Genomic DNA, 72,089 nt, shown 5'->3' with positions numbered 1-72,089 from the left:
GATCCTTTGATTATTGAACCTGTCACACTTTTTTAAAAATTGAAAGTTCATAGGTTATTTTTATTTCCTTTTTCTTAACCCACCAGGATTGTAACAGTAATTGATGCAGAAGATGGAAACAAAAAGAAGATTCAAGTAGTTTTTACAGATTGGCAAAGATGTAACAAGAATTATCTGGCTGCTTCAATTTCCGTCTCTAAGTAGAATCAGAGTTCATGGAAAAGTACAAAGCACCTATTGCATATATCAAGTTTTTATCTCTATATATGATTTATGTTCAGATGTATCTGTTTGGCTACAACCTGTATTTGATTGCCTTATTAATAAATTAGGTGTTGGCGATGTATTTGGCAGGTGATTTCCAACTATTGTGAGTGTGCTTCCAAACAGAGGACTTATATCACAAATGGGTCATTCCGACCTGACTTTTCTGTGTGCATTTTTGGCATGCAAGCTTCATGCCAATTCATTCATGTTTTTGTCATGGATATTTATTGTGATCCCATTGCTTGGCACCCATACCAGAAGGTGGAGCTTGACAAAATACATCTCTCTATCTTCTATCACTCTTCCCCTGCCAATTTCTGTTCTGTGCATGTACCTGTGTGGAACGGTGCAAGAGCACTTGCAGCAAGTGAGGGCAAAAGCCATTTCCACTTTGTTAGTTGCCTCCCCAACAAAACACCTGCTGTTCTTTTCCAAACACCCACAATGCTGGGGCCAATAGGAAGGTCTTAACGTAGCACCCAAAAGATTGTAATCTTGGTATATTTAAGTTTTCTGAAATAAATTATTTTGATTCAGATGCAATTTTGATTTTGTAGACTGTTTAAATATTCACACTCCACACCCTCTGTAATAAGATGGCTCAGTTCTCACCAAAGAATAGACTTGATCAATCTCTTTTATGTATCTATTTCCCACTTACTTATTATTCTGTATCCCTATATGTAGGGCCAGATTTAGGTTTGATGAGGCCCTAAGCTACTGAAGGTAATGGGGCCCTTTATATGTCCAGCTGTCCTTTGTCAACAACAAATTGTCACTGTTTTTTTGTGTTGAGTATAAGCTATATTGTAATTTATGGACCTAATAGGTATCTAAAGCCATTTGCACATGCAGAATGTAGGCACCCTATATATAGAAATGAGCAAACCAGTGATATTTTAGGCCCATTACTTACATCATAGGAGCCTACACAACGCAAAACACTGTTGCTGTGTGTAGGTTTTATTTTATTTGTTTTTTATCTTATATTTTGGAAATGTACATCCAATTTTCCCCCCTTTAAAATTATTTGGGGCCCCCAAGAGAGTGGAGTCCTAATCTATAGCTTGTTTAGCTTATATGTAAATCCGGCGCTGCCTATATGTCTGCTCGGAAGAAAGTCCCATTGAGTTCAATTGGACTTATTCACAGATTAGTGAGTATAGGATTGCAACCTGTAGCAGAGCAGATGATGCATGGTAGCTAAGGAAGCAATCCTACCAACACAATAAGCAGGACAAAAACAAAAACACTACATGAAACATTGAATTAACAAAACAAAACAAGAACAATTAAAAACACTTCCAAATTTTCAATCTTAACTTTCATTCACTTGTTTCATTGACTTCCTCACGCCTCCCTTTTTGTATTCCACTTCAATTAACTGTTTCAGCAATTCCTTTCCATCTTCCTCTGTTTTCTGTCCTGTAATTAATCTTAACATATTCGAACCTTATTTTTTTCCCTTTAATACATTAACAATCTATCTGTACCTAGTTCCTTATAACATTTCTGCCAAAGCCATATAACTTCACTCCACCATGTTTCTATAGCTCATTAATTTTACAATATTTCTGTAAATAATCTTTAAATTTTTTCCAATCTTCTTCCACCAACTCTTCTCCCTGGTCTCGGATTCTGCCAGTCATTTCCGCCAATTCCATATAGTCCATCAACTTCATCTGCCATTCTTCCCGGGTGGGTAAATCTTGTGTCTTCCAATACTTCGCGATGATGTTCCTCTGCCTATGCCTAACAAAAGGGGGAAAGCCTTTTAAAATAGTGTTCTATGCCAGGCTGCCAGGTCCAAACTGAATGTGCTTAGGATCCAACTCTCTGGTCCCACCCTGCTACACCCCCCTCTTGGGGGACTTACACCCACCTGGGCTCAGTTAGATTTGGCCCAGCCAGCTGAGCAACTTACCCCAGTGTATCTTTTGGGACGTAACACTGTCTGGGCCTCCTTGAGGCAGGAATCAGCCAGCTGAGCATGAGATCTGCTACAACCTGGACTGTTCATCCTGGTGAATCTTGCCATAGGATTCCCCCCATATGATTCAACCACTTTAGCTCCTCATTGTGTCCCTCCTAATACCTTGCCTGCAGGTTGGTATTTTGCAAAGATCCAGTCCAAAGTGAAAATAATTTTCAGAACTGGATCCAGTTAATAGGCCTTCTCGCTCTAAAATCCCATCCATTAATTCAGATGTGGTGAGCACAGCTACTCTGAAATTCCACTTTGATTGGCCACATATGTCATAGGTGCTTTTTCTCATCTTGGACAAGATATGACTACTGTTTGATTATTACCTGCATATGTGAATTCAGAGATTTCCTAAAATGGGCTCTGAATGGCTCGTTCCTGGCAGTCTGATAGTGGAGATTAAATAAATTAAGCAATTCAAGCCATTTCCCTTGGGACATCATTCCTCAGACTCATAAATATCACTGTCAGGTGGTTTTTCTCCCTTCCTGATATTCAGTGTAAATTTTCCCTTGCCTAATGTCATCCCATTAATCCTAATTACACAGCCTTCTACACCCCTTTTCAACCATCACTCCCTCTCCTGGGTACTAAATCCTCAGGCACTAGGAGGTATAATACTATCTCCATTATCCTTTGTTTTGCCTGTCCGTGTGCAGACATTATAACAGGAGATTTTGGAGGAGCAAAAGGGAGCAGGGCATCCAACTCCTTTTGCTGGGAGTGGCCAGATTTTAGGCCAGTGCTTCACAGGGGCAAGATTCCTCGTGTCAGCAGTGCTTCCTTGGTGCTCTTTCCTTTTCCTGCTCCAGAACTGTGGAACCAAAGGGGTCTGGATATTTGAAATCATTTAGCTAGGTGTTCCCGTACCACCTCTTTTCCTATCCTGAGCTGTAGTTCCTTCCTTACATCATCATCATTTATGTTATCCCCAGGTTGGGCATTGTTTTCCTCTGTAAGAAAAATATAATGCATGAACTATATTTCATAAAACTATTTATACACTGCTTGATTGTGTGTGGGGGGAAACCCTCAAAGCAGTTTAAAAAATAGATAAAATAGTAAAATCAGGATAAAATCACAACAATACTTTAAACCATGCAAAAGTGAAAATACTAAAATGGATTAAAATTATCTCAACGTTCTATACTTCTGGGTAGCCTTGTCTAAACAAGAATGTTTTTAGCAGGCACCATAAAGGGCACACTATTTTCTTGTACGTTCACTGAAACTGCGTATTATTCCTAAGTTATTAGAATATTTGAAGGAAAGATCCATGTTGAGGTTATGATTGTTTATTGTTATATTTTTAGAAGTTATTATTGGAGATTAAATTACAGTGTAAACGCGGATTGCTCTTTTGTGTTCATTGTTGCCCATCCCAATGCCAATAAATTACAGAGCGATGGAAATTATTGCTAAGATTAGTTGCAAAAATTATACAAACAGCATCCTTCTTTTCACGTCTATAATCACTTATTTGTCACAATCAATTATACAAAGTCAGTCAATAGTCATGTTTTATTCAATACCTAGACTACAGCACAACTACAGATTCATTGGCTTTGTGTACTTTACACCCAGAAATCATTATCCCTGTTGCTTGAAAATAGATTATCCCCTCCCCTTTTAAATACAAGTTATGGAAAATACAATGGGAAATTATAGAGGGAAATAAATACTTAAATGTTTCAAAATATTTGCTGCCGCTCTGTGATGGCTGCCAGGAAGAGGTGGAATAAAGACTTGGGGAGAGAGGGGCTACTTTTGGGAAAAGGCTTTGTATTTCACCAGCTGCCAACAATCATAACTAAAAGCATCTATGCAATATCCCACTAGTTGGAGCTAGCAGTAAGTTAGCACTTGCAAATTTATTACTAGATAATTACAGTGTTTCCCAGATTCCCCCACTTTCATAAAGAAAACAGTTCCAAGTTTCAAACATTTTCTCTGTTTTTCTTTTTCTTTTTTACAAAAGAAGGAATGTACCAGATGACCAGTTTAGAGCATGACCTTATTGCATTTTAACTTTTCATAAGACAGTCCTGGAATCCCAGCACAAACACAATGGCATGGTGTCCCCAGTTAATACATGGCAGATATGTGTGTAGACGTCGGCCAATAAAGCAAGATGAGTGCCGCAACCCCAGAGTCATCCGCGACGGGACCTAATGGTCAGGGGTCCCTTTACCTTTTTATGTGTGTAGATCATAGAATCATAGAATCATAGAATCATAGAGTTGGAAGAGACCACAAGGGCCATCGAGTCCAACCCCCTGCCAAGCAGGAAACACCATCAGAGCACTCCTGACATATGGTTGTCAAGCCTCTGCTTAAAGACCTCCAAAGAAGGAGACTCCACCACACTCCTTGGCAGCAAATTCCATTGTCGAACAGCTCTTACTGTCAGGAAGTTCTTCCTAATGTTTAGGTGGAATCTTTTTTCTTGTAGTTTGGAACCATTGCTCCGTGTCCGCTTCTCTGGAGCAGCAGCAAACAACCTTTCTCCCTCCTCTATGTGACATCCTTTTATATATTTGAACATGGCTATCATATCACCCCTTAACCTCCTCTTCTCCAGGCTAAACATGCCCAGCTCCCTTAGCCGTTCCTCATAAGGCATCGTTTCCAGGCCTTTGACCATTTTGGTTGCCCTCCTCTGGACACGTTCCAGTTTGTCAGTGTCCTTCTTGAACTGTGGTGCCCAGAATTGGACACAGTACTCCAGGTGAGGTCTGACCAGAGCAGAATACAGTGGCACTATTACTTCCCTTGATCTAGATGCAATGCTCCTATTGATGCAGCCCTGAATTGCATTGGCTTTTTTAGCTGCCGCGTCACACTGTTGGCTCATGTCAAGTTTGTGGTCAACCAAAACTCCTAGATCCTTTTCACATGTACTGCTCTCAAGCCAGGTGTCACCCATCTTGCATTTGTGCCTCTCATTTTTTTTGCCCAAATTTTTTGCCCAGTGTTCGCAAACACTGTGCTTATAAACTTGGGGCTGGAACTGACTAGTCAGAAGGGAGTGTTTGAAGGAGAAATCTCCTCAGCAACTGGAGTCTAGTTGCCATTAAACAAATATGTACTGAGAGGGGAAAGAGGGCTAGACCCATGATTCCTGCCACTGCTCCCATCACGCTCCGTTCTCATGCCCCCTCATCACTATGTTGGGTGAGTATAGAAAGGGCCTTACATGGGAAACAATATAAGTGCTTAGAGCTCCTCAGAGCAAGAGAGGATCCTGACTGGCCCAGGGTCCTCTCCAGGGCCAGATTTAGGATTGATGAGCCCCTAAGCTACTGAAAGTAATGGGGCCTTTTATATGTCTAGCTGTCCTTTGTCAACAACAAATTGTCACTGTTTTTTGTGTTGAATATATGCTATATGGTAATTTATGGACCTAATAGAATTATATTAATAGTGAAATAATTATTAAGCTCTGACTGTATGTAGGTTTTATTTTGTTTTTTATCTTTAATAATAAGAATAAGAATAAGAGTAAGAATATATTTTTTATACCCAGCCACTCTTGGCGTCTTCCAACAAAATATTAAAATACAATAGTCCGTCAAACATCAAAAGCTTCCCTAAACAGGGCTGCCTTCAGATGCCTTCAGACAGTGGCCTGTCTAATATTTTGGAAATATACATTGAGGTTTTTTTCCTTTTTGGGGGTCCCCCAAAGAGAGTGGGGCCCTAAACTATAGCTTGTTTAGCTTATACGTAAATCCAGCACTGGTCCTCTCTCACAAGAAGGAGCCTGGTGTGCAAAGATTGTTACATATATAGGACCTTCTCCCCTGCAGCTAATGGGGTACGTCTGGTACGTGCATTGGCAGTGTGGAGAAGGAGTCGGGTCTGATGGCTATGACCCAGCTTCCCCTCACCCCAACATGTGATGGCTGATATGGTTCTTTGAAGAACCATATTATCTTTAGCCAGAAACCACAGTACATTACACCTGGCTAGGAAAAGGGACTCTTGGATAGTATTTGCACATAAGACACCTTCTGTCTAGAATCATAGAATCATAGAATCATAGAGTTGGAAGAGACCACAAGGGCCATCGAGTCCAACCCCCGGCCAAACAGGAAAGACCATCAGAGCACTCCTGACATATGGTTGTCAAGCCTCTGCTTAAAGACCTCCAAAGAAGGAGACTCCACCACACTCCTTGGCAGCAAATTCCACTGTCGAACAGCTGTCAGGAAGTTCTTCCTAATGTTTAGGTGGAATCTTCTTTCTTGTAGTTTGGAACCATTGCTCCGTGTCCGCTTCTCTGGAGCAGCAGAAAACAACCTTTCTCCCTCCTCTATGTGACATCATTTTATATATTTGAACATGGCTATCATATCACCCCTTAACCTCCTCTTCTCCAGGCTAATGTATGTGTCTAATGTATGTCCTAAAGGTAACATGAAGAAATACATTCCTGATGTGAGAAGCAACATCACTGAAGTGCCTGTTCATCTTTGTACAGAAATCTCTCTATCAGGATTGTCATTAGGGATAATCAGTTTGAAGTCAGCCTGCAGGCATCTGATGTCCAAGACTGCCTGAGGTTACAGTGATTTCAGATATGTCTATGCTGAAAATGATTAGCAGAGGTGTTTTTCCCCCCTTGCTAAAACATCACTGACTGCCAAATTTCAGTTCAGCTAAAACACGCCAGCTGAAGTAGATGATTTGCCCATCACTTTGGTGAGAAACGTTGTTATTAACACCAGCGGCTCAAATGCAGAGGAAGTCAAGAGGTCGGCTGAGCTCCCCCAGTGGAGATGGAAACACTGACACACTTAAACTGTGGCAGCAGGCTCTGTGGCTTCCTTAGCTGTATATTGATTTGGATTTCAGGGAAAGATTCCAACACACACACACACACACACACACACACACACACACACACTCCAACTGAAGAACCCTGTAGTAAAAGATGCATTGGGCAAGTACTATGGATTTAAAATAGGTGCAGATGTGTGGAACAGGAGGGCAGGACTTACACCATGCCATACAGTGTTAGAATTCCTGATCTATGATTGCAGTCATAGGAGTGTTGCCTTTCACATGACGGTATATGTTTTGACTCCACAAAGTGGGAAGTGACGAAGACAGGATGTTTGTGTTACTGTGTTCCATGAAATGGGACTATTGTCCTTTGTTCTTTTTCTCTTTGCTGTCTGATGCTAGAGAGAGAGGGAGTCATGTTGCAGTGCTCCATGTGTGTTTATATGTAAATAAAGTAGATTAGCCAAAATGCTGAGTTGCTGAGGTCTGTTACGCAACTGTGCAAACTCTGTGGATCCCTAAGTGTGCCGGTGTCTGTTGGCATCGGTCACTGTGATGTTCGGGCGGAAGAAAGCTTTTGAAGCTCCCGAACCAGGAGGGAGAGAACATGCCAGTCGGGTATGCTTCTCGGCCAGGGTCCTACTCGAGTGTAGGCTGAACTCCTGACAATCAGGATGTAAATAACGTAAAAAAATAGCATAAAAACGTAAGACAGGCCTGCTGAATCATCCTGTTCTCACAGGGGTTGATCAGATGCCTTCAAGCTGGAAATGAGCGTAACAGCATTCTGCCACCCTATGAATCCCAGCAATTGGTATTCAAAGGTGTGCTGTCTCTGACAGTGCAATGTAGCCATTGTGGCTAGTAACCTTGTCCTCCCTGAATTTGTCCAATCCTCTTTAAAAAGCCATTCAAGTTGAGTTGGTGGCCATCCCTTCTTTCTGCAGGAGCAAGTTTAACTATGCACCATGTGAAGCAGTGGCAAGTGAGCCCCACAGAGGACAGTGTTCCACAGCTCGAGCACTGCCATGGATGAAGCCCTCTCCTCGGTTACCATCTCTCTCATGGGAGAAGCTGCAGCTCAGAGGTAAGGCACATGGTTTGTGTGCATAAGGTCCCAGGCTGATTCTATGATAACCTCCATTAAAAGTATTTGGCAGCCAATGATTGGAAAGTCCCATTTGGGCTACTGTCGTCATGTCCTGTTTGTACGCTTCCCAGAAGAATGTGGTGGCCATGGTAAGAAACCCAGACTGGCCTTGGGTCTGATCCAGCAGGGATCTCCTTATGTTCCTACCTCTAGTGGCCTGAATGAGGGCTTCCAAAGTCAATCTCATTATCTCCATATCACAAGTGCAAAGCTGAGGCTTAAAGCACAGAGGTTTGTCCAGGAAAGCCTACTGAGTCTATGTCCAAGTTAAGGTTTGGACCCAAGACATTCTGGCACACAATCCACACTTCACCAGCTCTTACAAAGCTGCCTCTGCTCAGCAATTATATTCCTCCCCCCATATGAAAAAAAGCTTACCATTGTAGGCAATTTAATTTTAGGCTTATAATAAATAGCCTGTTCTCCAGCTTTTGGTGGAGAGGTCAATGTCATTGTCTGAAAGACACATGGGCTTGAAGATAAATGGAGGAAGTGGCATCTTAAGAATGAGTTTGATAATGACATTAATCTTGCTAAGAGAAGCAGAGAGCCATATAGCAAAGCAGAGAGTGGCTGTCTCCAAACTCCCTTCAGAAGAAGGGCTTGTATTTCACTCAAGGGCTCTGGGCAAAATGTGCTATGAAAGAAAGGGGGAGAAAACCATGTTTGGATTCATCGGGCCCTAGCTTGTATAGTTCTTGCTCTTATTTACAAGAAAACAATACTTGTCATTCAAGCGACAGCCATTGTCAAGCACAGAAACCTGCCCTGGAACTCATTTCTGCACAGCGGTCATGATTTGCAAACTCTTTGAAGTGGCACCGTGATGCTGAGTTATGGCTGCTGGCATCAGGCATTTCCTGTGTGACACCATAGGAGCCGCACTTTCTGTGGTTAACCTCCAAAGCAACATCCACGGGCAATATGGCAAAAAGAAGAAGTTGCCTATTAATAATTTGCAGCAGAAGTCAGGAAAACCATAGAAGGATCGAGAAGCCTGGGTGGAAGGATGGAAGTCATCACAGCCTACTGCCCTCCTGACATCTTGTCAGATGTGAAGGGGAAATCTATTTTATCACTACTGAAAGTATGTTCTATGTATTAAGAAAGTGGGCTTGGAGAGTGCTGTGATGAAATGATGGGGAACACACACACACATACACACACACACACACACACAAACACACACACACTTCCATGTATAAGACTAGGGGTTTTTTTACTTTAAAATGAGGTTAAAAATCTGGGGGCGTCTTATATTTTCTAAATTTGGGGTCCCCAAAAGTAGGGGGCATCTTATACATGGGGGCGTCTTATAAATGGAAAAATGCAGTATATATATATATATTTCTCTCTCTCTCTCTCTCTCTGTGTGTGTGTGTGTGTAAATTTACAGGTACAAAAGACCAAAATAAGGCACAGCAGAGACTGTGATGTCTTTATGAAATATGGTTAGTTGTGCACATATACACAATCTCAGCCTAAATGGAGAGAGTGCAGAGCATTCACATCTCAATAGGTTCCTCTTCCTTCCATTGCTGCAGCCTTGGATTCAAAGAGACCCTAAACATCATGCCAGACCATCTCAACAGTGTAAAACAGACTGTCTGCCTTGCGCGCTGGCTTCTGCTCTCCAGCTTGCAAAACTGAAACATTTTCGAGTTTACTTACATCCTCCAAACTGCAAAACCTACCCTCCCCACTATGGCATTGTATTTTGCTAACCACCCAGAGCTCAGGGTGGCACTCCAGCCATTTGCTGGCTGGCACTAAGTTTTAGCTTTGCTTATGGCATCTCTCCTTGTCTTTTGTTAGGTCAATGACTTGGCCATTACCTCTCGATGGTTCATCTGCCAGGCGTTTCCCTGGACACAGAAAAGCAAAGTCAGATTATTTAAAATCTAACTTTCAATTTAACCCTCCAAGCATTGATTATTTCTAAATTTTATTAGACCCGTGAATTTTTGGGGATCTAGCCCCCTACAAACTAGACAGATAGATAGATAGATAGATCTAGCCCCCTACATATAGACAGATAGATAGATAGATAGATAGAGTCAATTTGTAGACTGTCTTTCATCATATCACGGTGATCCCAGGGCAATTTCCAACAATCCCCCAAATACAACGATACCATGTAATAGAGCAACAGTAGGAGTACAAGAAACCCAAAGACTGGTTACTAATTTTCTCTAAAACCCTTGGAGAATAGGATTGTTTTTCTTGCTGTTAAACCTTAGCCTGCACACTTAGGCTAACCAAAACTGTTTAAACTGTTGGCTATAAAAGGCCTTGTATAAAAACCATTTTGCACCAACTTTAAACTGTACAGTGCCCCCCCCCACCGAAAGCACATATGGGGTTCTAATTTGTTCTCATCACCATTTGTTATAATAGAGATTCAAGTATTATCTGTCTTCCACTAAGAATGTACATAACTTTTTAGTGAGGAACTAAAACTGAAGTGGATGGCGCTGTGGGTTAAACCACAGAGCCTAGGACTTGCCGATCAGAAGGTCGGTGGTTTGAATCACCAGGACAGGGTGAGCTCCCGTTGCTCAGTCCCTGTTCCTGCCAACCTAGCAGTTCGAAAGCACGTCAAAGTGCAAGTAGATAAATAGGTACCACTCCGGCGGGAAGGTAAATGGCATTTCTGTGCGCTCTGGTTCCCCAGAAGCGGCTTAGTCATACTGGCCACATGACCCGGAAGCTGTACGCCGGCTCCCTCAGCCAATAAAGTGAGATGAGCACCGCAACCCCAGAGTCGGTCATGACTGGACCTAATGGTCAGGGGTCCCTTTACCTTTACCTTAAAACTGATTATTTTATGATGCAAAACGCTACTGAGGCTGAGAACCTCTAAGTACAAACAGCCATCTGAGATTCATTCATTCATTCATTCATTCATTCATTCATTCATTCATTCATTCATATACCACCATTCACCCAAAGACCTCAGGGTGGTTTACAGCATAAACTTACAAAATGAAAACACAAAATATGGAACATAATAAAAACAAATAAAAAAGAAGCCACCTCCCACAAAAAAAAAAAGGTCATAGATAGCTTAATCAGCCAAAGTTTTATGGAAGCCGCCCAGAGTGGCTGGGAAGGCCCAGCCAGATGGGCGGGATATAAATTAATTATTATTATTATTATTATTATTATTATTATTATTAAGGAGCGTTTTTTGCCCGGCACCTAAAGATATGTAATGAAGACACCAAGTGAGCTTCCCTGTGGAGAGCATTCAGCAAATAGGAAGGCACCACAGAAAAGACCTGTTCTTATGTTGCCACTCCCTGGACAAGCATATTTCCTTGTGGAGGAGGCACACAAAAAAGGGCTTCAGATGATGATTGCAGGGTCCGTGTCTGTTCATATGGCGAGAGTACTCTGGGAAAGCACACTGGGAAAGAGTCCCTGGGATTTCCCTAGGAAAAAGAGCACGCTATAGGGTTATATGGCTTTCCAAACTGCTGTTCAAATACTCCCCTGCACTATATATCAAGTGTAATTCAAAGAGTCAGGAGGGATTTTTTAAAAAAAATTTTTTAAGGGTGTGAAAGTTTCTGAATAACCCTGGGCAAAACAAAGAAACACTTAAACAAAAGTAACATTCATTCAGGATAAAAAGGGCATCAATTCAGGCTTTTAAGAAAATAAAAGAAACCTAACACTTGGTCCACTGTCCTAATTTAGATGCTGAAGACAAGAAGAAAGGACAAACTACAAAGAGTCCACAAACTGGCTTAAAAATGGGGTGGGTTTTTTGTTTTAGGATTAGGATCAGGCATACAGGCAGCTGGTAAAATGCACCATGTCCCTTGTTTGGAAGCCTTCTGCTGTTATATTGTTTGATCCTGGGAGATGTTTGAAAACCGAAAACAACCAATCACAGCACATTTGGTTTATATTTTCCAATTAACAATGGCCTATCAATTTACAGAGAGACAAAGAGCCCCAAAAGTGACTAGCAGGCAGGCAAGCACTACAATGAAGAAGGATGAATTGGGGGGAAAGCTCATTTAAGAAGCCTGGATTATGCTCCTTCCTAAATGGGCTAAAGAGCCCCTGGTGCTTAGCAACAACCTGTTCCTGGGAGAAACCACTCAGGTCCAGTGCTCCTGTTTTCCAGGGATATCCCTGATTTAAAGAAGCCATCCCAGTTTCTGATTTCATCCATGGAATGTCCCACTTTTCCATAAGATGTCACTATTTTCATTGAAGAAATGTTGGAGTTATCCAACCTCCCAAGCTGTCTGAAGGCAATCCTATATAGGGAAGGTTTTTAAATGTTTAATGTTTTATTATGTTTTTATATATGTTGGAAGCTGTCCAGAGTGCTGGGGCAACCCAATAAGATGTGTAGGGTATAAATAGTATAATTATCATTATGGAATGGGATGTTCCTATTTTCATTGGAGAAATGTTGGAGGGTATGCAAGGCTTCTTAAGCAAGTGAGTTTTGGGGTTATTTTTTGTTTTCATTTTGCAAATTTGTCCCCACTGGCAATCCCATCAGCCACTCACACTGTTATTTCCCATTCTCCCGCCTGCTTCTTGCATTTTCCTACTGCATATTTTGATTTCCCCCGCATTTTTCTGACTTATTCATTTTAAGATCACCTGCGTAAGGTTGTGATATCACGGAAGAAAAGTGAGCATAAGTTCTGTGCATATTGTATTTTAATAGGACATTCCAAACCTCTTCTAAGCAGAGCCGTTGAGTTTGGGGCTCTTTTCAGAACTGCTGGCTCAATGGACGCAGCAAATAGCTCCCTTTCTGATCCTTTATAAATATGTAGCATGAAGGTGGCATTTTCCACACTGAAAACATTTTGCCCTTCCTTTGACAAGCAAAACTACTTTGTGGGTAAGTGCTATTGACTTAGTCTTCTAGGAAGATGTGAAAAAGCAGGAATAGGTTTAGTGCAGAATTGGAAATGGAAGAAGCAGTCCTTGAAAAAGAAAAGGGACTATAACATTTGCCCTGTGGGGCAGGGATGTGGAGCCATTTTCAGACTCAGGGCCACATTCCCTTCTGGGGGCCACACACTAGCAGTGGGTGAGGCCAGAGTCAAAAGAATGCAGAGCAGCAAATATTTATTTTATCTCTGTACAGTATGCCAGTTTCTGCACACATTCCTCTCTATCTTCCATGTAGGCAAGCAAGTCACCTTATCAGAGTTCAAGGGCACAGTCCAGCCAGGTGGAAACACTTAAGAAGAGTGCAAGGAAAGGCCAGAAGGGGTTGTGGCACTGGTATGTGTGTGGACTATGTCATCCTTACATACACAGTCTCTGTTTCCATGCCATGGCCCTGCTGATGACTGGGAATGACAGCAAGGGCTGTTCCATGGAGCATGAAAAGACCAATTGTGTTGGATGAGTTTGCCTGAGTCCGCCAACTGCTCCAAAAGGAAGCACCTAAACAGCATTTGTGATTGATGCACCTTGTGGATTTTTCAGTCTTTCATGCAAGTGCCCCAGCAGAACCACAGAGAGCTGTAGAGGAACGCTTTGCAAAACAGCTGGCTCTTCCTTGACCACTGTTGTGAGCCATGCCTGGAATTTCAGTGATGTAGATCAAAAGCATCCAGCAATAGAAGGACAGGCTAAGTATAGCACATTTATTACCATACTGCACATTTGGCAGCGTCTGTGTGTCATTGATATAATTTGCATATAATTTTTATGAAAGTATCAAATGCCAAATGGCAAGCAGCAGGATCTGTTGCATTTCCTCGGCAATATTTGTATTCTAAAATGGTTACTCTCAAATGTGGGAGTATATTTTTGGAAATACAGAACTGTAGAAATAAAAAAATCATGAGTGAGTGTCTGCTTACTTCTCTCCCTCCCAATTCCACAGGCGTTTTGCAATTGTTCCAGTCCATTTTCAAACTTATCTTTCTAACCATGTGGGCTTGAAACTTTTCAAAAGAAAAAAAATGACAGCTGAGGCACTCTGGAATCAGACCAGAGCCTGCAGAGAGCACATCTATGTATCATTTGTGATCTAGATGGTCTAGACAAGAAGATTTAATTTGTTTTTCATTTCTCTTTGGCTTGCTGTGGCCATATTTTGCAGGCTTTCTGGCGTTTTCTGCAACTAAACTTCCTCCATATGCCTTTCTTGGCAATTTAGGCCAATAGCTAGCAAGAAAAAAAAAATGTGGTTTTCATCTCTCTCCAGATTTTGAGCTAACCTAAATAAACCCATGTGCATCTGACACCAATTAATTCTATGCACCAAGCAGTGGGGGGGGGCAGGAAATCCATCCAGGTGTTCAAGAGTTAAATTCTGCAGCTTATATAGGCAGCCTGGCAAGTTCCATCATGTTGCTGTGGAAACTAACTTTCAAAACCACAGTGATGTATAGCAAAGCTTTGGGTCAGTGAGTAATAAATTCTGTTTTAAAAAGTGATTCCGCCCCCCCCCCCCAATCTGCTGATGCAAACATCGTTATGAGAAATGACGGCTGGGAGATGGATTTTTTTATATCCATTCCCAAACAAAGAAAATAGCTGAAGGCGGGGAGGGCGGGAGGGGACAAAAAAGCAGGTAAAAGAGGAGAAAAGTTGGAAATCAGAGAGCGCTATAAATAAAAGGCACAATGATGGAGGGGAAACATTCATTGCTGATTGGTTTATAGCCTGCAGTAGTTGAATGTCAATGCAAGGTCCCTCTTTGGAGTAATGACAAAGCTGGGATTGGCAGAGCAGAGAGAAAGGGAAGCTCCAGTTTTATGTGATTAGAAGAGCCCATCTTGGGAGATTGCAATGCCTCCTGGCTCTTGGTGGATGTCTTCTGAAGTGCCACAACTTGCTTTGCAAACTCTCCTGCCTGCCATCCGTGTTGTCTCATGCCTTCCTCAGCTCTGTCTCTGTCGTGAGACGGAGTCGACTGTACTGTTGTTTTGATTGCTGTCTCTGCTTCTCAGCTTGAATTATACCAGGATGGTGCATAGCTACCGCTGATATCTCCACTGATTGGCTACCTACGTGCCATGAACTGTAGCATCCAATTCCCCTCGTTGGCCCTGCTGTTCTCAAGGTTGAGGCAAAAGAGGAACCCTGGACCTCTCTCATCCGCCTGTAGCTCAATCAAAGTTGGCAAGTAACTGCAGGACTGTCTGGCGGGAGGGCAGGAGGGCGGGGTGGAACTGTCTTCAAAATGTGATGATGCAAATAAGTCTCACTGCATCATATATATATATATATATATATATATATATATATATATATTAACCTTCACCCTCACTCCCCCAAAGACAATGGCTTTGTCCATCAGTGGAACCTTTCCATGTTATGGGCGATATGGGTTTGTGGGGGGCCAGATTCCCTTAAATTCCTGGGTGCCATTCCTCCACATAATTCCTGGATTTAGTAAAAGTTAGAATTAATCAAGATATGATTACCCCCCCAATCTTTAAGTCACTTATCCACATTTCCAGAACAAAATTCTCATGACAATTCTCATCAGCATTGTTGTGTGAATTTCCCCTGATAAACATCTCACCACGCACTGATGGCAGCTCTCCAATATTCAAGCATAGCTTTCCTTTAGCTGGGGACAATGTGGCATGAGTTTTATTCAAAGTAGACCCATTGAAATTAATAAACCTAAGTTAGCTATGGTCATTGTTTTTGGTAGACCTACTCTGAGCAAAACTCATTTGACTACCGCCCACTGCATACAACCCAATGAATCTGGGACTTTACACATGCCAAGTCTGTGATGATCTATCACTGAGTAACAGCCTTCTTGCTATGGAACTCATTGTTTGGAATGATATCCAAATGATCAGTGAATAAGTGCCCCAAACCACAGTAGCTAACACAACCTAGCTTTTGTGTGAGGGCTCTGAGAGTACTTGTTCAAAGACAACAGCAGTCCATACATAATGGTCCAAATTTGCCAGAGTGCTTGGGAAGACCTTTTGTGTTAGTCCTCATTTGGGTTCACCATGTTGGGAGCTCTTTCTCTAGCTGCAGATTGGTCAGTTGTGTGAATCTCTTTGCTCTACAGGTCAGGAAACCTTTGGAGCAGAGAATATATTTAGTGTGTGAACCCAGAAAAAGTGTTGCAGCCAGTCCAATGTGAATGAGCCATCAAGAGCATGCACGTAGGTGTCATTGTGATTTATGTGGTAATTAATAAACAATTAAGGTGCCTTAGAGCATAGTTTGACATTTTATTTCCATTCTCTATCATGCATAGGCCCAATTTTTGCACAAACCAGGACCGCCAATGGAAAGATTGTGTAGCCTTTACATAGAAAGTCGTTTCTGAAGACTGAAGGTAAATTGCAAAGAATTCTCATATGTGAGTCACTCTTTCCTAGTTTGTACTAGAAAGCCTTGGGAGGTCAGCCTAGGTAGCTGAATGAATTCATCAAATTACTATACTGCATTACAATATTAGCTGAATAATGGGGTTTGTGAAGTCACTACTTTTTTTTTTTTTTTACATGAATTACGGTAATCTAGTCTGAAATTGAATCACCGTGAATCTTAACTTGAGATGAGCCTGTAGTGGGGTGCTCTGTTCATTTCCCCATCTCCCTTTTAAAAACATATCCTCTTTTATTGCCTGACCAGTAACCCTATTAAAGTAAGTGAATTTCAGCTAGGGATGCACGGATCAGCCTATTCCCATTCCATGTCAATTTTACACATACTCAATTATAGGTCTGTTTCCATGGATTTTTTTAAACGAAGAAAAAAAAAATCACATTTAAATTCTATGCATTTTGTATCCCCTTTATATGCAATTGTATGCCTTATTTCTCTACAATGTATATTTCTGCCTGCTTCCCAATGCTTATCTCCCTAAAATACCCATTTTGTACACATTTCCCAATAAAATATGTATGTCATGTGCAGAAAATGTATAATAAAATTCAGAGAAGGGTGTAATCCAATTGATAGCTGCATTCCAATCTGCATATAAACCCAGTACCGGTGAATTGAGTCAGTTTGCTTCTAAAAGCGGATCAAACACATTTCTCCTCCCATCTGCAATTTCAGATGGATTTCAATGACACTAGGGCTGCTTCAGACTACCTGTTCATCACTTGATAACTGCAATCTCAAGCAAGGTGTGAATAAGTCATCACATATCTAATAGTATGGAAAGAACGTTCCTATCTTACCTACCATCACATCAAGCACTTTTCAGTAGAGTCACGTCACAGGTTCAGCTGCTAGTAAAAAAAAAAAAGCCAGTTCATACACTTGCTTCAGCTACAAGGCTCTTTGAGTAGTGGGCACTCTCACACAGCCCTTCCATCAAACACCTAGGAAAACTTGTGGTGAAGGTGCCCCATGTAGAGACTGGTAAGTGTAGAAGTCCAGGAAGTAATTGTACAATTTCAATAAATGGAGGACAGATATTCTTACTGGGCTGGGCTCTTGCTCCTTCCCCTCTCTGTGATGCAAAAAGAACCATGGGGGCCACATCTCTGCTTTCTTCAGGTGTTTCTTCTGCAGTTTTGAAACCAATATTCATGATTTTAAAATACCAGAGCAAAAATGACATAATGCATATGTGGAATATTGTCCTGCATATATAGAAAAAGTTGGAAATACTTTCAAATAGTTCTGCTGATCCACTGAGTAGAGAACAATGTGCAATTAAGCCAGGCCTCTACGCTTAGAGTTTGTGTGAATTAGCTCCTGATTACTTTCAATTTTGTTCTCGTTGAATTTTGCTGGCACCCACAAGCACCACTCCAAGAGGTCTAAAGTCCTCCGTGGGCTCAAGTCCCTCCTTGTATGAATTTTAACACTCACTCTCCCAAGGCAGTTGCTGGTATAAGGAGTGATGAGGTGCAGCAGCCCCATTGCCATTTGAGGCAAGTGTTGAATAAATTTTGTTCTTGATGAAATCCCTGCTGGGTGGCACTGACAAAGGCATCGTTTCTCCATTCTTGTGAGATTGAAATGAGATAAGCTTATATCCTAAATTCCTTGGAGAAAAGGAAGGACACCAATGCAAAATAAATAAATAAAACAAGCCAATAAAAATAAATGCAATTTATCCCAGTCTGTCATGGTCCCCCACCCAGGCACCTTGCAGCATGCAATGGAGAAATTGGATAAGGGTGAGGGTTAATCTTACCCTCCTACCTTAAAATAATTAGGTGGTGGATGAGTGGGATGAGTGGTGTATATTTCTCTCTATCTGTCATCTATCTATCTATCTATCTATCATCTATCTATCTATCTATCTATCATCTATCTATCTATCTATCTATCTATCATCTATCTATCTATCTATCTATCTATCTATCTATCTATCTATCTCTCTGCAACTTCCTGCTACACTTTCTTTTCCTGTTATTTGCTTGTATCCTCCAGTAGGTCTTATAGGACTAGGTATCTGATCAATAGGCCTTTATGCATCTCTGTGTCCAGATGTGAAGCTGTCTAGAATGCTCCCTGCAGAGTTCTGAAAAGCTCTGAGTCTTTGTTGTTGCTGTTAGAACAGAACAATGTAGCATTGTTGTTTTTAAAATTATATAAAGCTTTTCTTTTTTTTTATTTTCTTCATTTAAAAGCATCCGTTGGTGTGCTTTAACAAAAACAATCCAGAGCTCTTCAGGACTTTGCTGGCAACATTTTGAACAGGCATGCAAAGAGACTGCATAGAGGCATGCATAGAGATTTATAGGAAAAGCACTATGATACCACTTTAAACTGTCACGGCTCCCCCCAAAAGTTGTAGTTTGTTAAGGCTGCTGCGAGGCCCTAATTCCTCTCACAGAGCTCCAAATCCCAGAGTTCCCTGTGAAGAGGGATTGATGTTAAACCGCTCTGAAAATGGCAGCTTTGTGAGGGAAATAGAGACTTCCTAACAATTCTCAGCGCCCTTAAAAAACTACAGTTCCTAAGATTCTGTGGGGAAGCCATGCCTGTTTAAAGTGGTAACATAATGCTTCACAAGTATGGTGTGAATGTAGCCAGGCCATCAATGCACAACGCCAGAATGCGTCTGTCAGTAGGTTCTTGTTGGCTTCTTACTTTGACCTAGATGAGACACTGCTTCTTTCCCTCATGATTTTAAAGGTCCCACAGAACTGGGCACAATGCAAATGGGTACTCTTGCTTCATCCCTGTTCCCAGTGAGAAGCAGTGTGTCATAGTGGTTAGTAAGAGAGACCATGAAAGGAGTAAACCAGGTTCATCTCTCCACTTAGACCCAAATCTCACTGTGTGAACCTATGTGAGTCGCTCTAGCCCTCTTCAGGCATTATCTGTGCTCCATAAACACACAAATGGTGGCTGGGCTATATGGGTGGCTGTCTCAGCTCTGCCCCCGTTGCTGTTCTGATAGCCCTACTTGAAGGTGTTCTTCAGAAGTGGCGAGCCTCCTGTTGTCATTGAGGCTCCTAGAAAAGCTGGCTTGAATAAGGCCTCCCTCTCAACCACATTGGGTTACTGTATGAAACTGTATGCTGGAAGGAAAAGGTAACCCCAACCAGAGAAGAATGGCAAATCAAGTTGATGGATTGTGCCGAAATGGCAAAATTAACTGGGAAGCTCAGGAATCAAGAAGACAATAAATTTTAAAAAGAATGGGAAATGTTCATAATGTATATACAAAATCATTGTAATCAGGTCAATACATTAGCAGGATTTTAAACACACTTGTAATGTAACAGAATGTATGGATAATTTAGGAAGGTGAAAAATTGGAGAAGTACTGATATGCAGTTGGATTAGAGTCAGTAGGACCCATGGAGGCAGTGGAAGACAGGAGTGCCTGGCGTGCTCTGGTCCATGGGGTCATGAAGAGTTGGACACAACTAAATGACTAAACAACAACAACAAAGACCCATGGAAAGGATGGGGGGAAGTCAGGGGATTCAGAGTAATCTCAACAATCAGTTTTGGAAAGGGTTTTGTTGTATGTTTATATTTTGGAAAATCAAATAAAAAATTATTTCAAAAAGAAAGAAAGAAACTGTATGCTGCCCTAAACTGGATGGAAATGAAACAAATGCTGAGCATTGCCGGTACCTCTACTAGCTTGCTTTTCCTGGTCTACCCCCTTGCTATAAATCCACAAAAGTGCACATTAGCCACTTCCTTTTAGCCATTTTATATTACATTAGCATTACTGGCTATGCAGTGCTCCACAGGCATGTCTACCTTCCTTTTTAAGAATGAGCTGGATATTTGTTTCTATTAATCCTGTCAGCAATCTTGCTCTAGTTACCCGTGTTCTTTGAATATTTCAAAGATTAGTGAATGTTAGATTGAAGCTGGATGAGAAAATCAGGGGTTAATAGCGGTAATGGTTAAGTTAAAAGAAAAGGAGTGTTATTAAAATTAAGTTGAAAGTAAGGGAAGGATTTGCTGATCAATTAATGAGACATGAGAATACAGAAAGGGGAGGTATGAGGAAGTCGGGAAAGTAAGTTATGAGAAATTAAGAGTTGAAATTATATGTGTTGTATGTTTTTATTGTTATGTTTTATGTTTTGTTTTGTTTGTTTTGATAAAAATTTGTGGAAACTTCAATAAAAATTATATATATAAAAAAATAGTTACCCGTGTTCTGCATATTGGGGCCTGACCCTGCAAAGACCGCCCATCTGCAGAGGATTTTTCAGTGGTGTAGCCCTTTGTGTGATAGCTTTACTTGCAAGCTGGGGGTTTTGGAAAGTGGGGAGCTTCTGAAGCAATTTTGCTCCAGGTCTTATAATATCTTCTGTGGCCCTGCATGATTTGGGAGAAGTGTCAGAAACTTTCTTCCCCCAAACAACAAATAATTCTGGGTAGCTTTTGCAGGGTGGTAAATCAGGGTTCTAAATCCTTTAAGCTCCAGCATTCTACAAAGCTGGATGAACTTCACAATTGTGGTCATTCAGGGATGCAATTAGCATGCATTTGCCAAATGGGTCACTTATTAAATAATAATAATAAAAAAGCAAGTAGAGCAACTTATTTAAGGAAACACTATTTTGATATGAAAGAACGATAAAGCAGGCTTTGGATTACAGTGTGGATAACTCTAAGACTTTAATAACCCTTCTGATTGCTCACAAAGTGGCCTTCTGTGCTGTGTTACTAATGCATTAGTATTTCTCTAGGAAAAAGGCAGGCCCATGGTGATACTCAGCTAATAAAATGGGCATCTGCATTGCCAGTCAACTCTTTATTGAAGGTCTCCTAGGAGGAAAATGCTATAATCAGCTTATCTAGAGCACATTAGAAATAAAAAAGCAATAAGCATTGTGACATTGTTATAATAACCACAGTGAAATCAGTAGCAGCTGAGATTTAAATGGAAGATCACTTACCACAAGGCCAGGGTTTCTAATTACTTGATCTATTTTTTATTTATTTTTTTTAAAAAAAGCTCCCTAAAGTAAGTGAACCAAGTTTCTATGTTATGCTTTAAATATGTGAGGTGTCCTCCTGGTATGAAGGATGCTAGAGAAATTGCTGAGCTAGCACCAGAGAGATAGGCTGAGAATGATTGTGAAAAGCCTGTCAGTGAGTGCTAAGCTGGAATGAGGACTGGGACCAACTTGTTTAGTGGGCTTAGTCACAAATAGTCACAGATCAAAGAACTGGACTTGGAAAGCAGGAAGTCATAAAGGTCCCAAGGAGTGAAGGTGTGAAGCCCCACACTGTGCTATTGACCTGTTTGTCAGAGAGTTTCATAGCCTCCTTCCTTCCCTTGTGTACCTTTCCTTACCTTCCTCTTTTATAAAACAGCCACCCAAGTCTTATGTAAACGAACATCAACAGATTTTCCAGCTGGGAGTCAGCAAAGGCTAGAAATTTCACACATTGTCATAGGTTAATAAAAACAAAACAGAGGCTGAGGCTCACTGGACTAACCATGGAAGAAAAATGACTGCTAATCATTTAGGGGGGAAACCACAATCTTCTGAGAGCAGCCTTGGACACAAAAGCAAAGACACAGCAGAGTTTGCCTGAACTCCTCGCAATTTTGTATGCTTGTCCTGGAGCTGCTCCAGGTTCTTACTTGGTTGTTGAGTGTCTCATATAGGGCTGTAATTTCAATAGGGTACCATCAACACATGCTTGATTCAACACTATGCTGGCTACTTCTGTTGTGTCACTATGCTGGACAATGAATATTCATGCAATTATTTTAGAGAGGGCCTGCTTTTTCATATATGGATTTTCTCCAAACTAAAACAACAGTGAACAGCTAAGGTAAACTGAGTGCTGCAAGCCCTACTGAAAATGATTAGGACTAGTCCCTAATGTATTGTGCCGTTTGCTTGTTCTACTTATTGTACTCTATGTACTACCAGTCATTAGTGCTGAAAGGCCCTAGATCAGCATCTAGTAGGCTGGAGCATTTGCTGTGTTCCCCACACTGCAGTAGATGCACTGGAAGTGGTGCCTTTCCTTCTTCTTGGGGCCACTGCCATCTGGGTTCCCTCGGTTTCAGCAATATTATTTCAATAGTTTTCAACATCTAGGTTGGAGTAAGCAACATGGCACCCTCCATCTACTGCTGGACTACAACTCCCATCATCCCTGACCATTGGACATGCTGACTGGAAAGAATGGGTATCAAGGAGGGAACCACAATGGCTACTTCTGGTCTTTTAACAACCTTTATTTCATGGGGTGAATGCCCTCTTTGCAACTTCAGTTTCATTCACGCTAACAAACAAAACTTGTGGAATTGCACTAGCAATGGTGGAGGGAAACTCCTAGGCAAATCTCCCCACCTCAGTGCCACACACATCCAGACAAATTTTATTATTTTCCTACTGCAAATACAACATCCTGAGACCATTTTTGTGCTGGATTGCCTCTTGCGTGAAAGAGAGATAGTTTCTTTTCCAAATGTGCATATAACATTAGTGATGACTGCAACACAATATCTATCCTGCAGGCCAATAGAGATGTCCAAGGATTCAAAAGCTGTTTAACATAATCTTGTGGGCAAGCATGCGATGGGCAAGTACTGTAGCCACTTGATCAGGAATGCAAAAGCAAAGCATGTTGAAAGATACATTAATCTGAGATTTGCTGTAGTAGAAGGCCATTACAATTTTGCCACCTCCTCAGACACGTTGTTGTGAATCTCTAAGAGAGTCTGTGCTGAATGCTAGGAAAATAAATCAGGTGTTATGTCTAAAATAATAAACACGGTCCTTTCAGCATTGTGTCCTTCTGTATAGCCAGCACCCACAGCATCCCCAAACAGAGATTTAGCATGCCAACACCCTTAAAATTCAGCAATTTTCTTCCCTTCTCCCTTTAATTTCCCCCCTTTACACTAATGTAATGTTTATTTAGGAGGAGCAGCCATCTGTGAATGTGGTGGCTGGCACTGCTAAATTTGCTATTGCTTTCTTCCTATGGTTAGATGAGACTCATGGTGCATGGAGAATTTCCCAGGACAGCAGAGCCTCTCTTTGATTACCTTTTTGATTCTCCCAGAAAGAGATTTTTCACAGTGCTCCTTTTTGCCCCTCCAAAAGGCCTCTCAGCTTAACAGCCTTCGAAGGCTCATTAGGCAGCATTCTGCTATTTTCCTGGACTCAAACGCTGGTTCAGGAAGATGCCCCCAGCTCTCTCTATAGGAATGCCCACACCTGCCAACTTTCATGTGGTTTGTCCCTGGAAAAGAGCATCATGGATTGCTTCCTCGTCCACACTTCATCACACATACTCTCCCATTTAGCGTTCCATTGCCAGTTTTCTGAAAGTTCATTTTGCCTATTCACCACAGGCATTTTATCAATTTCTTTCTTCTCCCCCCACCATCCCAATAACTTTCATTAACTTTCTTGTTTGTTTTGCCCTCTCTTTCTCTCACACAGGCACATACACACAATTAATTCCCTCGAATAGTGAACTCTTGGCGATTGATTATTTTGGGCAACCCTAAAACAAGGCAGCCATTTCTACAGTCTTGGGCAACTCCCTAGGCACACAAAAGTATGCAAGTTCACAAATTTAAAGAAAAAGAAAAAAGGCAGCCCATTTGTATATTTTTAATATCCAGCTGCACAAAAGGATGAAAATTATAATGCTGAAAATGGAATATTTCTCATATCTGCATTTTTGTTCCAGTATGGGCCACTCCAGAATCCTTTTTATTGCGCATTCATGATTATTTGTACTCATGATGCTATCAAGGCCTATGACTTACATCTGACTTACATCTGTAATCAATAAAGTTGTGGCCATATTGAACCCAAGCTGGTATCAATGACTTACATCTGGTATCAATGACTTACTGGTATCAATGACTTACATCTGTAATCAATAAAGTTGTGGCCATATTGAACCCAAGCTGGTATCATGCCTTCCTTGATGCATACACACTGTCAGTTTCCTCCCTCGGTAACCACTGGCTCACTGTTCTGTGGCCTGCAAACTTAATTACATTATTTAAACATTCCAGATTTATGAATTTATTCTTCAATAAGTGGGTTCTTGGGGTCCCGCTTCCCACACACCTTATTTTCTATTCCAGTTCAGTTAACTTCTGCTTTACAATCATACAGAGATAAGGTTCTCCCTGTTACATTTGCACACTGCTTGGAAGTTACTGGCAATGCAGAGCAGCATCATATCTAGGAAGACCTAAGACCCTTATTAAAAGCTTGTTATTCGCTACAGTTTCATATCATTCTAATCAGTTATGTCACCATTTTTTGTGGAACAGTACCGGCAACTAAAGCGATTATGGGGGCTGTTGGATCATGCAGACCCATCAAGGATTGATTTGGTGCTGCATCTGCCTAATTAGCATGCCCAAAGATGCGGGAAAAACATGACAATGTATAAATTATCACATGAGGCAGTGGGAAAATCATATGAATAAAATTATATCGGAGCCAGACACCCATAACCCTATATATATGCTGCAAAGGTTATGCCGAACTTCTAATTAGCAAAATGTTTCATCTGGCCCTAAAGGCCTTTTATAGGACAATGAAGATATAGTATAATGATCCTTTCTCCATTTGCCTTTTATTTGTCCTACAGCTTTTATCTGCTTATTGGTTTATAGCCGGTACTCCTTTGCTTTGTCTAAACAAAACTTTAAAGAGTACGGGCACTAAATAGACCCACTGTCTGTTGTAAACAGACAGCTATTGCCTTGTCAAAAGTGGAGGGGATCTCTTCCCCTTCCTGTGATGGCCCCAACCTGGGATTCCAGTCCTTAAAGCATCTTCTAGTTAAACCCTTAGACATCTGCATTATATTTGTGCTCTGCCCGGATCTCTCTGCCTCTCCTGTGATTACTTTTTCCCATTTGCTTTGCCTCTCCTGACCTTTCAATCGCAATCAGCATCCACGCGCACTTCCTTGTGAAAAGGCCAAATTACTTAAAGGAACAGATTGCAGAAAGCAGAATCAAAAATGCAAAGAAGCTTAATTTGCTTTGTATACTATGACCATTTGAAATAATAATAATGTTGTTGTTTACTTTGAAGAGCATAAAATTTCAAATATTGGTTGCTTTGGTCCAGGTGTGTTTTGGTTGGTGTATGCATGCAAGTACCCACAAATGCATGTGCAGAGAGTGTACATTAAAGGCTAGGTTAAAGAGTCAACCACCTAACATGAAAACCTTCAGCATGCTGCCTGTGTTTCATAAGTAATTCATGAAATCATACAATTGGAAGAGACCAAAAAGACAGAACCAAGCATACACAGCTCTGCCATCCATCTATAACCTCCAACACAGTGGCAAATTTAGGAAGTAAGAGACCTGAAATCACGAAAGCGCTCTGGGAGGCAGTTCCAGGTATAACCCTAATGCTATGTAAACTGCTTAGAGGTTTCAATAATTAAGTTGTAGCTGCTGCTACTGCTGCTGCTACTAATGTTTCTTGCACATCCAGAACTGGCTTAGCCTTTAAGATGCTAGGTAAAACTGGCACATAATTTATTTTATCACGAGGAACACCTGCAGGAATTCTGAGGGATGTTAAAAGGATTTTGATATGATTATTTAAACAGCTCAATGGGTTTTATTTGTTCATGCTTCTCCCTGACAAAAAATGTTCAGGCAAGCCTGGAAGTTTCTTCTCAGGCAAAACATATGCAGGGAATGTATGGGAAGCGAAGAGGAATTTCAGTGACACAAGCTAACATTTCTCTGAGGGGAGCCTCTGAATCTCTCGCACCGCAGGAGGACACTGTGGCGTTAGGTGACACAGACAGGATTTGCCTTGCAGGCAGCTTGACATCACAAGCCCTGCCCTTGGCAACATGGGGATTTGTGGGGCTAGAGTTGCTAAGCGGCTCTTCCGAGATGCCAATGGGCAGCTCCCCAGAGGCCCAGGAAGTGAATTAGCACATAGTCCACTTCAGACACATCTGCACCACGGTGCACGTGGAGCTCTCCAGTTGTCACCATGATTAATGGACATTATGTTTCATTTCCTGCTTTATCAAATACCAATTATGTTTATGATAATTCTAAGAGCCGCAGTTGCTTCTGGATCATTCGTTTTCCTCCCTGGGGACACAATGGAGGAAATCTTTTTTCCTCATCCCTGAAATTCCATTTTAATTGCTTCTCTTCAGCATTCACGTGCAGCTTTGCGCTCCAAGAGGGTCGTTGTATCGATCCTGTTCTCTGATAAGGTCAGCAGAGTAGAGGTGGTTGTGCGGCAAGGTGGGGGGAGATTGACATTTAGAAACGATTGCTCCTCTCCGGACAAGCATATGCATCAAAGTTGGGTCTATGGGGAGTGGGGGGGAGGAGAGAGCAGGATGGGGGGAATTGAACACCTATGTTTATTCATCACACCACACTTTAGCCCCAGATATTGCTCTCACTCTAGATAGTTCCTTGCCTGACCTAATAACAGTAAAATATGAAACTGAAGTTGCTCTGGCCATGCACGTTAGCTGTCATGAGTACAGCAACTGAATGTGTTTGACAGACCCCTGACCTCATTCAGTACTACAACAACCACATGGAAGATTAGTTATCCCCATTTTGCAGATGCAGAACTGAGACTGAATGAGGCCACATGCTGAAGATCCCTGGTTCACGGGGAACTTGCACCCTGATTTACAAGGTCCAACACTAGCATTCTACCCACAAGGTGACACAAGCTATTGTAGAGGCACCCTTTCTGGTACCATCCAGATATAGTGGACTACAACTCCTATCATCCTGAGCCAGTATGGCCAATAGCCAGGGAAGATGGGAATTGTAGTCCAAAACACCAGGAGGGTACAACATTGGTTTCCACTGGGCTATTGGGCCTTCTTCCTGCCAAACACACACACAAGCATAAGGTCCAAATTCCTACCCAGCATTTACATTTTGACTAAAGGTCCAAATAACTGAGCATCACCTTAGTCTCGGCTGCCTAGTTGTACCAACCCTTGATGAAAAGTTTGGTTCTAAACTTCCCTAGCATCTAAGCAGGAAGCTTCCAACAGTGAATTTTCTTACTAAACCGCAGAAAGAGAGCAACACTGAAGCCAGAAGAACAAATTCAAAGAGATGTTCCTACCACTGAATGGATAATAGTGAACTACACCTTTGAACAGACCCCAGTGACATATGTGATGCTGGTTCATAGGAATATAGGAAACAACCTTAGACCAGGTCAGACCATTAGTCTATATAGCTCAGTACTGTATGTGCAGAACAGCAGTGACTCGTCAGGGTTTCAGACAAGAGAGTCTATCCGACTGAACCCTAGTACCTTCTGCATGCAAAGCAGAAGCTCTACTGATGAGCTGTGGCTCTTTGGTTGGTCCAGTCACACCAGGCTTAAAAAAGGGGAAGAAGCAAAAGCAGCATCTTTTACACAGTGCATGTGAATGCCTCTCTCAGTAAAGCAGGCTGAGAATTGTTATTTGCCTGATCTCACCCTAAAGGATATGGTATGTTCTTGTACAGCTTTCTTACATAAGATCAAGTATGAGACACTATTATTACTAGAAATCCAGGAATGCAGGAAGACCGCCAGTTCTGAAGAACACAGATGCTGTATATTTGCACATGCTAATTCAATTTATTTCCTAGTGTTGCAATGGAGGTGTTTTTTAAAAGTCCAACTGTGAGACCAGATATGCCTGGTTAGAAGATGTCATAAATTCACAATCTTAATCCTGAGGTGGCATTTTCTTTCAGTTCAATTTTCTAGCGGGTAGAGATGGGATGGAAATGGTCTAAACCTGCCATAGAAGAGCTAAAAATAATTTATAACGAGTCCTCAGTTGGGAAACTGTTCAGCTGAGGAGAAATGTACCCAAGTCTTCAGACTTTATCTGGTGGTTTGGAGGGGACAGCCCTGGCTGAGGAAGAGGCAGCTGCCTCTAATCAACAGAGTTTCACAGAGGCCCTGAGGAACTAAATGCTGCAATCAAAATCATTTTCTATATAAAACTTTTGCTGTACCTGATGTTTACTTGTGGCATGGGGGTAAGATTGGGCACCATGTGCCAGCCTCTTAAAAATACAGAATGGGCCTTTTAAGCTCTCAGTAGACTGGCCTCTGTGTGAATCCCAAAGGAGCATTTCACACATAACTGGGGGAAATGGCACAGAGTCACTGAAATCCACACCATTAGAAGGAGTGTTTGCCTATCTCAAAGGGAAGGTTTACTGTTGCAATAAACCCTTTATTGTAGCAACTCATTACGGATCCCATCAAAGCTAGCTGGGGTGAAGGCCATCGGCTGCTGGTTCTTGCTGGATCAATAAAAGATCACAGTGACAAGAAGCAGCACTTAATGGCTCACCATACTGTAAAGGGGGAGGGAGGGAACCCTAAGAAAGATACAATGCTGACTGCTGTGTACCAACCCTTTCCTGATGCAAGAGGCATTAATGAATTCATTAATTAGTTAATGGGAAGGAGAGCCTTTGGGGACCCACAAGACTGTTAATAACTCCCAGAGGGGAGACTCCAGCTGTCATTGATCTAACGGTCCACAGCCATTGATTCACAGTTGGATACCCTTGCTGGAGATCTCTTGGGGATGGACATGGATTTCAGAAGCATTAAGCTTCATTGTCATTATTGCAGTGATGCCTGCTAGTCCATCCTCATTGCCAGAGTACCCCCAAAGCAGCAGATTTAAACTGATTTTATTAATCACACTTTACAGATGGGAAGTTGAGGCCCAAATGAATGGTGGGATTTGCACAAGCACACATTGAACAATGTGCTGCAGAACATCAATCCTACCAGAAGATATTGTTGCAGATCTTATTGTTTGCCTTTAACTTCATTCATTCTTCTTAAAAAGAATCACTGGGCTTGACCTCTATTTTCTTGACAATTTGGAATGTTGAGGTGTGCTCATGGAGATATTAGAATACTGGAGTTATAGAAGTGGAATATATCTCAATCATTATCGTGTTTGATCCCCTGAAGATACAGGAATTAGATGCCACAGGATCCCTGATAGGAGAACAGCATCTGTTTATGTATTGTACAACAAAGAAGAGGGGGAGACCACTAGCCTGTTCCACTACCAAACAGCTCCTAAGAAGTCCTTCCCAATGTTTAATCAAAATTCCCATTCCTGGAACTTGAACCCACTGGTGTCTTACCCCCTTGAGCAATAGAAAAGTAATGTGCTACATCATCTGTGTGACAGTTTTTCAACTATTTGCACATGACTATCACTACAGGATGGAAACATGGGGTGAAAGCTGCCCCCTTTAAGATGGTAATTTGGACATGTCCTCAAAAGAATCCAGTTGGGGAACTGTGTCATTTTCAAATCAAAAACGGGGAAATTAAAAATAGGGTAGAGAGGAAGCCACTGTGAAAGAACTGCAGGAATTCAAACCAAACTTTTTATATATTATGCTTGAATGAGATTTGTGGTTATCGTTGTACAACAGGAGTCTGTAACTGGAATAGACTTGGAAAACACCCATTGGATAAGAATGTCCTATGTTTCCGGAAATGCTCTAGTGACATATGCTGTTCCCATAACCCAAAGAGGAGGAAGTTCTTCATTAACATGGGGATATAGCTTTGGTAAATTAGGGAACGAGGCACTCTAGGTCCTTCCTACACAAATTTCACCAGAGGACCCTTTTACACTCTAGAGATGGAGAGTCAGCTAATGACAGCAGGCACCTTTTCTTTTTTTTTTAATCCTAACATTCTAAACATTTATTATTCTAAATTGCCTTCTGCACATTTTACAATAATTGAGACTAGCGTTTGCCTTGTTATCTTCACAGTTACTAACAAGAACACCATCATTATCCTGGTCATTAGCAGAATTGATGGGGTTGTCCAGAGTTGCCGGCTGTAGGGCCACTTTGGGTAGGGCTTATGTACCAATTAATCCTGACTCTCCTTGCTCTGCACAAAGGCATATTGTTCCCCTCCATCAGCTGGGCCCATAGTGAGGGTAGTCATGCAAGAAAGGAAGAAGTTGCTGAGGCGAAGGAGACGGGAGACGGGACTGGTGTGAAAACAGTCTAGAGCTGGAACTATAAATCAGGTGGTCCAGAAAAGGGTTGAAAGAAAGCAATTAGCAGCTGTTGCGGCAAGTTATGGGCTGGCTGATATCATCAAGATCTTAAAACAGGACTGCTTTGTTTTATCATGATATGTGAATCCTTGTCTACACAAACAAGGAGCACTGGGATGCTTTACTCACACCTTTTGTATAGTCTTAGATCACTGGTCCAACTGAGAGGTTGGGGCCCATAAGTAGCTTATACCCCTGATGTGAACACTAGAACTGGAGGCAAATGACCCTATCCTGCCGGGGTAGAAACCTCTAGGTTGGAGTCTGAATGTATCTGTAATGGATGTATTGTGGTTGCTCATGCGTAAATTGCCACCACTCCTGGCTAGGTAGCCTGGTTAAACCTTTCCTGACTGGACAGCCCTTCACTTCGTGGCTGTTCAGTCGCTAGCAGAATCCGTCAGTGGGCGTTTCTTAAACTTCTTCCAGCACAGAAGCTCTTTGATGCCAAGTCTACACCTACTTTCCCTGCGCGGAAGTCTTCTGCGCAGGGTGGGTGTGGGCAGAGGAGGACCTGTGCTCTCCCCGCTGGTCTCCAGCGAAGAGTCCTGGAGACCCCTCTCCGATTCCCCCAACCGCCCCCCTTTATCCCTGGTGTTACGCTGATTTCCTTCCCCAGCCGATGAGTTCCCTCTCTCCCTGCTTGGCCCTTCTCTGACATCGCTTGGGAGCCCTGCCTCCACTGCTGGCTCCGATGTCAGTTCCCTGACAGTATCCCTCCAGGCTTCTATCTGGACCTTGGGACTCTCTCTGAGTCATGTCCCCTGTCCATACTCTGCTTTTCACCCACTCTGCTCTGCATGTGTCTTGAATGCACACTCTCAATGAACTATGATAATGCCTACTTCCTGGAAGGAGAATGGAGGGGTGTGTGTGTGTGTGTGTGTGTGTGTGTGTTGGGGGGTGGGGTTAGAAACCTTTGACTTTTGCATGACTGGAATACAACCTACCCCAGAAAGATAACAGTCTCATCTGTTGCTCCACCCACTTTTTTTTCATCTGGCCCTGCCCATCACTTGCAAGTCGCCCCTGAATGGTTGCCATGAATAGTAATGGGAAAATATTTCAATTTCTTTGTCTCTTCATCTTTCATATGTTAACCTCAGTTCCACCCATTTCCACATTGGTCTGCTAATTCTTATTGTTATTAAGTCCCTGAAAAATTTATAGTGTACATTTATCCTAATGTAGGACCCTCGTACCTATGGGACCACCTCTCCCGGTATGCCCCACGGAGAGCCTCAAGGTCCATAAATAGGGAAGTTAGGAAGTTAGATTAGCTTCAACCAGAGCCAGGGCCTTTTCAACTCTGGCTCCGGCCTGGTGGAACGCTCTGCCTCATGAGACCAGGGTCCTGCAGGATCTGATTTCTTTCCGCAGGGCCTGTAAGACAGAGTTGTTCCGTCTGGCCTTTGACAGAGTTGTTCCGTCTGGCCAATTTGATTCCCTCCCCCGCTTTCTTTTTTCTTTTTCCTTTCTCCTCCTGTGATGAGGCTGCATTTTAATATTTTAATGTTTCAATATTTTAATTGTTGTATTTTAATCTTGTTTTTAAGTTGTATTCATTCAACTTGTTTTTATTATTGCTTGTTAGCTGTCCTGAGCCCAGCCTTGGCTGGGGAGGGCGGGGTATAAATAAAAAGTATTAATAATAATAATAATAATAATAATGATGATGATGATGATGATGTATACATTTTTACAAGCTGTGTTCCCTGACACCAGACTTTTTTGTGTTGTTTGCACTAATCAAAGCAATTTATGCACACTTTTCGTTAATATGTGCATTCTTGTACACTGTTTGGGGCTGAACCACTAAATTTAGAAAAGTATTTTGAAAAATAGCTGCTTTTTGCTACACAAATTGTTATGGGAAGTACAAATTAGGAAGTTTTGCATTAAAAATGAAAACCAAACTAATCCTCTCCCTCACCCCTATCTATGAACGAATGAGGTGCTTGGGCTGAAAAAGATTCCCTACACTCCCCAGCTATTCTACTGCCTAGCTATGGGACTTTGCCTAAGTTGGAAAACAGATTCCTTGCAACCACTAGGTAATATTAATACCCAGTTTGGCTTCCATTGACTCTAAGTCTGATGCACCACCTAAAATAAACCTTCAGCTGTACAAACAAAAGGATTACCATATTTTTCTTTACTTCTGCTTCTGCCTTGCACGAGGACAATGTGCTCTGATTAGTGGTAGAAACAAATCTGAACAACTACAGTGGTTACTGCTCTGGTTACGAACTTAATTCGTTCTGGAGGTCCGTTCTTAACCTGAAACCGTTCTTAACCTGAGGTACCACTTTAGCTAATGGGGCCTCCCACTGCCGCCGTGCCACTGCTGCACGATTTCTGTTCTCATCTTGGGGCAAAGTTCTTAACCCGAGGTACTACTTCCGGGTTAGCAGAGTCTGTAACCCGAAGTGTTTGTAACCCGAGGTGTTTGTAACCTGAGGTGCCACTGTACAGGTTTTCATATTTTCAAGGGAGAGCTGCTCTTGGACTTCCCTGGCTTGCTGCAACCTGAGATCTATGTGTGCAAGCCAAGCATAATCGAAAACAGGGGTGGGGAAGCTGTAGCCCTCCAGATGTTGTTGGATTCCAACTCACTTCAACCCCAGCCAACATGGCCAATAGTGGTGAGAATTTCCATTGAGGATGGGAATAGTAGCCCATCCTGTGGTCTAAAGTAAGGAAGTCAAACAATCAAACAAACCACCTTTCTGAATTCCATGTTACAAATGGCATTCTGGGGTTTTTCATCATGCCTAGCAAAACACCTTTTACCTCTGCCTCCTCATCCCATAACATTTAGAACTCTGGCAAACTTGCGTACTACTTTGCAAATTGTAACTACTTTAGTTCAGCCTAATAAAAGTATTGTGCCAGAGTTGCTGTCTGGATTCCCGCCCCCTCCGCTCCCAAATTCCCATGGACCACCATAGCAGTTTTCATTCTCATTTTACTTTTTGCTACAATCCCTTTGAGAAGGAGATTCCGATCTATAGCCTCCACCAATCTGAACGGGCTCGGCGTGTTAATTATTAATCACTTTATGAAAACTGCCACACGGTCTATCTGTGAAGCCATTAACAGCCGCGTCTCTTCCCCATGGACATGCTGCTGCTGCTGCTACTGTCAGATTCATCTCGGCAGCTAAGACCCCGGCGTGAGCACAAGGCCCAGAGACTATTTTCCAGATGAGTGGCTTTTAATGGGCTCTCCAGATTCGCTCTGTGCATCCTGTGAGTGACTAGATATGAGGAGGAGAGGAAGAAAGGGAGACGACGCAGTTGCTTCCTGCTGTATGAAGAATTATGAGGTTGACCTAAGAGGAGCTGCAGCAGTTAAAGCTGCTATAAAGTCTGTTGCATTAGCAGTCCAGCTTCCAACCCAAAAGGCATCCATTAATGCATGCTACTAAATGAAGAGCTAGGGGCTGCTTCTTGCATTAAATATGGGGACAGGAGTCATGGATGTGCTCTAATTCTGCATATACATATGTACTCATAAAATTCCCACCCTCAATGTTTTATATACACCTTCATTTTGTACAGATGCCCAGGAATGTGGGGTATGGCATGTTACAACCTTAATAACCTTCTAAAGCAGGGATAGGGAACCTGTGGTCCTCCAGATGTGGTCACACACAAAATCCCTTCAATGGCAGCCAACATGGCCCAATGATTAGGAATGACTGAAGCCCACCAACATTTGGTTCCCCGCCTATTCTTTAAAGCCACCAAAACAGCTGGCAGAGAATAGGCAAAGAGGCAGTACTTGACTGTGACAAAGGCAACACACACACCATACCTTAAAAGCACATTCCCTCCCCTTCCCTTTAAATGCATTGTGTATATACACAGAGGCAGACTTGGGGGGGGGGGGTGCCACAATTATGATTTACAATGGAGCATGAGAGGCAGAAGGGTCTGGATTTTGGCACACAGAACACCACTGAAATTGAGATCCCCAAATCCACCACTGGGTCCAAAACCACAAGCAGGGCCAGCCCTACCATTAGACAGAGTGTTGCTGCCACCTGAGGCAGCAGATGCTGGGGGTGGAAATGGACAGAGCTGTATGTGTCAGGTGACCAGATTTTACTCAGCCATAGCTTGCTACCCGACTATGCACAAAACTGAAAGTAGACAGATCTTCCTGTCTTCTTCCCTGCTGGTGCCACCCAGAACTGATTCCCCCATACAGCCATTTCTAAGTTACTTTAGCTCCTGCTCACAATACACCTGCTGTCCTCAGGCACAGTGGAGGACACTGCCCCACTGCTAGTGGGAAAGGAAGATTCAGCTGCCAGCTTTTGGAGATGGAATGGGAAGAGGCACCATCTTTTTTCAGGCAGCAAAATGTCTTCAAGCCAGTCTGACTGCAGCTGAGAGGGAAGAGGCTTCAGATCCTGGCTGGAGGGAGATATGAGACAGATGTGAAGCAGTTCAGTCAACACCATGCAGGTATGCAGATGGTAAATTGCCAGCACACTTTATGTGGCTCACAGATGTCAGATAGCACACTGCTACCCATAGTATTCAGACAGTAGCAGCCAAGGCTTCAGGTGGCCCTGTGCCTTCCTTTGGTGTGGGTATGAGCCCCATCTTCCCCTCAGTTACCACTCTGTAGTGCCTCCCATCCCATCTCATCCCTCACCAACTATATCAATGACTTAAAAGAGAAAAGAGTCCTCCAGATTGTTGACCTGGCCACTTATACACTGAGGAAATGCGGTCAATATATCAAAGGACTCACTGCACACAGCGCTCTATTGCCCAGACAAATCTATAGTGAGGAGGTTGTAAGATATAGCTCAGTTGGTTAGAGCTTGGTGCTGATAACGCCAAGGTTGCAGGTTTGATCCCCATATGGGACAGCTGGATATTCCTGCATTGGACTAGATCAGCCTTTCTCAACCTGTGGGTCCCCAGTTGTTGTTGACCTACAACTCCCATCACCCCTAGTTAGCAAGGCCAGAGCTCAGGGATGATGGGAGTTGTAGTCCAACAACATCTGGGGACCCACAGGTTGAGAACCACTGGACTAGATGATCCTCAGGGTCCGTTCCAGCTCTACAATTCTATGATTCTGTGTAGGGATGAATGATCTACATCTGCATCCACCCAAAAGTGCTGGCAGACCAAATTGCTGTTGAAATATGAAAAGGCATGTTTGCATGCAAAAACAGCAACAGTGAAATACTTGTGCCAAGTGCAGTGTAAGATACAGACCTCCACTCATCTACTCTTTGGCAGATTTGCCAGTAATGCAGGGCATAATTTTTGCCAGCACCTCTCCTCAGTGTTATGTGAAGGAAAAGTAGACAACCTGTGCATCTCGGAAGGGCCAGAGTAGATTTCTCTCACCTCCAACTCTCACCATACAGTTCCAACACACCATGGATTAGGATGAGGGTCTCTCTGATCAGTATTTCCAGGCAGGCCTGAGACCTTGCAACGTTTTCCCTCACACAAATGGTGTCCTCATGCAAATGGTTGTTGAAAATATGGCAAGCATTTGGGAGACTCGTCTGCATCATGTTCTTCTTACAACCCATTTGTTTTCAAACACTTCAAACACTTTGTAAAGTGTGATCTATTAAATAGCCGGTAAGAATTAAATTCCACCACAAATGTAGTGGTTTCCTAATTGCAGTGTGACAAAGCGAAACAGCAGTTCATAGTGTGCAGCAGGGATAGATCTGCTCTCTCTTCCTCAACCCCCAACCTCTTTCTGGATCATATAACTAGGGAAGAAAAATGCTGCACCTCACCAGACAGGCGGGTGCGAGGAGTCACAGTAGCTAAGCGCAGACGCCTAAATAAGAAAGGGAAATACGGACAGATCCTGAAATAGCAGCAAGTGGGCATCATTCTAATAATTTATTTTTAATACCGCATTGTCGTTAACTGTGCTGCTCCCTTCAGGGTGTTTGCTTTGAGATTGCGAGATAATTACATCTCAGAAACCAGGCTAATTACAGTTAACAGCCTGAACACTGAAGGTGCCCATTTCCCCCTCCCACTTTTTTTCCTCCCCCACCAGAATTCTTCATGATTGCTTGTTAAAATGTGCAGCATCAATTAGGAAACCAATTCGGCAGAAGTGATGAGGTGTAGTCTTTCTTCCTCAATTCACATACTGATGGGCACTGGGTGGAGACATTCAACCCCCTACTGGGATTGAAATGCAGAACTGAATAACCAGGAAAGAACATTACTTAGGCAAATAGCTAAAGAGCCAGGAGTGATGCTTCGGGGCTTTTGCTTTGAGGTTGACCCATGAACTGTAACAGCTCTGGTGTTTTCATTTATTGTTGTTCTCAGTTGGACGCCTGAATGTGTTGCTATCCACTTACTGTTGCAGGTGCCTTCTTGCCACTCACTTGGTTTAGAATTCGCAGTAGCACCCTGTGTATTCCAAACCAGATGTCGTCAGCCAAAGTGCCAATGAATTTCACGGACAGTGAAAATTCGAGGAAAATTTGGAGGGTGTTGCTCTGTATGGATTTTGAGAAAGTCAAAAGCATGTGGTTTTGATGTGGTCAGCAAAATTCTCCAAGGGGCATTGCACATATGATGTCAACAGCAAAATGTGAAGTGAATTCAGATGGACCTGCTGCAGCAATTTTTTTTATTTTTTTTTTGCTGAGGGAGAGTGAACATTTCAGTAAGATTAGCAACATTTCACAGAGAGGCCCTCCCACATTTCTGTGAGTCATGAGCTCTCATTCTACATTTGGCCATACATGGAAGCCAAGTTTGAACAGGCCTTCATCGTTTGAGACAAACCATCCAATATTTGGATTTCTGTTCATTCGCTGCACAATAACATCTCATTGAATTCATTGACTCAGTTAGTAAGCTAAAGATAGCCAAATATAGCCAAAGGCCAGCTGAGATGCCCTTGGATGTGGGGTAAGTGCTGCTCCACCAACAAAGAGGGAAACCCATCAACAAGATGGTATATATGCCCCCTGGTATGCCCACAGAAAGCACTATGGGTGTAGATATTCTGCCAATAGTTTCCCACCAACAATATGAACAAAAATAGGGCATGGGCAGGGTTGGGGTGAGGAACCAAGGACCTGTAAGATCTTAATGCCTTTTGTCCCCCCTAAAGGAACCCTCAACTATGCCAGTCCTGGAGCTGGACTAGTTAATTCTCTTTCCTGTTGACTCCAAAGAAGAAGTGAAAGAAGAAAAGAAGAAAATGGCCAAAGTAAAAGGTAAGAAAAAGCCAGCTCCTGCCAGGATGCTGTTATCCAGCAGGGCTTAGGACTCTGCTACAAGATCTCACCCCTATCTCCTAAGCTGCGCGGTATGCTGCAATCCTAATGAATTCATTTATTCATTGGGGCCTAATAAACTCACAGACTTGCTTCAGAATAAAAATGTATAGGAATTGCTCTCTCATATTTTAGAAGATGACCCAATCACACAATAGGACCAACCACACCACCCCCCATCTTGGTTCCAAGGAAACTTCCACCAAGGAAACATTCACCGCTGACCTTGAGGAATCAAAAGGTCTTGTACAGAGTCAACTTATATCTGTGGCATTTAAAAAGATGTCAGCAGCACTGGGAATACTTGGTTCATGCCCAACACATCTGATGACCAGAAGGTCTTGAGCTGACTGACCATATTTTCAGGCCTACTTTCCTATGACCTATCAGGCTTCAATAATTTGTCTGCGGTTGCTTGAAGAAATCATGAGTTTTTGGTTTTTTTTTTTAAAAAAATGTTGAAGCAGGGCCCCTTTAAGAATGACAAGTGGAAACTATAAAGAACAATACAAAAGCTCACTTTCTGACAGCTTTAGATCTTCTCTGACAGCAAACACCAACCCTCACTGCTTCTATTTTTACTGGCTTTGTGAGGTTTGCTTATAATCCTTGCATTTTTTGAAGAATGTATTTTCCTTCAGGGAGTCTGGATCAGGGACTAATTTAATGAAGGAATCTCCCGCTTTCCACGATCAAGCCAATAGTTATAAATTGTTAACAAGTTCTGGTAGAAATTCTATCCCTGAAGACTTGGTTATGCTGAACAAAATAACACAGAGGAGGGGGAATTAGCAGCCCTTGCCAAGTGGCTTTGTCTACAGAGCGTAGCTATGCAAGGCACTGAAACCCATTTCCTGCGCTGACAGGCTTGGGGATGGACTCTGTCGGTGCAGCTGCTGGGAGCTAGATAGTAGGCAGTAAAGGAGGGCCTGCAGGAGAAGATCAGGTGCTCAAAGGGATATGGGATCCATATGGGGAAATGGATTGTCAGTAATACTACCTCTTCTAGCTTTTACAACAATGGACAATGGATGGAGAGTTCCCCTACCTCTTTGGAGATTTATTTGTAAAACAATCCTCCCCACAAGCCACAAAAATTCCATGGAAGTATTGTAATAGAGCTCTGGAGGATTATTATATTGCTTGCTCAGCCTCCAAGTTCTACGTCTTTGTTCTGTGTGGGTGTGAGACCCACCAGGAAGAGGAATGGTTCCTCTTCTCACCATAATTAACTGCAGCATTTTATTCATTTTGTGTATTAGATTTGTATACCACCCTTCATCCGAAGATGACATAAAGCACATATTTCACAGAGACAAGATCCAAGATCCAGACTCTAGCGAAAAGGTTCGTAAGACTGTGAAAGTGAAGATGGAGAACCACGATCTACTCTGTAGACAAAGAAATGCAAGAAGCTGCTTTGGACTGAGCTGAACCATTGCTCCATCCAGCTTAGGACAGTCTCTAACTTTCCAGGATTTCAAAAGCCTACATAGAGATGCCAGGGGTTGAGATCAGGACCTTCTTCATGCAAACAAATGCTCTACCACTGAGTTTTGCATCAGCTGCGGAATTTCTCCTCTTCCTCCTCGTCCTGTTTCATATATGTAGTGCCCTCAGTGTTTATATGATAGTTAACATAAAACATTTCCTGCCCTGAAGAACTAAATTCTGCTATTGAGGGAGGGAGGGATGAATGTGGTTAAGAAAGGAAGAATTATAATTTTTTCACGGAGTATTCAATTCATTCTTCATTGCCAAATCCAACATGGTGCTGAAGCCAAATGTAGCACTAGGCTCTCAGGGGTTAAAGGGAGTTTCATCAAACTCTGCTTATGGGTTGGCAAGCAGACACACCATCTGCCCCCATTTCCTAAAATGTCAGGGAATGGAGCGACTCCTTGTAGCTATAGAAAGAATGGCACAGCTGATGTAAATCTGGGTAGTCTGGTAGGAAGATTCATACTTTTTCCTCAGGGCAGAACATTGTCCCGGGAATGGCTAGTGAGCAAAGAGGTCTCCATAGTTATGCCTGTTCATTCTCCCCCAGATGTGGGAAACGAGACACATGAATGTAAAGCAAAACCTGGCCCAACTCCCTGAATGGAGGAGAGGTTCCTTTTATGAAGGGAAGTGGTGCTGTCGAATACCAATAAGAAGGATGCTATAGTTGAACCAGGAGGCAGATGAGGGACCTCTCTAGCAGCCTCATCTTATGTCAGGGACAAAGATTGATTTCTAGGGCTGGCCAGAAATCAACAAGAGAGCCTGTCTGGTGGAAACAAGAGTCCTTCTGTTTCCTGATCTAAGGCCCCACTACCACCACCAAACACATAACAGATGCAAGGGCCTAGTGTAGGCCAGGAAATCCTTTGCATACCAGGCTGTGGAATCAGTGCCTGCTTTCTTTCTTTCTTTCTTTCTTTCATCTTTCTTTCTGAAATAACTAAATTTAGGGAGGTAGGGCCTGTATCTTCAAACATTTATATTGGATAATTTTAAGGCCCACAGAGGATCCAAAGAGACTGAGACTGAAAAGTGCAATGGATGTAGAAAGATATGCAATAATAGGGCTATGGAAATATCCTTTGACAATAGCCACAAAAGCTTCCCCCAAAGCTGAATGATCACTGTTTTGCCCCATTGTCCCATATTTTCACTACAGTAGATGGATAATGGGAATGAAAGCACAATATTCTACTGGCATTTTGGCAAAGAATTCCTGAAGGATGAACTACTGATTGGGATGGATATGTCAGCTATGTTACACATATCTTGTAAATGGCCAATCACAGCAATGGCACAGTAAACCTGTTCTCTCTCTCTCTCTCTCTCTCTCTCTCTCTCTCTCTCTCTCCCTCCCTCCCTCTCTCTCTCTCTCTCTCTCTCTCTCTCTCACACACACACACACACACACACGCCTATGAAACCCAGAGTGCCAAAAGGCAGATGTGTTGTGGACATGTTGGTGGAGGACTAGACAAACACTTGGCTAGGAAGGATCTAGTGCCTTCATGATCTTACAACATGGCCCCAAACCTGGGAGAAATTTATGTCATCTCATTTTAACTGCTCCCCCTCCATGTTTAAGGATTGCAGCCTGCTATTGGCTGCTTCTCACATCCCACAGCAGTAAATCTCTGTTTGGTACTGAGTACAGTGGTACCTCTGGTTATGTACTTAATTCATTCTGGAGGTCCGTTCTTAACCTGAAGCACCAACTTAGCTAATGGAGCCTCCTGCTGCCACTGCGCCGCCACTGTACGATTTCTGTTCTCATGCTGAAGCAAAGTTCTTAACTCGAGGTTAGCGGAGTCTGTAACCTGAAGCGTATGTAACCTGAAGTGTATGTAACCTGAGGTACCACTGTATAAGCATTCAGGGCCCATGATGAATCCTAGTTCCCTGAGAAGGGTACCAGTGTAATATAGGACAGTTTGACATGTTCATACATTTATTTATTTTTTGCTTGCATATACACACAGCATTTTACCATAATGAGTGAAGCAGTCTTAAGGGTAAAACTATAGGTAACGGCAGAAGTTCAGTTTACTTACACCTGACTCTGCTCTTGCCATGTGAACAATCAGGCTTGGGATTCTAATTTAAGAGTACAAAGCATATATGGGGAAGAGATTCTAAACCCTCCCCCTTTATCTCTGAGCTGAGATAATGGGGAGAGGGTTCAGCAACTCTTCCCCATATATACCTTGTGCTCTTAATTCTGCCCTACCACTCTGGATCAACTGGGGGAAAGTGCCAGAAGTCTGATGGATTGCAGTTTTCTCCATGAAAGGAGAAAATGTTTGGCTTCCCCTCACTCACACACTCCTTTTCCTCTTTAATTCAGACTTCCACCCATGCTTTATAGCTGACTGAGAGTATAGATCTGGTTTAAACAGGTAGGTATGCCTCCAACCCATGTCATCTGGGCCCAAGTTAATTGGCATTCCAGAGAAGCCGTGCCTTCACCAGAGCTGCTGCCAAAACCCATGGCATTGTTATGAGTCTTGTGGCTGTCAAAGTCCAAGCCTTGGAGCCGTGTGATTCTGTCAGGCTCTCAGCTTACATTAAAATGAAGTTCATAAACCCTTCTATAGAGATTAGTCTGAGAACCTGAATTCTTAAAGGCTCCTCAGCCAGATGGCAAAACTATTTATTATGCTTTTAAATCTTCTGGGATTTTTTAAAAAATAAAAATTTGGAGCTTTGTATGCTTGATTTATGACTCTGAATGTTGATGTGGTAATACTCTGTGCATCATGAACAAACCCAACAGTGACGGCAAAGGGAATCGAAAAACGTGTTTCCAGAAACTCGTCTACCTCCAGTTGCAATGCAAATAAGGTCTTGTTGGACAGCATCCATGCAAGATTATGGCTGCAGTCATAAACACCACTACTAGGTAGGGAGGATACCATATTGAACACAGTAGAACTTACTTCACAAGCTTCTCATTTTCCAAGAAGGGAGCAGATGTAGCTATATGTATCTTGGCATTCACAATTCTTTGTTCTATCTACTGCCTGCTATAATATACACACAAAAATGGAATTTGTGTGAGATTCACACACAGGTGGAGCCTGTGCAACCACTTGTGGGGAGGTTGACAACAATGCCCCCCTTTTTACATGTTTACAATAATTAGAAAATGAAAACGCAAGTGTATTGCCACTGCTCCTTTCATTTCCTTCTTGCATTGGGGGGAGGTATCTAGCTATACATAAGATCATGAACCCCATCAATGAGCACCCAGAACTGGTACAGCACCCAAAGTCAGTGCAGAAGAGAAATGTTGTCCACATTATAGTTCTAGCCCAGTTCCTGGCTGGCTGAAAAAGCAAAACCCTGTAGCTCTTCCTCTAACCTACTTATTGTACCAACTGAGTATATGTTTGAGTGTCTCTCTCTCTCTGTGTGTGTGTCATTGTTTATATATCTGTGTATATCCCTTTCCAGTTGCCAGGTTTGTGCCCAGCTAAGCGACAAATCCATCTTTTTAGAGATCAATTACAGTGTCTGGCTGCAAAGCTTTGAAATCCAATTATCTCCAAAATAAATAAAAAAATGAAAAATATATGGAAGCAAATGCATAAATCAAGTGGAAAATGGTCCAAACATTCAAATAAACAAGGAGGAATTTGAACTTCATTTGTCTTCTGCCGCTCCACCTCTGTCACTGATTTATTTTGCAGCTTTGGTATCATTCCCATTTTGTTTTTGCTCAGCTCAAGAATAACCTGATCTGTTTGAACTGCACTCGTGGTTCTAATTTCCTCTGGCAGTGACCAGAACATCACGCCTGCTGTGGCAAGCATTAGTCCAACACCATGACTGCATCACCCGCCCATCTTCTTAATCTGCATGCGGCCACAGAGTTCCTCTACATGGTGAAAAGCTGCATGGCTCCGATGTGTGGGATTTCAGCTGCGTCCTGTTCCCACAAAACTTACAGAAAGTTTAAATCATTCTGTTCAGTGCTTCTACAATGGCAATAAATTTCCACTGCTGGTGAGCACCGGGGTTCTGATTCTACCACGTAGAAAACTATTCTGGGTGCCGTTGTGAACTTCTTGTCAACTGCAAAGGTAGAGTCCATTTTGTGACCCTCATTTTGTGCCTTTGTACAGCATTTTTGTACTGGACCATACCCAACCATTCAAGGGTAGAGCTCCCAGGGAGAGCTGTATCTTGAAGTCAACCCTGTTCCTGTAACATTACTGTAAGAATTAGTGCTTAGTGAACTTCATGCACATTATCGCAGCAGTCCTTAACAACAATCTTGTGTGGTAGGCCAGTACTATTCCACATATATTACAAATTAAGGATTAAGGTGGGGAGTCAGTGCCTCATGCAAGGTTACCCACTGAGTTATTTGTGATGCTGGGGCTGATGGGAGTTAGAGTCCAACAACATCTGGAGGGCACCACACTGTCTACCCCTGCCATAGACCCACATAGCTCAGTTGGTAGAGCATGAGACTCTTAATCTCAGGGTCATAGGTTTGAGCCCCACATTGGGCGAAAGATTCCTGCATTGCAGAGGGTTGAACTGGTAGATGAAGGGAACGCAGTGGATGTAGCCTACCTTGATTTCAGCAAGGCATTTGACAAGGTGCCCCATGATATTCTTGTAAAGAAGCTGGTAAAATGCGGACTTGACTATGCTACCACTCAGTGGATTTGTAACTGGCTGACTGACCGAACCCAAAGGGTGCTCATCAATGGTTCTTCTTCATCCTGGAGAAGAGTGACTATTGGGGTGCCACAGGGTTCTGTCTTGGGCCCGGTCTTATTCAACATCTTTATCAACGACTTGGATGATGGACTCAAGGGCATCCTGATCAAATTTGCAGATGACGCCTGTCAGGGGCTCAGGAGCAGAGGCACAGGGAAGAGAGGAGATGGAGAGCGAAGGGGAAGAATCCGAGGGGAGCGTAGGAGAAGAGGACAGTGGACCGAGGGATTCCATGAGCCTCTCCAGCAAATCGGAAGATTCACAGAAGGGGGCGCCAGTGGCCAGGGGTAGGGGGTTCCCAAGGGGAACGCCCCAGGAGCAAGGGGGCAGCAGGGACTCCCAGAGCAGTAGTTGGAAATCAGGACCAGCTTCCCCACCAGAGCAGAGTGGGGGGGGAAGAGTCCCAAGGATCGGGGCCAGTGCATTCCCCACCAGGGAGAGAAGATAAGGCAGGGCTGACCACGCCTCCATCAGAAAGTCGGACAACGGAGGAGAGGTCAGATCCGGCCAGTGTCCCGGAAGAGGGAAGCAGTGACCGAAGTAGTGTAACGGTTAGGAGAAAGGTCACTGGGTTGGCGCGAGAGGCAAGTTCAAATGTACAGGAGCGCGGGACAGCAGAGAATGAGGATTGGGAACCGGGTCCTAAAGCCCGCTGGAGGGAGGGGGAGGAGCTAAGCGACTCAGCGTCGGAAGAGTCCAGAAAGGGCAATGCCCCAGCGGGCAGGAGGACCCAGAGGAGGAGAGAGCAGCGTAAAAGGTGGAGCAGGGCTAGGATCTTAAACTGGTGTCATAGGGGAGGAGACTCAGACGGGACTTCACCGATCTAGGGTTTAAGACGTAGGGCTGCACGCTGTGGCTTTGAAATGGAAAATGAACTTCAATAAAGACTTTTGTACATTACCACAGCCTAGCGTTGGTCCTCTGTGAGCTGGGACCTAGAGGCAGCTCTGACAACACCAAACTGGGAGGGGTGGCTAACACCCCAGAGGACAGGATCACACTTCAAAATGACCTTGACAGATTAGAGAACTGGGCCAAAACAAACAAGATGAATTTTAACAGGGAGAAATGTAAAGTATTGCACTTGGGCAAAAAAAATGAGAGGCACAAATACAAGATGGGTGACACCTGGCTTGAGAGCAGTACATGTGAAAAGGATCTAGGAGTCTTGGTTGACCACAAACTTGACATGAGCCAACAGTGTGACGCGGCAGCTAAAAAAGCCAATGCAATTCTGGGCTGCATCAATAGGAGTATAGCATCTAGATCAAGGGAAGTAATAGTGCCACTGTATTCTGCTCTGGTCAGACCTCACCTGGAGTATTGTGTCCAGTTCTGGGCACCACAGTTCAAGAAGGACACTGACAAACTGGAACGTGTCCAGAGGAGGGCAACCAAAATGGTCAAAGGCCTGGAAACGATGCCTTATGAGGAACGGCTAAGGGAGCTGGGCATGTTTAGCCTGGAGAAGAGGAGGTTAAGGGGTGATATGATAGCCATGTTCAAATATATAAAAGGATGTCACATAGAGGAGGGAGAAAGGTTGTTTTCTGCTGCTCCAGAGAAGCGGACACGGAGCAATGGCTCCAAACTACAAGAAAGAAGATTCCACCTAAACATTAGGAAGAACTTCCTGACAGTAAGAGCTGTTCGACAGTGGAATTTGCTGCCAAGGTGTGTGGTGGAGTCTCCTTCTTTGGAGGTCTTTAAGCAGAGGCTTGACAACCATATGTCAGGAGTGCTCTGATGGTGTTTCCTGCTTGGCAGGGGGTTGGACTCAATGGCCCTTGTGGTCTCTTCCAACTCTATGACTACTGCAATGCGCTCTATGTGGGGCTACCTTTGAAGGTGACCCGGAAACTACAACTAATCCAGAACGCGGCAGCTAGACTGGTGACTGAGACCATATAACACCGAGACCATATAACGCTGAGACCATATAACACCAGTCTTGAAAGACCTACATTGGCTCCCAGTGCGTTTCCGAGCACAATTCAAAGTGTTGGTGCTGACCTTTAAAGCCCTAAACGGCCTCGGTCCAGTATATCTGAAGGAGCGTCTCCTCCCCCATCGTTCTGCCCGGACGCTGAGGTCCAGCTCCGAGGGCCTTCTGGCGGTTCCCTCACTGTGAGAGGCCAAGTTACAGGGAACCAGGCAGAGGGCCTTCTCGGTAGTGGCGCCCGCCCTGTGGAATGCCCTCCCATCAGATGTCAAAGCGATAAACATTCAGAAGACATCTGAAGGCAGCCCTGTTCAGGGAAGTTTTTAATATGTGACATTTTAGTGCACTTTTCATCTTTGTTGGAAGCCGCCCAGAGTGGCTGGGGAAACCCAGCCAGATGGGCGGGGTACAAATAATAAATTATTATTATTATTATTATTATTATTATTATTATTATTATCATTATTATTAGATTCTATGATTCTAAGATGAACTCATGGTCCATCCCAACTCTACAATTCTATGATTCTGTAAAAGGACGGAACAACTTGAACAACTTGTTGCATGGCTTTCTAAAGAGATGCCTCTCCACCAGTGTTCAATATTTCCACCATGCAGCAGATTGGCACCTGTGAACCTGACCCTGCTTCTGCCACCCCCTCCCTCCTCTGCATCTGCCCATCTCTTTACAGCCCAGTCCCTGCAGCCGCCGATGGACCTAGCATGGAGTATTCCAATCCTATCATACCTGTCTTCAGTTCTAAGTTTCCCACTCATTTCACATGCAGGAGCACAAAACTAGCTGGCTAAACTGGGCATGGGGGTTGCACAAGGGAAGGCCTGGCCTTAGGCAGCACCTGGGATGACTGTGGCCCAGTAGAGTCCACCAGTGTAAATGCCTGCCTTGGGTCCTCTGCACCAGGCAGCTGGACCTGCACACAATGCCCCTTCCATTGCATTGCTTGGGGGCACTGCGGACACTTAAGATGCTGTCCCCTAGCAGAGGATGCCATTTTACTTTCCTCAAATGGGTGGAGTGATGCTGCTGCCAAGTCAGTTGGGGCTCACTAACATAGGAGAGGGGAACTGTTTCCTGAGGACCTTCTCAAACCTGGATCCACTCTGTGCAAAGGTGGGTGTATTTTTTATGCAGAAGATAATATTTGGGTATGGCTTGATTTCCCTCTCACCAGACACTTGCATGAAGCACTTCCTAAAAGCAATGGCGGTGTGCAGAAATGGATCTTTGGCTTGAGTAGAAGAAATGGAAAAGAGCTTGGCGCTCAGATATTCATTTTCAATTGACTCCTTCTACTGTTGATTGTTTCTTCAGGCCAGTCACTGCCCATCAGGTGTGTACGAGGATCAAATTCCTTTTCGCTTTCACTCTGGGGAAGGAGGCTGGGTTCAATCACTTTGCTGAGCTAGGAAGACAGAGAGAGAGAGAATTGTAAGCCACTGCCTCAGGATAATATGCTAATAATTTTACAACAAGATGTATGGACAGATCAGACTACTGATGCAGGCCACCTCACATGCAGTGGCTGTGATGAATAAAGCCCCCCTCTAAGAAAGGGAAGAAGAAGAAAAAGAAGAAGAGGAAAACCCTTTAATGCTATCATCAGAGCCTCCAGGGTGCAGCTGTAATTTATTAACAATTACTGCAGTATTATGCGCCATAATCTTTAGCATCTTCTGAGCCTATCAAGCAACTACTAATGTATTAATATCTCAAGACTTTAAGGAAGCAAGGAATAAATGTGTGTCTTCCTTATCCTGGCATTTGGGTTTAAGTAAATGCAAATGGTGACAGAGAGGATGAAAAAGGATGAAGAAAATATAAGGTCATCTGTTAACAATTTTGCTAAAGAAAAGAAATAAACAGACGAACATGCATTTCTCCACTAGAAATAATAATATATTTAAAATAATATAATAATGACACAAAATTATGTTGTGAGAGAGTGAAAAAGAATTTTCAGTTATCAGCCAGCACAAGGGCTTTAGCTGTGACCCACAAATCAGTTCAAATACTTGTACAGTATTTATCTATTGGAGGCATTTTTATCCTTCTTTTCTGTCAAGAGAGATTGTTTCCATATAAGGCATCAGATCAAGACAGTTCCTGCCTGCAGGCTTAGCATCTACAACACACACACACACACACGAAAGGCAAAGGGGAAGAGGAGGAAGAAGGAAATCTGGAATGGAAGCAGTTCAGGGAGATGAGAAGTGCAATGTAGCTGATCTCTCAGCACAGCTGATGGAGTGGCCCTGTGTCTCATCTCTTCCAGTGGTGTAGCCCAATGAAATGGCTGCTGCCAGGTGACAGGAGAGGAGTCATATAGGGCTCAAGCTGGAGGCCAGAAAGGTACTGGTGCAATGATTGTATCCACTGCAGACAGGGAGTCTGACACCAGGGCCACAACACTTTCTGATGGAACATTTGCTTCCAGGCGACAGCTGAGGGGTTGAAGATGCAATGGAGATGGACTTTCAGCACACCCAATGGAAGGCCCTGTTTCCCAGTCCCTACTGTCTCCTGATGGAATAGATGCTCCTAGGTGACAATTGAGGGGAGGGGATTCAGTGGAGCAGGTCTTTCAGCAGAGTTGATGGATGATCCTGCTTCCCAACTCTTTGTCATCTGGAGCTTGATTTAAGCAGCAGAGCCCCAATGACTTAAAGAAGAATGATCTTGTTTACATTAAATATTCTGGTTGTAATTGTTTGTGGACACAGTGTCAGGGAGATGTCTCTCCTATTGAAAACTACACCAGATTATTCACCTTTCTGGACTCAGGAATCATCTATCATCTATCCATCTATCATCTATCTATCTATCTATCTATCTATCTATCTAGTCTTCTGTCTTCCTCTCTTCTTCCTCTCCCCTGTCAGTCTTCATCCTCCCCTCTCTTTCTTTCTCCATCTTTTTTTGAAAGATAGCTGTGGTGCAGTGCATCTTAGAAAAGGACAAGCAGTTGTGCATTGCAATTTCTGCAAAGGCCAATGTTTCAAAGGAAGGCCCAAGCTCCTGTATTAGACAGATGTGGAATAAGGTTACATTAATATTATTGTTTACTATTATTTATTAGACTTGTTAGTTGCTTCTTGCACAGAAGACTCAAAGTGACTTAAAAACATAAACCCACTGCAGTATTAACACATTCATAAAGTCATACACAAGTCACACAGACACACAAACATCCCAGAGCAGCTGCAAGCAGTGTTGACAGCACACTATCGGGGGGGGGGGGAGCATCTTAGCCCATAAAAAGCAAGTGGGAAAAAATGTCAGCAAAGATGCAGACTTTGTTTTAAAGGGTTGCCTTGAGATTACCTTTCTGCAAAATGCGAAGAGGATTCCATTTTCATTTTGAATACTTTTCTTTTGTGTACACAAATAACTCCTAGAAAACACAGTTGTGTCTAGCACTGTGTTTTCTACTCTACCATGAAGCATGTCAGGATACATACAGAGAGATACACAAATACACAGAGACAGCTAAGATTGAGCTGAATCAAAACGTGCTCCCTTCTTTTGACATTTCTGTTTTTACAATGCCTATAAAACCCAGAGCATGCCTCCAGATCAGAATCCTCATCCAACCTCTCCCAGCATGGTACTAGCTAGCCAACTGTGTAGAAGATAACTAGGATTTTTTGAGGGAGGGGGGAGGTGCATCCCATAATTGGCAGCCAGAAGCACCTTGTTCTGTCTACTTCATACTGATGCACTTTTAGGAGACATTAGGTTAACTTGGTTGAATTGGTTGATTGATTGATTTGCTTACATTTATTCCACCTTTCCCAGGAGGTCACCCATCCAGGCACTGACCAGACTCAGACCAGCTTAGCTTCAGCAAAGTGGTGTCCTCATGTGCCTTCAGACCATACCCCTGAGCTACTGTAGCTAGGGAGTTATGCAGAGCATACCATGGTGGTTACTTAAAGGCCTCGTTACGCAGACGGGTGTTTATCCAGCTGGCCTCCCACAGCCAACCACTGAGAGGGGTTGTGTAAGGAGAATTGCTCTTCAGCCCTGATGGCTTCATTACATGTAAGACATTGAGGTGAGTGGATATAAGAGACAGGGCTTTTTCTGTGGTTGCCCCCTAGATTATGGAAATCCATTTCTGTGGAGTTGCCGTTGGTCCCAAGACTACAAACATAGGAGTTACATAAGATACCTCCAGTGGGATATGTACAAATAAGACTATAATTGTGTATATATATTACAAACAAGGGTACAGCCACCCATTCCAGGTGAACACCAGGAAAGAGATGTCCCCAGATTTTACCTGAATTTAGGGGCCCACATTGAAGGATTGTTAGCCTATTGCCAACATCTTTGGCTTGTTGCACTCAAAACACTATCTCACATCTTCATTTCTGGGTTTTCTTTTTTTGTTGGGGTGTGTCTGTGTGGAAACTCACCTATTCATTTATATTGCCACTGCCTCTGCTTTTTACATAGCCCTGTGACATCTTGCTTTTTATTATGGCTTGTATCCTAACTTAAAGGGAAGAGAAGTTGATTGCCCCACCTCATCCTGATAGGCACCCCTCCCCATTGCTCAAGAGGGTCTTCCACCCTCTAACTGCCCCCACAGTAAGGTAAACTCCTTTTTAACTTACCTTACAACCCAAGACTCCCTGCCATATACCTTCTAGCCAACTATTTCTACTGCCCCATCACTTTTTGGCTTGAAAATCGAGACAGGAAAATATTCAGCAAAGCCCTGCATCTTCCTGACATCACCACATGCTTGCTGCAATGTATCTCGCATGCCAAACTTCTGCTCTGTGCCAAATAGAGACAGAGTGGTAGTTCTTGCCAGATTCTGGCTAGCTATATAGCCCACACTTTGTCAATTAACTTCTTCTCTTGCTCAAATGCCAAGCATCAGTACATTGGTAGCATATGAGTCTGTGAAATTTATATACACACAAAACCAAAGTACTGTCATCTAACGTGAGATGCCCCATGGGCGCGGAGGGGGGGGGGATCTGCTGTGAGAATATTATGTTGACAACAGCTGAAACTATTACTTGCCTCCAGTGTGGACTCTGAGATCATTGCAAAGTCCTTTCCAGTGTTTGCCATTGATTTGATCTAAATTTTGGTCCCATTCATTCCATAAGTCCTGAACTTCTGCACATGGCTTCCTTCCCAAGTCTTTGTCAACAGCCCAATCCACAAGAATGTTTATTCAGAAGGCTAAATAAGTTCAGTGGGACTTGCTCCCAGGGAAGTGGACATCAGCTTACAAATTTAGCATTTTTAACTGGGGGCCTATCCACATTTCTTCTTGTCCTGCTGCTTCTCTTTGGGGAAAACCACTCTCTAGCACTCAGTTGGAGCAAACAACATGTGTTTTGATCTATCTCTAAGGAGTGGGTCTTCCCTTGGAAAGGAGTGTGGCAAGGGGGAAACCACTTGGACTAATGCCTAGAAAGTGTGGCTTTGTGGATCAAACAAAAAACCACATCATGCTTTCTAGGCATGGCACAAGCAGAAGTGTAAATGAATCCTGGGAGAGGATACACAAAATATCCAGAAGAGCCTACCTGCATTTTTGAAGCTCTTGGTCAATGCTGCGGTGGAATTGGACAGGATAGAGCTATGGGGCCCAGCATTTTCAGTTTTTTGACTTGATTTAATGTATCATAATTATTTTAAATTTGGGGGAAAGAACAGAGAGTTGCTACCTTAATTTCTGTTCTTCCCAAATGTTCTTAATTCATCTTCCTAGGGAGAATGGGCCACTTTCCTTCCAGAATTCTCGAATTCCAGCATTAAAACTTCAAGGGTGCTTCACCTTGGCAGTGAAACCTGGCTTTCAAGCGCAGGCCATTGGTTCATTTTCAAACATGCCAGCAACTCACAGAAGAAGATCATAAAGCAGCTTCAGCTCTCTGTTTTATTGCTGACTTAACGATTCAGGGGGACGGACCTGTCTGTTTATTAAAACATTAAGCACTAAAGTTTAACAATGGACAGTAAAGTTTCTGCTTCTGATTGTTGAGAGCCACATTGTTGACAGCAGGACTGAAGAAGAGTTCTGTCTGTTTCCTCTGCAATCTTGAGCGTAAAGTACAGCATAGTTTTCGAAGAACAGCCCTGAGCTGAGACTTCATTGGAAGGAGAAAATATTCACTCTCAATAATGTCTGTTCTTCATTTGTCCTGGTACAGTATATTGAGAGCTTATGTGCAAGCAGGGTAGGGAGGGGCTGCTGGCTGTTAACGCTTTCAGCCTCAGGTCAGCTACAAACCCCAGGATTAACCTCAGAACTGTTTTGATGAACAGCTTTTTAAAACAGGCTAACATTTCATTTGAGATGTTCTTTAAAAAAGAAAAAGGTAAAGGACCTCTGACAGTTAAGTCCAGTCACAGACGGTGCTCATCTAGGAGTCTTGGTTGACCACAAACTTGACATGAGCCAACAGTGTGACGCGGCAGCTAAAAAAGCCAATGCAATTCTGGGCTGCATCAATAGGAGTATAGCATCTAGATCAAGGGAAGTAATAGTGCCACTGTATTCTGCTCTGGTCAGACCTCACCTGGAGTACTGTGTCCAGTTCTGGGCACCACAGTTCAAGAAGGACACTGACAAACTGGAACGTGTCCAGAGGAGGGCAACCAAAATGGTCAAAGGCCTGGAAACGATGCCTTATGAGGAACGGCTAAGGGAGCTGGGCATGTTTAGCCTGGAGAAGAGGAGGTTAAGGGGTGATATGATAGCCATGTTCAAATATATAAAAGGATGTCACATAGAGGAGGGAGAAAGGTTGTTTTCTGCTGCTCCAGAGAAGCGGACACGGAGCAATGGCTCCAAACTACAAGAAAAAAAATTCCACCTAAACATTAGGAAGAACTTCCTGACAGTAAGAGCTGTTCGACAGTGGAATTTGCTGCCAAGGTGTGTGGTGGAGTCTCCTTCTTTGGAGGTCTTTAAGCAGAGGCTTGACAACCATATGTCAGGAGTGCTCTGATGGTGTTTCCTGCTTGGCAGGGGGTTGGACTCGATGGCCCTTGTGGTCTCTTCCAACTCTATGATTCTATGATTCTATGATTCTATCTCGCTTTACTGGCTGAGGGAGCTGGTGTTTGTCCACAGACAGTTTTTCCGGGTCATGAGGCCAGCATGACTAAGCTGCTTCTGGCACAACAGAACACCAAAACCAGAGCAGCACACAGAAACGGCGTTTACCTTCCCACCAAAGCGGTACCTATTTATCTACTTGCACTTTTCAAACTGCTAGGTTTCAAACTGCTAGGTTGGCAGGAGCTGGGACTGAGCAATGGGAGCTCACCCCGTCAAGGGGAATCGAACCACCAACCTTCTGATCGGTAAGCCCAAGAGGCTCAGTGGTTTAGACCACAGCGCCACTCGTGTCCCTATCCTTCCCCAAATATTCTACCCCAAATATCTCCCCAAATGTTCTACCCCTCCCCAAATATCACCAGAACAAGGACACGAGACAACAGCAATGGGATTAAGAGTCATTGTTTTTTTGAACTTCAGATTGGCAGGAAACAAAATACCAACATGCCAAATCGGTGCAGGCACCTCCAAATTTCAGGGGCTGTTGAGCCCTGTGGGGGTATCGTGGAGTGGGTGGTTGGATCAGGAGGAGAAATGGGGGTGGTTTGTGAAGTTGGAGTCAGATGATTCCAGGAAGGTCCTATTAAAATGAGGAGTGCTCTGCCAGGCATGTCCCACTTGTCTCTTCCATTCCTTGCAAAAGACAGCTGGAGATGCTATGGTGGATGCTCAAGGAGAGTTGAAAATGGTTTGCCCTCCCCTCTTCCCTCCTTTCTCCTCCACTCTTGCAGGCTGACCTTACATGCTGATTAGTAAGGGCTGGCTCACAGGGAAACTGCATTTCCAATGGTCACTTTGAATATAAGTTGAAGGATTTCAGAACAAAACCTCACCCCTCCTTTGAAGTGGGCTATACAAGTCCACAAAGCCGGAGCTTGAATATGTTTTCTGGCATTCCTAGTAATAAAGGAATTTCAAAACCTCCCAGGAAGCTTAAAACTTCCAGCTGCATTGGTAAACAGGTTTAGGAGTTGAATCTGTGATCAGGTAAGGAGGAAGTGTAGAAGGAGGAAGTCATCAGGGGTCAGCAAGGGCAGAGCAGGATGGGCTAGGAGCTATAAAGGAAAATGGAGAGTTACACTGAACATTGGCTGCTGATGCTCAGGCCCCTTCAAGATGTTGCAGCTTTGACAAATGCTGCCAACACATTTTCAACGTTTTCTTCACAGCCTTGAATGCTGTAAAACCATTCTTTCAATTAAAGCTGAACTTCTCAGAAAACCGTGTTTCAGAGTTACAATTCTGCTGTGTATGTATGTGGGTAGGTAGAATCCATGAAGCCCAGGTTCATGCTAGTTGTGCTCTGAATCCAAGGACACAACCCACCAGGAAATTCACCTTCACCAAGACCCAGTGAAAAGAAAGGAATCCTCTAAACCAGGAGTAGTCAACCTTTTTATACCTACCGCCCACTAATGCATTTTTCTTGATGGTAAAGTTTCCTTACTGCCCATCAGTGCTGCAGTAACAGGTAGCGTAGAACCACCTACCGCCCACCTGGAATCCTGAAACGCCCACTAGTGGGCAGTAGGGACCAGGTTCAGGTTGACTACCCTTGCTCTAAACAGTGGCAGCACAAGGGGAGGTGGGCAGAAAAAGAGTACAGTGCATTTCAGAGAGAGCAAGTGTTGTCCTACATGGATACTTCACCTTAACACTCCCACTGGAAACATTTTTCCCTGAAGGAAGCCCTATTGATCTTGATGGAGTTAACATTCAAGTAAATATGCTTACGAGTGCAGCCTTATTTTCATTTCCAGTTTGCAATTCAGTTATAAATTGTATGTGAAAGGTGACTTTCCTTTGAAAAAGGGATCCAGCAGTGGGTATGGGTGTATGCTTCTTGCAGGGACCCCTCTGGTATTGTGTATGCCTCTATATCAGTGGTTCTCAACCTGTGGGTCCCCAGATGTTGTTGGACTACAACTCCCATCATCCCTGAGCTCTTGCCTTGCTAGCTAGGGGTGATGGGAGTTGTAGTCCAACAACATCTGGGGACCCACAGGTTGAGAAAGGCTGTTCTATATGCTAAGTGTACTGCCTCTGCCTACTACCATCCAAGTGGAAGCAAGATGAATCGGTGTCTGCACAATGACAGTGAAGCGAGTCTGTGCCTCACTGAGCCTAGTTGAAAAGAGCCATTTAGGCCAAAATCACATGTATGCGGTATTTTAAGATCATGTCTGAATCTGCAGGAGAAAAAGCAGCTCAAGGGGCTGTTATGGAGGATCAGCTGTGGTTTAAATGTCCTACCACTATCCACCAAAGCATGGAGGACCCCATCTTTGGACCACAAGGTGTGATCTCTCACTGCTGTACCTCTCAGCTGTTCTTTTCCATATACAATTTTTTAAAAAGCAACAACACCATATTTATATTATCATAGGAAGGATCCCTGCTACTTAGAGCATAAATTCAAAGTATCTGCTTTATTTACTTTTCTATATATTTTCCTTGCCACCATTTAGTTTTATATAAATAAGTTATTTGTTCATTTCTTATCACACACAGAAGCTAGATATAAGCAGAAGACAAGCAGACCAGGAGAACCAAGGTTTAAAAGTCAAACAAATGTATTATGATTTATTAAATCTTACTATAATATAAAATAATGGATTTATTTGCAGGTTGTTTACTATTGTTTTAGATGGAAATCTAGAGACCTACTCGGCATCCAGCCTCTATAAGAAGCCATTAGCCAATTACCCTTCTGCCTTGTTAAATCACAGCTGCATAGAGAACTTAATCTGAAGTCTTCTCTTCAATCAGGATTCTTCTCCCCGCAGGCTTTCCTTAGGACTTTATCACCAGTCTTCTCTCTGGTCAAGGACACACTGTTTCTTCAGATTAACCAACCTCTGCTGATGCTCTGGCTCCAGCTCTCCCAAATTACTATTGCCAAAATCTTCAGATCCCCTTGAAGGTCTTCCTTAGGGTTGCCATTCGTCCGGAATTTCCTGGACATATCTGAAATATTGCAGTCAGAAGCAGAAATCGCAAAAAAAAAAAAAAAAATATATATATATATATATATATGTATGGGAAAATCCGGACGTATGGCAACCAACGTCGGCATTGTCGTTTTTGCCAGTGTTCCTTAAAGGTAGCTCAAAAACTTCAGGGTTTGTTGTTGCTGCTGTAAATTTGACAGAAAAGCTCAACAACTTTTTTGTCTGGATTTTGAAATATGGTAAGCCTATCTTGGCTTCCACCTTCATTGATTTCAGTTTTGAGGATGGCTTCTTACTCTCCAGCAACTACCTGCTGCCACAAAGATTGTCCCTGCATCTCTCTTGAACTCTACTGACACCAGTTCCTGCGGCTCTTCTGGGGTCTAGGCCCTCTGCAGGTTTGCTTCCTGCCTCTTCAGAGTCTTTTCTTTATTCCCTCAATGAATCTTTTCACAGCCCCTTGAAAACTGCCTAGCTGACCCTTAAAGAATGTTGAGTTTGCACTTCCATTCTTTCCGGGTTCACCAATCAGCTGGTTCTTACTGGAATTCCAAAACATCAGTGGCCTATAACCATTGACCAGTAAGTCTGAATGGAATGACCACTAAAGGACCTCGCACAGTCTGACCTTTTGGATTCTATTAGCTGATAGAAACCCTGACTTGAGATCCCAGCCACCTTCCTGGCCACTGTAGCAGTCTAAACTGTTTCCTGTCAGATTGCCAAGTGAACCCAATTGTAACATATATCTCTAGATTCAGCTAGTGTAACAAGTGACTTTTCCCATTTATACAGTCAACTATTTACAATTCTGTCAGTGTTTATTGCAGAACAACCTTCTTACGTGGGGATTTCTCCTCATAAAGATATAGTTTCTTCCCAATGGCAATTCTGAGCGGGAAAGTGACTGCAGCAGAAAACAGCCTGCATCTCCTCTACACACCAACCATCTGCTCAGATTTGCAGCCTCCTGAGTCTGGCTCTGGGTTACCAAAAGGCAAGAGAATATAATACAGTGGTACCTCAGGTTACATACGCTTCAGGTTACAGACTCTGCTAACCCAGAAATATTACCTTGGGTTAAGAACTTTGCTTCAAGATGAGAACAGAAATCGTGCTCCAGTGGTGCAGCAGCAGGAGGAGCTACAGTGGTGCTTCAGGTTAAGAACAGTTTCAGGTTAAGAACGGACCTCAAGAACGAATTAAGTATTTAACCCGAGGTACCACTGTACAGTGGATGCTTGGAAGTTGAATGTAATCTGTTCTGGAAGGATGTTTGACTTCTGAAACATACAAATTCTGAGGTGCGGCTTCCGATTGGCTCACAGCTAGGCTTTTTGCAGATTGGAAGCCATGTCGGATGTTTGGGTTTCGAGGAACGTTCGAAAACCAGAACACTTACTTCCAGGTTTTTGATGTTCAGGAGCCAAAACATTTGGGAACAGAGCAGTTCAAGAACCAAGGTTCCTCTGTATGACATCAGCACAGAGCCAGTGTGGTGTAGTGGTTAAGAGCGATGGACTCGTAATTTGGGGAACCGGGTTCGCGTCTCCGCTCCTCCACCTGCAGCTGCTGGGTGACCCTGGGCTAGTCACACTTCTCTGAAGTCTCTCAGCCCCACTCACCTCACAGAGTGTTTGTTGTGGGGGAGGAAGGGAAAGGAGAATGTTAGTCGCTCTGAGACTCCTTTGGGTAGTGATAAAGCGGGATATCAAATCCAAATCCAATTATCTAGCTAGATCTGGACTATTCGCTAATTTAAGACAGCGTTCCCCAACCTGGTCCCTCCAAATATTTTTGGAAACACCTCCCAAGGACCATAATGGCTAGGGCTGATGGGAGTTGTAGATCAAAACATGTGGAGGCACCAGACTGGGGAAGGAACATCTCTGGGCCTTAATCACACAGCCTGTGATGCTGCTTAATGCATTACAGCTCATCAGCTTAGTCTTGGGTTCATTTTACACAGAAGGAGAAAGGCACTGTGTTCAGCTGGACTGTCGCTTTCCAGAGTACAAATAATATATGGTAAGCTATGTGGGTGAAAGGACAGGCAGGGTTGCCGCTTAAACAACAGCAAAACATGATGAAAAGGGATGCAAATTTTCACAGAGTTTGCATATGCTAATTTATGCATACAGATGCAAATTTAAAAACAATTACTTCAATATACAAGGCAAGTCAATTAACTTCACATTCAAATCACCCTAAGAACACACTGCAATTAATCTGCACCCCGTCTCAGATAATCTAAACCAGTTCTTCTTCAATTAATTTACCCCCAATTAATTTCAACCAGATTCTGCTCCAAAATCAATTTCCATTTAATTAATTACCCCTCACTCATCATCAATCAACATGTCATTGCCCCTCCCCCCCCAATTAAATTAAAAATAAACAAGATGTGTGGTTCCTTTTGGGTGATGGTGGAGAATTCTTCTATGAAATGTGGTGGGTAGTGGGTGGTCTCTTTATTATTATTATTATTATTTAATTAATGAAAAGAAAAACAATTCCATGTAACTGCAATATGATCATTTGAGGTCTGGAACCCAAATGAGACGGAACGCAGGTGGCGCTGCGGGTTAAACCACAGAGACTAGGGCTTGCCGATCAGAAGGTCGGCAGTTCGAATCCCTGTGACGGGGTGAGCTCCCATTGTTCGGTCCCTGCTCCTGCCAACCTAGCAGTTCGAAAGCACATCAGAGTGCAAGTAGATAAATAGGTACCGCTCCGGTGGGAAGGTAAACGGCGTTTCCGTGCGCTGCTCTGGTTCACCAGAAGCGGCTTAGTCATGCTGGCCACATGACCCAGAAGCTGTACACTGGCTCCCTCGGCCAATAAAGCGAGATGAGCGCCGCAACCCCAGAGTCAGCCACGACTGGACCTAATGGTCAAGGGTCCCTTTACTTACCCAAACTTACCCAAATGAGCTCCCTTATTTTAAGGGGGAAAGCTCAATTTCAGTGAAAGGTAAGCTCACTGCTGTGCTGCGACACACAAACTGTAACCTAAAATACCCCTGGAAAAATGATATCACTTCCATTTCCTTTCCAGGAACCTCAAATGCTCCTGGGAAATGATGTCAGGGCAGCCATTTCTTTTTCCATACAACATCCCTAGAAAGGAAACGGAAGTGACATCATTTTACACCTAGGATTTAATTTACAGTGCAGTAGAGCCTTGGGCTCAATTTTTTTTTTTTTTTTTGGGGGGGGGGAGATAGACCACACTGTGTTATCCTGTATGTCTGCTACCAGACATATGGAAAGTGGACACCATCCCAGATAACCCTTGAAATACTGTTTCATCTGGTATGGAAGATTATACCTGGAGGAACGTCTCCATCCCCATCATTCTGCTCGGACACTGAGCTCCAGCGCCGAGGGCCTTCTGGCAGTTCCCTCATTGTGAGAAGTGAGGTTACAGGGAATCAGGCAGAGGGCCTTCTTGCTTCCACCTTGTGGAACACCCTCCCATCAGATGTCAAAGAGATAAACAACTACCTGACATTCAGAAAATATCTGAAGGCAGCCCTGTTCAGGGAAGTTTTTAATGTGTGACATTTAAGTGTATTTTTGGTCTTTGTTGGAAGCCGCCCAGAGTGGCTGGGGAAACCCAGCCAGATGGGTGGGGTACAAATAATAAATTATTATTAATATTATTATTATTGCACTCGAGTGACAGGGCAGAAAATTATGTTGTCACATGACTGCCCTATTCACTTATGATAACACATTAGGTGGGAGGAGGTCTATTGTTTTTCAACAACGATGCACAACAGTGAAGGACATATCCACCATTGTGGAAGGCACTTTTCCCCCTGCAGTGCTCCAGGATGGAAGTGACAGGGATGAGTCTGTCTATAAGCTTCTCCCTTGCAATACAGTGGTGCCCCGCAAGACAAATGCCTCGCAAGACGAAAAACCCGCTAGACGAAAGGGTTTTCCGTTTTGGAGGCGCTTCGCAAAACGAATTTCCCTATGGGCTTCCTTCGCAAGACGAAAGCCCATAGGGAAATCTCCGGGACAGCGGGGAAGAGCAGCCTTCCAAAGGCTGGCGGTGGGGCGGAGAGACCTCCTCCCGCCGCCAGCCTTGGGATGGCTGTCCTGAAGACTTGTGGTGTTCTGTTCTGAATGTTGGCGTGGGGAGGAAAAACCCTCCTCCCACCGCAAGCCCCGGGAACAGAGGAGAAGCGCTGCGCGCCTTCCCCTCTGTTCCCATACCTGCCCTGAAGGCTTGCGGTGGGGAGGAAAGCCCTTCTCCGCACCACCAGCCTGGCAAGCGGTCTCCATAGGAACACATTAATTGATTTTCAATGCATTCCTATGGGAAACCGTGCTTCGCAAGACGAAAAACTCGCAAGAAGAAAAAACTTGTGGAACGAATTAATTTCGTCTTGCGAGGCACCACTGTATAGCTCCAAGATGCAGGTTGACCTGATCCTTGGATAAAACTCATTTCCTGTTCTGTCCAGCTGAATGTTCCATTAGGCCCCAAATACTTGAAGTATCAAGACTGAGGCACACCCTCCAATATTTCTCCACTGAAAAAAATTGGGATGCCCTACCATACCCTTCAATATTTCCCTGGTGAAAATAGGGATGTCCTAAGGAATTATGGTGCTGGAGGAGACTCTTGAGAGTCCCATGGACTTCAAGAAGATCAAACTGATCCATTCTTAAGGAAATCAGCCCTGAGTGCTCACTAGAAGGACAGATCCTGAGCCAGTGTGGTGTAGTGGTTAAGAGTGATAGACTCGTAATCTGGGAAACCGGGTTCGCTTCTCCGCTCCTCCACATGCAGCTGCTGGGTGACCTTGGGCTAGTCACACTTCTCTGAAGTCTCTCAGCCCCACTCACCTCACAGAGTGTTTGTTGTGGGGGAGGAAGGGAAAGGAGAATGTTAGCCGCTTTGAGACTCCTTCGGGTAGTGATAAAGCGGGATATCAAATCCAAACTCCCCTTCTTCTTCTTCTGAGGCTCCAATACTTTGGTCACCTCATGAGAAGAGAAGACTCCCTGGAAAAGACCCTGATGTTGGGAAAGATTGAGGGCACAAGGAGAAGTGGATGACAGAGGACGAGATGGTTGGATAGTGTTCTTGAAGCTACCAGCATGAGTTTGACCAAACTGTGGGAGGCAGTGGAGGACAGGAATGCCTGGCGTTCTCTGGTCCATGGGGTCACAAAGAGTCGGACACGACTAAATGACTAAACAACAAAGGAAAAGCGGGACATTCCGGGATCAAATCAGAAATCGGGATGGCTTCTGTAAATCAGGGACTATCTCTGGAAAATAGGGACTCTTGGGGAATCTACAAGGGTGGGGGGTTTTATGGCACACACCTGCCTTAAAACCTCTCCCCTAGAAGGAAGTAAATATGCAGTGTTTTTGTGTGTGTGTGATGGTACTCTATGCCCTCTATGCTGCCCATGGAAGACATTTTGTGTTGGCACGCAAGACACTTTTATTAAGGAGTACCTGTGTGCCATTTTTCACCACACACACATACACACACACACACACACATGCAGAGAGACTTATTGGAGAAATTTCTGCCTGGACACCAACACAAAACCAGGAAAAGGCAGCCTTTCAGCACAATTAATTCTTCAGGAATCAGGATTTTGTCTATTAGGTACATTAGCCTGAAGCCTCTTCACTTCTAGCTGCTAATATATCGATTCTGTTTGCAGTACACCTTGCATTGTATTATTTATAAGAAACAATATTCTCTCCTCCCTTGACAGTGTTCTCTGTCTGCAAGAACTGGCTCGGCACGAAAGGTGCTGGAACGATTTTGGTTATGTTTCCATAGCTACCTTTGCTGCTAAATGTGGTTTGCTCCATTTTAAAGTCAACTAGCAATGCATATGTGCAGACATACTGCAACCAGTGGAGTATTTTCAAGCTAATCTCCAGCCTTCCTACTGCTAAGCGAATATCTATGCAATCGGTATATTTGTGAAAGGACGCTTGCAGCATAAATAATTGGGGAACTTGCATTCTGGCTAGAGGTGTGAGTCTACGTATATACAGGCTAGATAATGCAGGCAGGAGGGTGAGTGTTCGCTGTTTGGAGAGGGAGCAGGAAAGGCATTCTGGCATCTCCCTTCACTTTGTATTCTCCAGTCAGCACTTATAATATTACAGATATTTTTTTCCGTTTTCTTAAGAAAGAAAAGTTTGAGGTAAGCGGGTGCCCCCTAGTGGCTGTTGGTGTGTTTGCCATGTGAAATCCATATGTTTAAACACCAGCCAATGGGAAACAAAAGACCCACCCCGCCTCTTCCAGCAATGTCCCTAAAGTGTAATTATTATTGTATACAGTTATTTTTAGATTTAGATTGTTGCTGAAATCCTCCAGCTTTGGAGGAGGCGTACTGTGCATGTAGATGCATCCAGTGGGTGCACAGCATGTTTTTTAGCGCTCTGATTTTTTTTTTTTTAATGCTTTGGGAAATCACTTTGTGGTCTATTTGATTCAAGGCTGTGGTAGAGAGAAATGTCCCCCGGATGCAAGATGAGGTGCAGGGACATTTAGCAAAAGGGTCAAGACCAAACTACCCCACGCTGATCATGTTAGATGTATAGATATTCACAGGTATGTCACTGTGACAAAACGTTATGGCTTGTGCTTTTCTTGCTGTCTGAATATCATTTTAGAAAAGAAAGGAAATCTCAGCCTTGATCTGTCCCCTCCCTGCGAGTGACCATAGGGGAAATAGAAGCATGGTTCTGGGCCAAACTAGACAATACTCCCCCCCTTTAAATAAGGATTGGGACAGTCAGAATTGGGCTTGTGATGTATAGGGATTGGGCAGCCCATTCCTCTATATCAGAGGCAGGGAATCCTTTTCAGCCTGAGGGCCACATTTCCTTCTCAGCCAAGCTTATAGGGGCCACATACTAGGGCTATGCACTTGATTCAACCAAACCATAAACTGAATCAGAATTCTTTTCTGTGAGAGGTTCTTGGTTTCATTTGATTAAGGTGGTGACAGCCCAAGATTTTCACATTTTGGAATGGGCCACCCAGAACAATCTAGGACTGGAGGGCAGAGTTGGATATGAAGGAGGAGCAGGTGTGGGTGGGAGAGACACCATGAATGAAAAGGCCTGAGAGTGAAGAAGGGAGCAACTGAGCCGGTTGCATCTCTTGGAAGAAGGTAGGAATGGTGATAGTGAATGCTGTGGCATTCATATAGACCCCCTGGTCATCTCACGGACTATTGACCCATACACCACTAATCCACTGCCACGAACCAGGTCCTCCCCAGTAAATCACTTAGTCTCAGTCAGGTTCTTAAGTTAACAAAGAAGGGTGTAGCTTATTGCAGACACAAATAAACTTTAACTGTGTTCAAAACGTTGTTACTCTTTACCTTCTTAGTCTTATTTTTATCCTGTCTCTAACTCTTCTACCTCCCCTCACACAAGAACCAACTGCACTAACTGTCTCTCTAATTCCAACTGTCTGCCAACTGCTTTCCTAACTGCCTTTTGCCAACCAACTAACTAAAACCAACCACCCCAAACCTCGGGCTAAGCCCTTTTATAAACAGGTAGGCTCTGCCTCTGGCTTTTCTATTGGTCTACCTATTAACGCTGTCTCTCCCCCTGTACAGACATTTTCAAACGAACGGGCAAATGCCACAGATGCCTTTGAATGTGGGGTGCTCCTTTTCTGCCTGAGCTCTTCTTTTCCCCGCCTGACTCTCCTCCCTGCCCCTGAAACAGCATTCTGCAAAATCCATATCTCCTTGCTCATTTGCAAGCATGCCTTCCACACAGGGAAGCTGTTTGGGAAGGAGTACTCAACAGGATTGAAAACACACCCACACCCACACACACCCTTGTTGTGGGGTGGGAGGAATGGAGAAGACACAATGAGCAGATCTGCCCTCATGGTTTATAACTTTAAGGAAGGGATAGGGAATGGTTATCATAATGGATTTGGACACATTACATTTTGCTTGTAACATTAATAATCCGCTATCAAAATGTGACACTAGAGGGTGCTGCAGAGCAACGAGGAACTGGCAGTATGGGAAAGTGTGTTGTTATGGAGGAAACAAGGTAAGGAACATTTTTATTTTACCAGTATGCCCTGTGACGTTTCAGAACAAGGTATCCAATATCATTCTAATAACGTTAAAAAGCTCTGTGTAGATCCAGCCAATGTCTTCTTCCTGCTCCCCCTTCTGACTGTATGTTTAAATTACACCCACCAAACACATTTAAAAGGGCACTGGGTGTCAATCAGCCAAAGGCCTGGTTAAAGAGGAGTGCTTTTGCCTGGTGCCTAAAGATGTATAATGAAGGCGCCAGGCGAACCTCCCTGGGAGGAGCATTTTATAAACCATCGCAGAAAAAGCCCGTTCTCATGTTGCCACCCTCCAGACCTCTCTAGGAGGAGGTACATGAAGAAGGGCACAACATTATGGCATCATATGATTGACAGCTGGGCCTGTCAAAGTTGGCCCACAGGGGGTGGAGGAGCCAAAACATCTGGAGGGCATCAAGTTGGTCTGTGTGCTCAAAATAGTGAGTGTGCATCCACAGCATGATCACACACACTCACTCACACACACACACACACACAGCACTCTTTGCTCAGGTTGGAGCTCTTCGGTTCCTATTTATTTATGTAGACTGTGATCTGCTATTTTTTCTTCTTCTTTCCAGATTCAGAGACAGCAGAAGAGCAACCCAAAGCTGAAATATTCATCAAGATCTACACTCAGGCTTAAGGAGATTTTTATTTTATTTTAATCAGTTCCATGTTCTACAACAACAAAAAATCAAACAGAAGCTTAAGAGCTTAAATGGGACGTGCCAGGACGGAATGGTTTCCTCGCACACTGCCAAACTCATGCCCTGCAGGGCAGCACTCACTTTTCTTTAGAGCCCATCTGGGATTCATGCAGGAGCATCTGTGTCATCATTGCCAAATAATAATGTAGCTAAGTAGCCTTGGACAGGTAGCTAACAGGCATCTGATCATGGCCAGGACCTTTGCTAATGGGATGCAACAAAGCTCTTCTCAAAGCTAGGGTGGCCACTTATGCATCACCAAAAGAGAGGACAAAGAAAGGAGAGTGGTTTGCATAAAATTTGCATATGTTAATTCATACGTATAGGTGAAAAATTCTATAATTTAAAATAGAAATCTCTCCATCATGGGGGAATGGGGTAAGGGGATTTGTGTGCTGATAGCAGATTTGAGCCTTGGTCTCTTGGGTCCTAGTCCAACACTCTATACCCCCTCCCCCCCGCAATACCACACTGGCTGCTGTTGTTCTTGTTATTTTGTAGCAGCAGTATTATGGGATGCATATGTCACTCTTCAGCATAGGATCTAGTAGCCAGTCAGGTAAGCCAATAGGACTACTAGTATAGCAGAGTCAGGGAAATTGAGTCTGGGGACCTGGGGGCTGACAAGGGAGGAGTTAAGGGCCAGGTGAGATGTGACGGTATTTTCTCACTTGCTAATGGACTGAATGGCTTTTTACAAGTAAATTGCAGACATGGAAGGGAATGAGAACGACCCCACCCCACCCCCCACACAATGGAGACAGCAGACACAAGTGGCCTGATCCAGATCTGGACTGCAGCAGGGGGCAAGGGTGCTTAAACCAAATCCCTTTTGCTTACAGTTTGCTTTTTCAAAGTCATTCACACAATTGCTAATTGGGTAAATGGCTTTTCTGTCTTGTTTGTTCTAAGCCTGGAAGTATTAGGAAGGAAGTCTCAGTGAACAGAAACTGAGCTGGATTAAAAGGTTTTTGTATAGGCCAAGCAGGTAGGCACCTTACAGCCACCTTAGCTTCAACAACTCACAGACTGACTCATTCAAAGACAGTTGTGCCAGTGGATGGGCACAGAAGGAATCACACAGGAACTTCAGGCAGGTTGCTGACCAGTAGGGGTCTCAGGACTGACTGAGGATCAATGGCTGGAGGTCAGTGAAAAGCATGACTGTTGGCTGTCCTTGACATTGGGCTAACTAATGGCTAACTAATGGATGCTTTAGCTGAGATTCCTGCATTGCAGAGGGTTGGACTAGATGACCCTCAGGGTCCCTTCCAATTCTAGAGCCAGTGTGGTGTAGTGGTTAAGAGCGGTAGACTCGTAATCTGGTGAACCGGGTTCGCTTCCTTGCTCCTCCACCTGCAGCTGCTGGGTAACCTTGGGCCAGTCACACTTCTTTGAAGTCTCTCAGCCTCACTCACCTCACAGAGTGTTTGTTGTGGAGGAGGAAGGGAAAGGAGAATGTTAGCCACTTTGAGACTCCTTCGGGTAGTGATAAAGCGGGATATCAAATCCAAACTCCCCTTCTTCTTCTTCTTCTTCTTCTTCTTCTTCTTCTTCTTCTTCTTCTTCTTCTTCTTCTTCTTTTCTATGATCTTCCTCTTCTTTTTTTTCATCAATAGTCTTTGAGAAACAATTTGAACATTTTATAAATTTCTGCTTGATCAGGAGCCTGTGTGTTTCACACAAAGCATTGGACCTGGGGAATAGCCACAGTCAGGCATTTATTTTAAATAATGGGGAGCAGTCATTGCTGCTTTGGCTATGCACCATACCTTTAAAGTACATTTAACACAGACACACCGAGAAGAAGCCTGGGAACTGTAGTTTGTTAAGGGTACTGGAAACTGTAGTTCAGTGGCAAACTTCAGCTTCCACGATTCTTTGTGTGTTTTGAATGTGCCTTCAACGTGTGGCATGTACACAACTTTAGCCCCACAATCCTAGATGTGCAGCCTGATATCTGTAGCATCCAGCAGAGACTTATTCAGCCTGTAACCTCCATCTTGGCACTGAGTTTACAAGTGGCTCCTATGGTTACAATATCAGGCAAAATTTTGGTACATTTTTTTAAAAAAGTTATCCTCCCCATCTGCCCTGCTTGCTCTGTGCAACATCTTGCCTGGTGAAGAATTCTGGGGAACATGAAAGCTTATTCTCTTTTTGTGATCTTTGGGTTGGCCTTGGGCCTTGCCTAACTATAGATTTTGGAGGACTTCCTCAACCCCAACCCCTTATGGAACAATACTGTTGCCTATGCTTTAAAAATATAAATCTGATCCGTCTCCGAGTCATGCTGTCCCGCTCTCAGTATATTAGGATGCCATGAGCAATTCAGGGGAAGTAACATGTGAGTCTGGAGCCTTTCAAGCAGCAGCCTGCTGAGGTGAGGCACTCAACAATCCTCCTGCCCTAAGGTCATACTCAGCGAGGAGTCCCTGGAATTAGACCCACCTCATGCATCGTGATTGAAAACTCCATCCCAGCCGAGAAGCAATGCCTGGAAATAACTTGTTGGTAAGTAGACAGAAGCGGGTAAATCTCGCTTACTGCTCAGCATCTGCCAGCAGCCACAGTCGGCTGCTCCGCTCCGGTGCCTCCGAATCTCAATAAGTCCCCTGCACTCCTCGGCTGCTGCCTTGGTTTTCCTTGGTCACTCTTCGTCACTCTTGACTGCTCCTTGTCTCTCTTCATCAGCCTTAGCAGTGCTCAGCCTCGCCAGCTCCCTCTCCCTCCCCTTCTGATTTCTCTCTCTTGCCAGCATGTCCCCACGCAGGGCAACTTTTCAAACTCAATATATTGCCTAATATTCTCCATTCTCTGCCACCCACTCCCAAAGAGGCCATGACACAGATGGAGACTGACACAGGGGCATCAGAAAGCGCAGAGAGAGAAGCATTTCTGAGAGAAGATGGAGAGAGAGAGAGAAGGTTATTCCCTTAAGAAGAACTTACTTTGGAGGCAGCCTGTTCAGAATAGGCCCATTTCTCCGCTTGAGAGCAGACCGGCAATTTGGCGCGGGGGCTAAGCCATTGTTGTTATTATTATTAAGATTTATATTGCCATCCATTAAAGAACATTCCCTGGGCAATTTACAACAAAATATTAAGCAAGACGGTAAATAATAACAAGAACAGGAAGCCAACAATCAGCCATAAAAGTTCAAGGAAATTCTTGAAGGAGGCAGCATAAAATAGTTTATAGCCCAGATTTAAAACTGCTAAAAGGACTGGGTGAATTTATTTGGCACCAAAAAGACTACACAGAAAGCACCAGTTTGCTCTGCCTGACACTAGTTCTGGCTTCACCTACTGTTGCTCTCCCTGCCTTCTTTGCTACTCAATCTAATAGGCACCAGCCACTATGCAGCTGAACATGCTTAGTATCCTCCACCACAGTCATAGGCAAACTCGGCCCTCCAGATGTTTTGGGACTACAACTCCCATCATCCCTGACCACTGGTCCTGTTAGCTAGGGATGATGGGAGTTGTAGTCCCAAAACATCTGAAGGGCTGAGTTTGCCTGTGCCTGCTCTACCACATGATCTTAAGCCCTTAGCAATCAGTGTAGCTTCTGATCACATGGAGGAGCCTATCCATGTACTTTACAGCCTGATATTCAACAGGGGGAGACAGCTAAACCACCACCATTTTGTCAATCATCTTGCCAAAGAAAGGTGCATTGTTGACTGGGTGGCAGTTGGCATAAACCTCTGGGTTCATTTCACTGCCTCCCCCCCAGTGGCTGCACCACCACCTTCTTGGGGACCATCCTATCATGCAGTGAAGCATTCACCTGCACCCTGGTTCTACCTAGTCAACCCTCCATGGCTTGCACAAACCAGTGAGCATGGGTCAAGAGACTTCCAGGTTGGCGCCCCCGGCAATGGTGGAGCTCCTCCGATTGGGAGGAGGGAAACCCTGTTTTTACTCGCAGGGAAACCCTGTTTTGGGGATCCGGAGCGACGTGGGGTGAGCGGCGCGGTGCTTTGAATCGACCGCTTCTTTCATGGAGTGAAGCCGCATTGCTGTTGTCGGAGAGCGCTGACTTTTTCTTGTGGACAATTGGATTTTAAACAACAACCCGTGAGTAAAACGGAAAATTGGATCTTTAAATATCTTAATTTGGCATCAAACGGGGAAGGTTCAAAACAGGAAGTCTACCTTCCCCTTTTGTAAATAGACTGAAGCAAAGAGCTTACAAGTTAAGGTCTCGGAAAGCCTTATGTAAAGGATTAAACTTCCATCGATTGAAATTATTAGACCCCCCTTGGAAGCAGGAGAAGAGGGGAAAAATTTTGGACTGTGTATCCTGCAGGAGAGAGTGATTAAAATTAAATTACCACTGCTCTGAACCTGGGAACGGGCTCCCAGTGATTGACATTTCGGGAGAGTTCATTGACAGCGAAGAGAACGGATGTTGACAGTCAGTTAAATACAACACAATTAAAAACATTTACAAAAAAAGAAAAAACAAATTCATTATTTCCAAATCCTCAACTGTCATCACCTTCTTTCTTAGACCTCCTCCTTCCTTTCTTTGTATCCTAGTTTTTAATTATCCCAGCAAATCCTTTCCATATTCATAAAATTCTGTCATTACATTACCCTAGACTATTTTAATCTTGTCTTTCTATAATAAGATAAATCTTAAAACTTAAAACTTAAATCTTGTCCATACCAACTTCTCATAACCATAACATTCTTTCATAATTCTTTAAACATTTTTACTAAAGCCAAATGATTTCATTCCAACATTTTTCTAATGTTCATCAATTTTATAAAACAGTTCTAATAGTAAGAAAAGGAAATACAAACAAGTCCAATCTTCATCCAACGTCCCTTCCTCCTGGTTCCGGGTTTTGTCAGTCCTTATTGTCTCGTCGATCTAGCTCATTAACCTGGCAACCTTATATCCGAGGCCCTCAAGTCTCTTCCTTGTCCCTTCCGCAGCTCTTCTTCATATTCGGAGCTATATTTTCCCTTGTCTCCTACTCATGATAACTCCAGCTTGACATTATTTTTAGCCCTTCTCGATAGATCAGCCCCTTTTCCATATTCAACACTAAATTCCATATGGTATTTAACAGCATATTTCAAAGGCCCTCCAAGGTTAAGAGCTCCCGCAATCCCAAACATCTCGCGGCCCATTGCCATATTTGAAAAGTCCAGACATCCCAGCATAGGGGGGTCAATCCAGCCCCCCATTTCCAAGCCAAACCAAACATTTTCTTTCCAAATCTGGCTTTTATCCAGTTCATTTGTCAAGTCCGAAAACTCATATTCCTGTTGGGCCTGTTCTGTCAAAACACACTCCTGATTTAATTCCTGAGTGGGCTCCACATATTTTCCCACTGCCTGTTCAAAGTTTCCCACTGCTTGTTCCAAATTTCTAGCCGAAGTCGCCATCCAGTTCACCTTTTCATGTAGTTGTTCCAGTAGGGCATTTGTTTTGTAAAAGGCACACAACAAGGTTTCTGAATACATTGTCCTGCAAGGTCAAATGCCTGTTCCCACGATTGTAATCTGTAACAGCTGCCGGCTCCCTGGAGTTGGTTACAGTTTCACGGTCTCCCTCTAGGGGGAAAACTTCTATTTGTTCTCGCAACAAAGTTTCCCCTTTTAAGATATTTTGTCAAAATTTATTCCTTTCAAATGCAAAGAGGAACAATGGAATCACTATGTTTCTCTTCTTTTCGCTGTCTGTCAAAAACACTTATTTCTGGTCAATGAACTTCAAACGTCAGTCCTGACACCCCCGCTCCAGTATCAGGACGGAGGAAAGTTACTTTACTTTAAAATCACCTTAAACAGTCTAAAAATGGTCCTCCCCCTTCTTCTGCTGTCAATGGGGGTTCCACAATTATAAATGATGGAATCCAGTCCTTTAAAGACGATTTTCTTAGCTCTAGTTTATATTGTCTTTGCTTTATTCTGTTTACAAAAGAACGGAAGGCTGACTTCCTGTTTAGACCTTCCCGTTCCGTACCAAATAAAAATAGGTATTTTAAAATCCAATTCTTTTCTGCTCGCTAATCCTTATTTGCTGTCCAATTGTTCAAAATCTAAGTACTCACGGGTGCTTATTTTAGAGTCCAAATTGTCCCAGCAAAAAGGCAGCACTCTCCAGCAACGGCTATGCGGCTTCGCTCCACGGAAATAGCCGTTGACTCACAGCACCGCGCCACTTCCCCCTCTTCACTTCGGAGCCCGTTAGTGGGTTCCTTAGCGGGTTGGGGGGCGCTAAAGGTGCCCGCCGAGTCCCATGGTCACAGGCTTCATCCGCCTGTGATTTTTGAAAGGGTCCCCGCTTCACCGTAGCGGAAAAGACCCGTTTCCCGCGGAGCTATTCCCTCCAGTTCAGAGGGAGTCCGCCATTGCCGGTGGCGCCACCCCGGAAGTCTAGAGGGAGCTTTTGAAACTGTTACAAGAGTGGAGCTGGGAAATCTCCAGCTGCTTGATAAGAACTGTGAGAACTAGAGATTGAACTTGGATATTCAAGAATGTCGACAGGAGAAGCCTTATGGACTGCATTTTCTAAGATAAGCCACTTGTTGGAACAGCTTCATAAAAAGATGGATGCTATGACTACTAAAATTGACATTTTGGAACTAAAAGGGAGCACCAATACAGAAATTATTCAGGATTTGGCACAGGAATCTATTTCAACAGGACAAATTGCTGAAAAGGAGAAGGAGAAAGTTGCTGTTGTCGAACCTAAAGTAATACAAGGGGGAGCCTTAGCCTTACAGAGGCAAACTGAGGACTACAAGTTGAGGCCCTTTATGACGGAGACTAGAAAAAGTCAGATTTTGAAGATCGGAACCTGGCGTGGACTAGAAAAGGAAAGTTGGAAAGATCCCTCTATGCAGAGATTAACTGACTTTTGGAATATGGACTTGGGTCAGGAGGAGATTGGAGTTCTGGGGGCTTTTGGATTTGGAGAAATTTTGAAGCATGCCTGGAAATACTTTATGGATCCTAGTTTTAATTATGGAAATCTGGCTGACCTGTCAAGAAGGAATAAAAGTATCGTTGGATTG

At 43.5% G+C, this 72,089-nt stretch overlaps 1 long non-coding RNA gene across 3 annotated transcripts; it reads left to right on the top strand.

Annotated features, from left to right (window-relative positions):
- The first annotated feature begins 63,578 nt into the window (after positions 1-63,578).
- Positions 63,579-68,910, top strand: LOC307216549. 3 transcript variants are annotated; one of them, XR_013839136.1, is made up of 4 exons: positions 63,579-63,798; positions 64,922-66,197; positions 67,359-67,564; positions 68,789-68,910. It is a non-coding gene; the product is annotated as an uncharacterized lncRNA (long non-coding RNA). The 3 variants fall into 3 exon arrangements; XR_013839137.1 differs by lacking the exon at positions 64,922-66,197 and having other exon boundaries at positions 63,588-64,312; XR_013839138.1 differs by lacking the exon at positions 64,922-66,197 and having other exon boundaries at positions 63,589-63,798.
- Positions 68,911-72,089: the final 3,179 nt, after the last annotated feature.

This window comes from Podarcis cretensis (assembly GCF_951804945.1).
Source record: "Podarcis cretensis genome assembly, chromosome: 5".
Classification (NCBI taxonomy): domain Eukaryota; kingdom Metazoa; phylum Chordata; class Lepidosauria; order Squamata; family Lacertidae; genus Podarcis; species Podarcis cretensis.
This window is presented reverse-complemented; position numbering and strand designations above follow the sequence as displayed.